This window comes from Papaver somniferum, unplaced genomic scaffold (assembly GCF_003573695.1).
Source record: "Papaver somniferum cultivar HN1 unplaced genomic scaffold, ASM357369v1 unplaced-scaffold_19, whole genome shotgun sequence".
Taxonomy (NCBI): Eukaryota; Viridiplantae; Streptophyta; class Magnoliopsida; order Ranunculales; family Papaveraceae; genus Papaver; species Papaver somniferum.
Window position 1 is genome coordinate 2,865,475 of NW_020628818.1, and position 72,089 is coordinate 2,937,563.

The 72,089-nt window shown below is 38.2% G+C and overlaps 1 protein-coding gene and 1 pseudogene across 1 annotated transcript; one reads left to right on the plus strand and one right to left on the minus strand.

The window, feature by feature from the left end:
- Positions 1-8,611: 8,611 nt before the first annotated feature.
- On the plus strand, positions 8,612-13,390 carry LOC113338880 (sorting and assembly machinery component 50 homolog A-like). The gene is made up of 4 exons (XM_026584278.1): positions 8,612-9,429; positions 10,381-10,866; positions 12,107-12,604; positions 12,871-13,390. The coding sequence occupies exons 1-4, from the start codon at positions 8,920-8,922 to the stop codon at positions 12,952-12,954; spliced, it is 1,578 nt and encodes a 525-aa protein (XP_026440063.1). The 5' UTR covers positions 8,612-8,919; the 3' UTR covers positions 12,955-13,390.
- Positions 13,391-13,462: 72 nt separating this feature from the next.
- LOC113338879 lies at positions 13,463-17,566 on the minus strand (annotated as a pseudogene).
- Positions 17,567-72,089: the final 54,523 nt, after the last annotated feature.

Below are 72,089 nucleotides of genomic sequence, written 5' to 3' on the forward strand. Positions count from 1 at the left end.
AATAAAAAGAAAAGTCCTAAAAGGAAGGGAAGTTCTATGCAAACACAAACAAGGCTGACTCCACCACAACAAACCTACTGATTTCTAGCAGAAAAAAGCATGACGACTCCACTTAGATTGTTTCTAGACTAGCTTATAATCCATCGAAAGGGAATTCATTACAATTTAAGCGAACCCTCTGGAATCAATCTGAGTTAAAGTAATTTAAATAGAGACAAGAGAAGCTCAATGGAGCTTTGACACCCAGGCCTCACTGGAAAAACATTCACTTTGGTTACAAGGCGGCACGCTCAACTTACATTAACCATCATGAACTTCAAAGTATGCTTAAAAGAGCAACCAATATTTCTCGAACGACTTTCCTATTAAGCTCTTTACCCTATCGTCCTCGTTCTAGTCAGTCTTTTAAGCTTGGGTTCGCGTAGGTTTTGTGTTCCTAAGGCGGGAAAGAAGAGAACGGTGATGAAATCCGAACCCTTATCTGTATGGCCAGTCCTTGACCTTTACTAGAAATAAATCCGTGTTCAGTTCCTCAACATATATGCATACGAAGGAAGACAGTAAACCCGCTGACAGGGATTCACGGTTGTTCGATAAACTTACCTCCCGTACCAGACGGGGGATGAACCGTTGTAGTCGACTCGGGCCACGACTCCTATGTCATGTACGAACCGAGGGGCCGAGGCAATATCGTAATTGTCGTCCTTCTCTGCAAACAGTTTATATTTAATACTACCCTTCCGTAGGGTTTAAAAATAAAATAAAATGTCCAAGTCCAAAGTCCAAAGTCCAAAAGTAAAGTCCAAAATATTTTTTTTTACAAAAATAGAGAATATCCTAATAAAATTTCTAAAAGATAAAAACAAAATCTAATAAAATTCCCTCTTTTTTTCTTCTTTTCTTCGTTCTTTTCGCTTTGTCTTTTGACTCCAAATCTTTAAGTGGTCACCAAAAGCTTTGTCAACTCCTTTTTCTTTCGCTCCGAAATCAAGAATCTGTAATAAAAAGACAAATACCCAAAAACGTAAAATAGAACAAATTAAAAAAAAAACAAATAAATATAAAAACTCTAGCCTAAAGACAAGTCCGCGTCGGCGACGCCAAAACTTGATGTGTTTTTAAAGTTGTTGTAATAAAAGGTTCGTTGAGACTTGTGAATATTTGATTTTTAAATTAAATTCCTAAGCTAAACAAAGATAAACTCAAATAAAGTAATATCAAGATTTAAAACTAGACCAAGACTCCGGATTCCACTATTCCTTTAACTGATTTGTTAACAAAAAATTTCAAGAATTATTATAAAGCTCTTTTTACATTAACTCACTTATAATCTGTAAGGTTTCCAAACATTAAATTGTAATCCCTAAGCATGAATTATCGAAGAATTATTTCTAAGCATAAAACATCAAATTGATTCACAACTAATTAAGAAAACCATTTTCATCTTATAAAAACATATACTTATAGTGATCTTAGTGAATTAAATTAAATTAATAATTGAAATTCTAAAAGAAAATTACCAATCATGCATAAGAGAATAGTTTCCTCCGTTGCCTTGGTCACCAAGAAATTTTATCCGCTCATCATGTTGGAAACACGCTAGAAATCCATTTTTATTGCTCAAAAAGGTGCTTACAAAGATGATTTATAATAAAATAGTGATTTGCAACGCTGATGAGATGTTGCAGAAATCGCTTTTACTATATGCGTCTCAATCAGTGAAGATAAATGTTGCAGCTCGGGTGTTACAAAAATTCAAAAAAAATAAGACATTAGAAAACGACTGATCTTTGCAGTCTATTGTTCTTCGTGTTCTTCTCTAATGGCAGCAGCAACAAATCTATGTATCTTTTTATTTCTTCACTCTGTTCCCTTCCAATCACTTCGTAACCCTCCTACAACTCCTCGGCACTCTATATATACTCGACAGGGCTTCAAAATCGCTGTGATAACTCTGGAATAATCCTCAATTACTCTGCCAGACACGAGAAGATATTCTTTCCTTTTTCTTCTCCTGCACGCGTCTTACAGTTGCAAATTCTCCTTATTTATCTCTGCCACGCTCCAATCTGTTTCTCGAGTCAACAAACATGTGCAGAACTCGTTCAAACTCTCCAAAGCTCATGCAATCCTGTGAAATACCTCTCTCGTGAACGTGGAGCTCTGATTTCTTCTGTCGGATTATCCAGCCAAAATTAGTCGAACAAAAGGGCCATACCAACCCTGTTTAGCTAAGAGGAACAAACCCAATCAAATTAAGCCTTTGAATCTCATTGAAACGCCTCCAAAATACAAACCCTAAAATCTGTTTTCTGAAGAACCACTTTTCCCGGCTGTTTTGAAATTTCAAAGGTAGGGATGACCTCCCCCTATCAGACATGGGGGTGCGAATAGCAGGTATCCAACTGAGGTGTCCCTTATCCAAAAGTGAGAGTCCGAATAACACGTGTCCTCCGAGTGCTTTAGATAACTTTTCGAGCCGATTTTCCCAAAAATGTTTATTCCCCAAAAATACCTACACACACACAAAGCACCATAATAAGTACAAAAAAGAGTACTAACAATACAGAAAATTGAGGAAAACTTAGACACAAAATGTGTCTATCACGATCACAAGATACTTTGGGAAGAGTGGTGCAACCGGTCACAACCTATTTTGAGAAGTATGGTATGACCGGTCACAACTTAAATTGTAAGTAATGTATAACCGATCCCAATGAGCAAAACCGAGTTTCCAATATACACGTATCTCTTTATGTTTTATGTGATTTTGTAATTAGGGCTTGCTGAGAGAAACTTCTAGATGTCGATATTATTTGAACATGTACATAACTCTTATCATTAATTGTTCAAAGATACTCCTTGATGCTCAAGGTAACCCAAACCGAAATATTGAAAAGCATTTAATTATGATTTTCAAATATATATGTTTTGATTTCCAGCAATTAAAACATATCCTCTAGAAAAGGTTATTAGTTAATGTGCCACGCTAATAACAGAATTTTGAAAAGACGAGGGTACCCAAATACACCACAATCTTTTAATTATCCGCCTATAAGTCCTTTACCGAACGTGATCGTCTATGGACCGAGTCTAGATAATACAAAAAAATTGGTTCACACTTCGTGTGATCGTCTATGGATACGAGATTGAGACAATACAACAAGATCACTTGTGTGATTGACTATGGATACAAGATCGAGACGATTTGACAACAAAGTGTGCACTTGATAATAGGTACCGTAATAACCGAAACTCTATAGGATCAATATCAAGTGTTACGGATTAACGTACAAGTGCAATTTAATTTATTTATGATAAAACAATTATAATGAAAAATAAAAAAGTAAATGCCACAACAAGATTTTGTTAGCGAGGAAACCGCAAATGCAGAAAAACCCCGAGACCTAATACAATTTTGAATACTCTCAGAATTAAGCCGCTACACAAAATCTAATACCAATTTCGTATAGTTGAGACCAAGTACACTACTCCTATCTACTTAGTTTCGTCAGTATCCCTGCGCCTTCGAATTCTAGAGTCACGCACGTGCATAGCAAGTCCTTTGGATCGTATTCTAAACAACAAAAGAAGAATCTTTTTGGTAACCACTCTAATCAATCTTGCTAGAAGATATTAATAAGTTGTTGAGAAAGACTCTTCTGTTTAATCTAATAAACTCCTTTGTCTGGTTAGATCAATCTACCTTTTGATTAACGAAATAATCATACTCTAGATTCTTAATCATCAATATAGATATCAAAGATAAATTATAAAGCAATATCGATCTCATGCAACTAATCAATCAAGTTTATCAAAGATAAACTGATTCTAGTTGGATCCCATTCGATCAAGGTTTGTGTACTAAATCCACAAGATATGAAAACTAATATGAATTCGTCTTCAAATCTTTTATTTCCTTCAATAACCTGCACAACACCACTTGAATCCTCTTGTGATCAATCATGCACATAACGGAGTATGTTAAGAATGAATTATCACAAGACGTCTTTAGATCCAAAGATCCCGTGAATACTTTGATCTAGTTTGAGTGAGCTTATATCAGAAAACAAGGTTCTCAAGAATAAACAAACTAGGTGCGATCAAAATTTCAATAACCGTTAGTTAATCATATCAATAATCGAAAACTAATAACACTGCAATTATCTAGTTTCCCACCAACGGTACTCGTAGAGATTCTTGATCCCACAAAAGTCTTTAAACGAGTGGTCATAAGAGATTTCACCTGATTAATGTACTTTCCACTTCGGATAGACGGATCTACCAGAAACAACAACAATGAAGTTTGCCTGGCTCTTAGGATAATTTACAAGAAATGCAAAATCAAGTATTTAGACCAAGGTTGTTTGGATAACAAGGAAATTCCAAAACGGAAAATATTCTCAAGATATGTGTTATAGCATAGCTCGGTTGAACTCACCAAGCGTTGGTATGTCAAGTTTGGTTGTCATATTTTAGTATCAAAACTCATTTGGAGTCGCTTGATTAAATAATAGAGTCAACTTCGTTTAGGTTAGACTAGAAAGTCTAAGAGTGTTGAGACATACAAGTATTACTCCGAAGACTTGAAGAATGTGAAGAAGTAACGAACTACAACGACGACATCATCGTTACCTCAATTTCCGCAACCACTTCTCCCCAGATAGATATATCATTAAACACAAGTTCAAATAAGAACTCTCCTTCTGTGTGTTGTCATCCTCTCGCAAGAACAAAAGAACAACAACAAAAGCAACCTTTACGAGAGAAAGGTTGAATCGGTTTTAACTAATACGTTCCAATAGCAAAAGTTGAAACCCTAAACACATATGTTATGTTAAACACAACTTATCTAAACATAAATCAATTATCAACATATTGTGACTTTTCACATATGAGTTTCAATCGGAACACCTTATGATCCTTTGATAAAGCCTACCAACATGGGCTTGAACTTAATCTCGCTAAATCAAAAAGCCACACAAATCATAAGGGCATTCATCATATAAGATAGAATATTTAGGTTAGTAAAAACCGAAATCAAACATCTCATAAATCCGAAAGTACATAGAAAAATATAAGCATTCATACAAAGGTTGTGCAATCGGAATTATCAAAAAATCAACAAAGATTATAAAATAATAATTTTATTCATTCATAATAGATAGTTTTATTCAAATAGACCTTACGCAAAATATCGAAATAAATCAACACATTCATGTCTATTTCCCTATTAGACCTTTGAATAGTCTTTCTCAAATATCGTCCTCAATATCCTCAAGTTTTTCGGGATCTTCATTTACAACATCACGATTGATTTCTTGGATTCTACACACAGTACCGTAATTATGTTCACAGGCTAAAGCATTAACATTCCGAATAATATTTCTTGCATACTCCCCATTAATGATTCCAAGTTTAATCAATTTTACTTGGTTACGAATAACAGTTCTTAGTAACGCTGCGTGTTTATGATGAGTTTCAAAGTACTGATAAGTACTTGGCGAAGATTGAGAATATCACTCTTAGCGTCCAAACTGTTTTGGACAAGAAGATTAGTAACTCATGCATGAGATGTTACATCTTCATTCTCTTTTCCTTTATCCTCACAACCAGATTTCTTGAAGGAATTAACAAGATTAATAGTTTTCTCAATCTCAATCGCTTTAAATTTTCAACCATCAATCCTGATTTGGTTCTTCTAAGGAATATGGAAATGGATGAAACCTTGGATGCAGAAGAGGAAGAATTGTATGTAGAGATTTTTCGTCAATTGGATGAAGATGCAATTGAGGATATAAGGAGGTGAAATTTTATGTTGTAACTACATTAAGGGATAATACCAAGGCCGCTAGAGATGCAAGAAGTTATGACTAGAAGATGGACGTGGCGATATCGATATTTTTACCACGACAAGATGATGCATGATTATTTTAATCATGGATGTGTGTATTTTTGATGCAAATTTTCATCGTCGATTCCGCATGGGCCGCAACGTGATTCAAAGGATTATTGCCGAGATTTTCCAAGTACAATCTTTATTTAATTTTCAGTTTGATGCAAGACATGTACGGGAATTTAATCCCGAACAAAAGGTCTGCCTCCCTATGTATATGTTATGGGGTACCAGCGGATTCCACAGATGAGTACATTTGTATGGACAAAACAAACGTATAGGTATCTCAAAATATTTTGCGAGACAATAGTCGACCATTTTGGTCCAACTTTCTTAAGAAAACCTACTCAGGTAGATGTTGATAGAATCACTGCCGAATCTCAAAGAGGGGTTTTCCAGGAATGCTAGGTAGTCTCAATTGCATGCACTGGACGTGGTACCTGTGTATGTTTGAATGGACAGGGAAATATAAGGTTCACTATCTAAAACCAATTGTGATTTTGAAAGCTTCGGCTACTTATGATTATTTTTTTGGCATGTTTTTTTCGGATGCCCGTGTTCACAAAATGATATCAGTGTTTTTCTTAAGTCATCATTGTTTGAAGAACTAAAGCATGGGACCGCGTCGTACTATAATTCACCATCAACGGTCATGACTACACTTAGGGATATTATATTGCAGACAGGATCTATCCAGAATGGACAACTTTGGTTCAAGCTTATAGTCAGACAAGGTTTGGACCAACGACTGCGAAGGATATGGAATATTTTAACACCCAACAAATGGCTCTGAGAAATGATGTTGAACACTTTTGGAATTTTGAAAAGAAAGTTCGCCATTATAGCTGAGCCGATACACTTTTTTTTATCTTTAATAAATAAACAAAATTATGCTAATTAACATGGTTATTGAGGAAACCAGACGTGACCCAACCTGGACTAGTTTTTCATACGAAGATTTGAGGCCGAGGCTTATTGTGCACCATGGTCATCCTGTAAGAGAATGTAGATTGACCACTGACAGAATTCAAAATTGGGGCCTCTATGGGAACCTAAGGGAAAATCTAACTAAGCACCTTTAAGATACAAAAAGAGCAAGAGCCGATATACGGGGTCGTCAAAATCGGGACAGATAAATGTTTTTTTCAATTAAATGTTGTTTAATTTAATCAAATATAATGCACTGAGACTATATAAATTAATTGTAAGTTAAAGGAAACTAAACTATTACATTTAAATTAAAGTTAGGTACTATATAAAAATTACAATTAACTACATCTAAGTAATCAAGGCAGTATTCATCTTCTTATTCTTCAGAGGCATCGGCATCAGCATCAGCATCGTCTTCCTCATTCTCATACTGGACATGTTGTGGGTACTATTATTTATCCAGTTGTTGTTCCTCCTTATCCACTTCTCTATTCCATATAGTAAGTTGTCGTGAATTCATCATTGAAATGTTCATGAAGAGTAGCTTGTTCCTGTTACAATCCCTGTAATGTTATTCTCACGGAAGACGACTTTTTCGAAGTTCCCTTATTGACAATCCCCGGTCTATGGTTCTATCTTGTTTTACCTTATGATCGAATTCCTTGAACTCAGAATAGTTGAACTCGTGGGAACCTCCTTCTGCTGTTCTTTGGGTTGTATCCCTCGCTGCTATTTCAGCTTTCTGACCTCTTTCTGTTCTTCTCTTGACATTGGTGTTAACGGCCAGGTTGGAGTTATATTTTTCCTGACTACTTGGAGACCCAGCATATTGAGATCCATTTCCTTCCGATGAGGAAGCAGGCGAACCATTCTGAAAATCCTGCGATATTAGACCATATGGTTATCTTGCTGGCATTTCATTACCTTTCAACAAGTATTGATTAAACTTGTTAAGCACCTTCAGAATGTTGTAACAAGATTCGTTGTTGGAAACCAGATTTTTGGGATCTTTGCCACTCTTCCCGACATCTTCGTTCCACATCCTTTTCAACTTCACCGCCTCTTTTGGAGCGGCACATTTGCATGATCAAAGATATGTATTCACCAACTTTTTTGTTAATTGCATGAAAACGACGAGACAAGCACTCAGGATCACGACCATTAATGTTATCGATTTCTTCATATTTTTTTTTGAAAAATCTTTCCATAAAACGAATTATTTTCTTGCTGGCAACCGTTGATTTGATCTATTATAAAAAAGGCATAATTCCTAGAAATTCGTTCGTCTTCATCCATCGTATACTTAGCACCACCAACTCTGCCGCATCTTTGTTGCGTTTGTTGTAGTGGTTGTTGCGAGGAGATGCCATATTTTTTTAGTAAAAGGGATTATTGGAATTTTTCTGATAGATTGGGATGGTACGAGTAGTTGTACGTGAAAAACAAGGAAAAATTGAGTATTGAAATGATATGAAATCGTGAAATTTAGAGGTAGAGGTGTAGAAGGTGCGAATTTTAAGTGTGAAATGAACTAAATTTAATTACAATGAAAAGAGTAATAACCGTTAGATGATTAAAATTGAGATGTATCTGTTAGCGGATTTAGTAAGACACTCGCAATGTTCCCCAGCTGCCACCGAATTAATTTCATCCGCGCGGTTTGATTTTATCTGGCGGTGGATTTTATCTGTACGCGAGGTTTTAGTTTAGACGCGCGGTTTTCCTTCCTCCCCAATCAACAAACCAATAAAATTGTCCATTTGCTCACTCATTTTTCATGATTATTGAGTTCATGTCGGTAACAAAATGAACAAACCTCTTATCTGTTCAATCCAAAGGAATTGCTCTAAATGACTAACATGAATGACTAACATGGTGCACCATAGTGCTTGATGGAAAGTTGAGATTGATGGAAAGTTGAGATAGGTACTTGCCGATAATGAGTGTGGAGCCCAAAAATTATCAAAGTCCTTCCAACTCAGCAGATCATAACTCCAGCACCAGATCGAAGTCCTACCTGCTTCCACAGATCTCCACATTTTCTTTCGTTCTTTCTTCATTTCTGTCCCTTTCTCTAAACTCTTCAAAAATCCATGGCGAAATCACTCGACGAAGAAACCCTAATCGAAGATTCAGAAGATGATGATGATGCAATTGATAATGACGAAGATGACGACGATGTAGAAGAAGAGTTCTCCGAAGAAGATGATGATGATGACGAAAATCAAGTAGAAGATTTACTAAGTATTGAATCAAGAATACGCTATGAAAGACATCTATTAGGGAATTTAGTTCGTAGATTATCAACAGAAACTATAACCCTAAAAGTTCAAGATGTAGTAATCAAAGGAAACAAGAAAACTAATTACTCGTTATTAGAATCAGAAATCAAAGCCCTAAAAGATGCAACAACAATTCAAGAACTTCTTGCAATTGCTACTATTGTAAATTCTCGGGTTCAGAGGTTTGATATATTTGATTCTGTTAGAATTACTTTTGATACTGGACCACCTGAATTACCTGGTACAACTAATGTTGTGGTTGAAGTTGTTGAGCCTAAGAATCCTTTTGTTGGTGAATTTGGAGTTTTCTCCAAACCTGAGGTAATTTATTTCCTTCTATTTCTTCAGTTTTTGAGTTTTCTGAATTATATGTATATTTAACTTAGCAAAAAAAAAAAAAGAATTATATGTATATTTTGATTTTAGTGTTTTTGTATGAACATTTGGGACTAAAATAGGAAAACCTTTAGTGCACACTATTAGTGAAATTAAAGAGACTTTTCTTTTTATGGACGATGCCTGAAATGGGATGGCATCACTTGCTATCCTATTTTGGAAGGGGGAAGTTGAATAAGGAAAGTGTATAGAAACTTGGTTGAGTGTTTGATTGTGAATTTACTGAAATAAGAATCTTTAATTTCTAAAATGGACACAATGCCATGAATATGTACTCATAGATTTTGTTGAGATAGGGATACACTGACACACATGAAAGAACTTCAAGTACATATATGGTAGGGACTAGGGAGTAGTGAGTGGGCTGAGCTTTGTTGATTAATTAACAGTCATGCATCAAATGTATTAAGATAGGATGTTATACTTATAAGTTGTATTTCGTTATTAATAGGTACATCTTCTTGTATATTAGCAGTCCAGTCATATTGTCTGAGATGACTACAGATGTATGTGCACTGATAAGTCATTGGAGTTGAACCATCGGCCTGAATTTAAAACTTACCCACATCTAACCTTTAACCACTGACAAATGCATATTTCATATATATACAGTCGTGAATGAATATTTGAAGGTTATACAGTAAAATATACTTAGAAGTAACCACATATTAGATATACACACAGTCGGATGGACACTTTCTTACCTATACTGAATACACACACATTAAGATAGTACTCTGTGAGGCTGCCTTCTTATATTGACTAATATAACAAGTTGTCTGTATACATTTATGTAAGTGTGTTTGCAAGGATCGTAAAAATGTCATTGTATTGCTTTTCATATGGTATTTAAAGCTTATACACATGATTCTGTAGGCCAAGACTTGGTCACTTGAAGGATCTGCCAAATTGAAAAACCTTTTTGGATATGGTGACATTTGGGATGGTTCTTGGGCTTTTTGGTGGGACCAAACAGCAGAGATAAGCAGCGGGTTTTCTCTACCCAGATTCAAAGGAATAAATACGCCATTAACAGCTCGAGTTTCACTTCTTTCCCAAGACTGGATGAAGCTATCTTCTTACAAAGATCAATTATTAGGCTTGTCTGTTGGCTTAATTTCAACCATGCATCATGACTTGGCTTACAATTTAACATGGCGGTCCTTGGCAGATCCATCACAAAGTTCCTTTAAGTCAATACGAAGTCAGCTTGGACATAGTTTACTTTCATCGCTGAAACATACATATAAGTTTGATCAAAGAGATTCTCCTGTGCGACCTACAAGTGGATATGCATTTCAATCTACATCACAAGTCTGTGGTCTGGCACCTGATAGTCGTAGCTCGCGATTTTTACGCCAGGTGCAGTAACTTGTCATCCCTTGCTTCATTTCTCTACTTTATAATTATATCTTGATTCTCATGACTAAAGATATAAGTAGGCTATACCTACACGGTGCTTCTCAATCATATTTCCTAGATTTGAATGAGCTAATTTATTGCTCCCAAGTTGTTATTTTGGAATTGTTTATATTTTAGCTTCTATTCTTGCCTTGCGCTCACTACAGTGCAGCTCATGGCTGTTTTGTATGTTATTGTATTGTGGTGCTTGTATTTGCTGTTATATTCACTGCATAAATCCCTTTATTTGTCTCAGTTAATGTACAGATGTTCTTTGTGTTCACACAGAAATCTTTCTTTCAATTAGCTGAGTTGTTTCAAAGAATTTTGTGTCTTGCTAGTTTAGGAACTCAGTTGGAATTTCAGCTTTATAATCATCATGCCGTAGACCTAAACATGATTAGAAAGAAAACCTTTTGCTAAAACCAGATTCAGTCATATTACTAGCATACTTTACAACTCCAATTTATAAGACAACTCCAGGTGTAGCACAATCAAATCATACCACATATGAGCTGAATAGCATCGAAACCACTATGATGATAGCATCATCAACAGTAAAGTCACCATTTTTTACAGCACTAACATACTTATTAATTAATATCACCAGAATTTTTCAAGAGCAAATAGCTACGTAGTCTCACAACTACTAGCTAGGATTTTGACTTAGACTTCTACTTCTATCTCCTCTTGCTTAGAATGATGGATAAAAAAAGAAGCGAGAAGACAATCTTAGTCCATAGCCCTGTGTCATCTATCCTTGCTATCATGAGTTGGATGAGACACACCACTAATTGAGTCATAGGACACCTCACGCCCACTTAACTTTATCTGACATTAACCACAAGCTAAGTTGTAGTGCATGATTTAACTTTAACCATGCCTGAATCGGTGTTATAACTACTATGGCTTAACTTAAGCTAATCAATTAACTTAGATTAAACATAATTTGTCTTATAAAATGTTAGAAAGCCAGCATTTTCATCTTTTGAAAGTCTACTATTTATTCTTTTTTGCTTCTTTTGTGGTTAATTTTTTTTGGCTGCATTTGTCGCAATTGTTGTTTATTATAATTGTGTGTATGTATTGCCACTTTATTAATAACTAGAGAAACAACCATGTATTTGTTTTTACAGTACAGCTTTTATTCTCAGTTCAGTGAGTGATTTTATTATCATGCTTTGCTTTTAATTCTGAACAGGAGTGCGATGTTCGTTTTGCTTTGCCATTGGGTTTCTATAATGCAGCTCTCAACTTTGGTGCCTCTGCTGGTTTTATTGTACCATGGGGTAGTGGATTCTGGAACACGACTCCCCTTATGTCTGAGAGGTACTTCTTTGGTGGTAATTCATCTTCAGTTTGCAAATTGGGAGGACCAGCAACATTGGTTGGGTTCAAGACAAGGGGACTAGGCCCTAGTGAACCACGAAGTGTTGCTGTTGGTAAATCCAATGATGAAAGTTTATATGCTCTTGGAGGCAACATTGCTGTTACTGCATTTGCAGACCTTTCTTTTGACCTTCCACTTAGGGTGCTCAGAGAAGCTGGAATCCATGGTCACTTGTTTGCTTGTGCTGGAAAGCTCTCCAAGGCAACCGTGGAAGAGTTCAAGGGTTTCTCATTCCAGAGGTTTGGGGAGTCGATGCGCAGCTCTGCTGGAGTTGGGATTGTTGTTCCCACCAAGCTGTTCCGTATGGAGGTTAGTCATCAATATTTGATATAAATCATTTTGCTTTATAAACTATTTTGTCTCTCTAGTAGGATTGGGTGCTCTTGATTGACTCGTCATTATACGAGACTCTGAGCAGCTAGACACAAATCTGCCTCATAGAATGGGCTTAAACAGATTTCTTGTTTTTGGGTCCTGTATATATCGATTTTAGACCCTAAAAAATGACTGTTGTTTTTATTTATTACGATTCATTTTTCCTTACTTGCAAAATTGATGTCTTCTCCTTCTTTTAGGTTAACTACTGTTACATACTAAAGCAACTAGAGCATGACCGAGGGAAGACCGGGGTGCAATTTAGCTTCTCTTCTCCGAAGTAAAATTTCAACCACTGACACCACGCCAGGTCCTGAAGCCTTTCTTAAAATTTTGTTAGGCCATGGATGTCCGGGATATATTTGAAAGGATAAAGGGCGGTCTGGTCTGTAATGCATATGAATATAACTGACCAAAATACCTTAATACAAATAAAAGGCTGGTTGCAGAGGGGATCCTATTAGTCATGGATGTTTGAAGGCATACCTGAAGGGTTATTTTTATCATTCAGGTACACTTAGTAACTTGATGAATCTTGTACTGGAGGCTTGGAATTTGTTTTTAGAACTACAAATTTTTTGGTGTTAAAAAAGTACTGTTTTGCATGTGAATGAAGGTATAAAGCAAATGCACCAAAAGAGATAGTGTTTATTTGTTTGTTTAGCATACCACTGCGCGGAATTCTTGTAACAATTTCAATAAAAAGTATTTTATGATAAAGGGGTTTGCAAAAGTATTTTGATTGCCTCTGGTACTTTCATAAGGACCATAAACAAAATTACTCATCAGTAATGAAAAATCTGAGGTAAAGATGAATGGTTAAGTTGGCTTAGGTTTACAAGATTACAATGGACACTTCTGTATCCTTTTATAAGGGAAAATTGTGAAGGGTATTAATTACATTACACATGAAAACGATGAGCCGGAAAATGGAAAACATATCTTAATCCTTTCCACGTAAATCAGGTATTTAGTTCCTTTTATCAACATTTACAAACACCGCCTAAATTTGAGAATACTACACGATCAGCATCAATTCAAGTTTCACCGCCTTCAGTTTCATTTAGAATTATATACATCTAATAATCCTCTGCTTCTCTGTCAGTCTCAATTCTTCATGTTCCTTGCGCTCTTTTATCTTTCTGCCCAGTTAATGAAAATGCCTGAAACCTCCAGACTTTAACTAATAGAGGTGACAAAACTCGGTGGATTCACCTGTACTGCAAGAACAGGTTCAATTGCACCCTTAACATTTTCAGGAGACTGAATAAAAATGTCCATGCGCTCTTCATTTTGATTGTTGAGTATTAAGTTGCTCGCGTGCTTTATTATACAGTTCGAGTGTGTCTGCATGGTTGGGTTCGAGGCAGAGAGCTGCTTCACAGTCTAGGATTGTTGAAGCAGAGTCCCTCATTGAATCATAGAATGCTGCTCGTAAGTATAGCAACTGCAAGTCTGGTTTGAACGCTATAGCCTTTGTAAGCTCAGTGATGGCCTCATCTTCTTTGTGATCATCCATCAAAACTGGTGAGATAAATACCAATTTTTAGTAAAATGTCAACTTTGAGCACAGAAAGAAACTGTATATTTCTAAGTATGATAAAATTTCCCATGACTGAATTAGCAATCACATCATAGGACAGCAAAATGAATCAGTAAAAGTGTAAAACCGACATTTCCATCAATGAAGCCCAAAAACCAATAAAGTATCAGCAATAACGGGGCTTACCTGCTGCTCTGTATCTGTAGGGATATGTCCTCAGAGGATCTAATTGTGTTGCCATACTAAGATCATTCTTTGCTAAATCACGTTCAGAATACTCCGAACGTTTTTCATATGCGGATGCATTATTCCGCGCTTTCTCTATAAGCTTTGTCATCTCCTCATAGGCATCTTTCCGTTGATTCTTAAGATGATAAACACGAGCAAGACCTTGATGGGCTCGTGTATGCCTAATGCTAAGGGCACTTAGATAACAATTTGCAGCAAGGTCCAGCTTATCACAGTCTACATAGACACTCCCTAGATTGTTCAATGCCTGGAAAATGCTCAGACCCCCATAATGTCAGATTAATATCAATAACATTAACATGACTATGGTTATTAGTGTGTGATTTTACTTACTTGTCCTTTTCGAAGACCATCAGAAGGGCATCGAAGAGCTTCCTCGAGAAGTTCGATGACGTAAGCCGAAGATTCGGGGTCCAGGCTTGTATCTGCCAGAGCATATGCTTTGAGGAAATAAGCTTCGAATGATCTCTGTATAGAGATGGATTTCTCAGCCTTGGCTAATGCTTCTTCTCGGTGGCCAGTGTCATACAAAATCCAACCTTCATAGACAAGCTTTTCATGTTCTGAAGTAGCATAGTTTCGGGCTAACCGCAAACTTTTCATGGCAGCCTTTTGACAATTTAACCTATGAATTCAGTTTATGAGAGGTACTTTAGAATACAATAGTACACCACAAATTGGAGCTGATGAACACATAGTTAAACCTTGGTATCTACTAATAGTTCATCTAAGAATGAAAACAATCAAGTCAGTAACAAAATCACACGCGATAGTAAAATAGGTACTCACCGAAGAAGAAGGAGAGACTGCCTAAATCTTAGAAGGCTCCTTTTGGGATCATTTGCCAGCATTTGATGCACAACAGCCAGTGACCCAATATCATCAACAGAGGACCAACGATCATAAAGCTGCATCCAACAATCTGCTTGACTCCATTGGTGTACACGTTTGCTGAGAATCTCAACCAAGTGATCTCCATGAACTTTCCCATGGTACATCATGTAATTTGGGTCTAGTGTCAACAGCGTTCTAATATCTCTCAAAGCACCCTCATAGTCTTCACTCACAATCGACAACCAAGCTCTCATTTCTAGGCAATCAGGCGTAACCTTGAACCTAATTATCTTGTTGATCTCCGAAATGGCTGCACCAATTTGGTTCTCCTCCAACAACATGACCGCCCTATACTTGTACGGATAAGGAAGGGTGGGATCCAATTGAGTTGCCGCATTCAAATCTGCCGTCTTCTCTTTCCCAATGCAGTACAAGGATCTCTCCTGGTACAACCATCCAACAGAATTATACTCAGATATCAGTGAATTCATTTGTTTATACGCCAAATACTTGTGACCTCTCTTGTACTTTGCCCTAGCTACACCAGCCAAAGAATAAATATGCCCGGCTTCAGCTGCTAATTCAAACCAATGCTGAGCATCCTTGAATTCATTCCGCTCCAACATCACGCAACCTAATAGATGAAAAGCGAGTTGCTTTTGCCAATCTTCATTTGCACACTCTCCTAATCTCTCCAATAGCATAACTGTGGTGTTTGACTTCATATCTTCCTCCATAGCTACCTGGGACAAGAAGTAATACAACGCAAATGACGCTTGCCCTACCCTTTCTAACCTCTCTCTTGAATTCGACCCACAAAACAATCTCATCACATTTGTATTGTACAAAGCCTTTGGTAATTCTCTCAAGAACACCTGTAAGCACGAAGCCACCAAAAGATACGCCATTTCCTCCAATCCATACTCAACAAGTACCAATGCATCCTCGATGTTGGTCACTAGTCTCATCAAATGCTTATCACAAGCAGATTTCATCTCTTCACAACAAAATTTGTTCGCGAATGATAAAAGCTCTAACACAATTGTCGGTGAAAATGAGTCTAATCTTTGCGTCCGACTAAATATCTCAACTGCTCTCATTCCTTGTGCAGATATTTCATTGTGCGAGAAGCTTATAGCCTCTTAGATTCTAAACCCACCATAAAGCATTGTCTTCAAGGCCTAGATAACGAAGCAATATATAACCTAACAAATATCCTCATCCCCCAATACAAAAAGAAACATCCCCATCTTTTTGAGGTAGAACATTGTTCTTGTTCTTCTTCATCAATGGGGACCGCAAAATCATCCGTAGAATCCCGACGGCGACATGGGCATGGATCATACACAGAATCTGGATCATATCCATGTTCAAGACTTGATTTAGGACATTCAAAGACTCGCCCTCGGCACTCCATTGTATCAACCCCAACAAGCTCATCTTCTCTTCTCTCATATCTCAACCAGAGCTATAACAACCTTCAAATGAACATCAACGCATGCTGTCTAGCTGTTCTAGGCTTCTTCTAATCAATTTAGGATCAAACACACCTCGAAAAACCGTACATTGTTCGAGATAAAGATCCGATTTAGCACCCAATGAAGAATTCTCAAGACGGCGATATAAATCAGCTAATGTTTGAACAAAATTAACAGATTTAAGAGATGATTCAATAGGTACCTCAATAAGATCTGGAACAGGTAATCCACATGGAAGAAGAATATCATTCATGGATGAAATACTCATTCTATTAGATACTGAACCTATTGAATTAACTCTACTATGATTACCATCTCCTCCAATCCCACCACCACCAACAATACCACCACCACCAGCACCACCACCAGCACCAATACCTCCACAACCAGCAAATGGGTTTAAGCCATGAATTTGTGTACCTTTACATCCATCTGGTAACTTCAAACTACGAATTGATGTAAATATATTGTGCTGCATTTTTCTCTAATAATTCAAACTTAAAATTTTATATTTACAATTTAAGAATTTTTAGAGAGAGGATGATGAAGAAGAATACCTAATGCTGCATTTGCCGCCTGCAAGAAAATCACCACCTAATGGAAGAGAAAAAAAATGGTGATGCAGACCACAAACTTATTAAAAAACAATATGTTTTTTATTAAATTGTATGAATCTAATTAGGAGGATTAATTTAGAAAAATAAATAATTAATTAAAGGATTTGGTGGCAATTGTTGGCCTCCAACTAACAATGTTAGTTGAAACGGCAAATCTCTCTTTTTCCTTCCTTTCCCTCCCTCTTTTTTGTTGTTGTTTTCTTTTTCTTTCGCAGATTCCGCCTTTTTAGTTTTAGTTAAGTTCGTTAAAGATTATTGCGTATAAATCGGGTTAACGTTCGTAAGTTTTACAGTTCTTAATTTTTTCATTCATTACCATTTTTGGTAATAATTTAAGTAAAATGGGTCACTTTAAATCTACAAAAATGTATCTGGGGGTTGAGTTTCGGTGGAGCATTCATGCGTGCGTGTGCATCCATGCATATAGTTGGTTAGTGATATCAGATGTTGTTTATTGAGCTGAGAGCAGTATCTTGTGATTCTTCTTTTGCATCTACCATGTGACCAAGTTTGGAAATGCTGTGTTTAACAAGCAATGTGAACAGCTACATCCATTACGGAGTTTATATAAAACTAAGCCGGAACCCTATGGAGCTTCAAATCAAGATCCACGACATCTTGAATTAGAGTCTTGAGTGGTATGGTGCTGGGGCGTGGAATGGTTCAGCGTAAAAAAATATGGGCCCAAGGTCAGACAATTTAGCGCTTTGACCAATCAATTTTAGTTGATACGTTAAACCATTCTACGCGATCCTAAAATTATATACACCAGAATTCTATTTCTTTCTTTCACATTCATTCCATCTCATTTCTTCACCCAAGAACATATTAAAGTCCTAGGTTTTCTTTTATCAAATCCTTGTTAAAATGAGATGACTTCAATGAGATTTAGACTCAGCGTGACCAAAACTGAGTACATGAAATGCAATTTCAGTGAGACTGGTTCTGAAGAAAATGATAACTATTTAACTGGGCAACTAATACCTAGGAAAGATTCCTTTCGATATTTGGGATTGACGTTTCAAGGCGATGGTAGAATTGAAGAGGATGTTTGACATGGATCCAGGCCGGGAGGGCGAAATGGAGACAAGCAACTGGCATTCTCAGCGACAAAAAACCCTGCAGAAGCTCAAAATGCAAGCTTTATATGGCAACTATTAGACCAACGATGCTGTATGACGCGGAATGTTGGGATACTAAAAGCCAACACATTCAAGAGATTCATGTAACATAGATGTGTATGCTCCAGTGAACCTTTGGCCACACGAGATGAGATTGAATTAGGAACAATAATATTCAGCGAAAGCACCGACTAAGGAGAAACTTATTCAACATCAGTTGAGACGGTATTGGCGTCTCCAACAAAGGCCTCTGAGGCACCAGTACGGACATGAATCATAAGGCGGGTAATAGAAACAAAGAGATGTAGAGGGCGCCTGAAAACGCAGGGGATACCATATACACCCAACTTTTTGTTCGGTAACTTGTATAGATGAAACTTAGTACAATAGCAAGTATACCAAATGAATGATCCTTGACAATATGTATATAGAGTTTATATCTCAACCTATACTCAATCAGTATGTGTATAGACACAGGGTCCGTGAACCTGATTGTTAAGAAGAGTACTTGGACGATCCCAAAAATCAATATCCAAGATCACTCTAGTCGTATCCAAATAATTTAATCGGAATTCTGCCAAGTGATTAAACTTATTCCATCTTTCAAGATACATTTCTATAAGAAACAAGTATCGTAATCGATTACAATTAAGTGGGCATAACCACTTAGCTTAAATACGTACAAACCTATGTTAATCCAATTACAAAGATAAACAATATAATGCAGAAAAGTAAAAACATAAGACGCCAGAAATTTTGCTAACGAGAAAAACGCAATAGCAGAAAAACTCTAGGACTTCATCCAGATTTAAACACCACACTGTTTCAAGCTGTTACAGTCACTAGCCTACTGTCAGACTTCGGACTGGAATATAGTTGAGACCGAACCCACCCTCCAAACTATTCATTTGCAGTCACGCTCCTTACGTTTCTTGAACCTTGCAAGGATCTATGAACTTGATTCCCTTAGATGACGTCCCTTACATCCTAAGAGTTGCTTCAGCCGAAGTGAAGACTTTTGTTACCAATCTGCCTCTAAAAAATAAGCCTATTTGATTTCCATTTAGATCAAAGATCAAGGCGTGGAAATCTGTTTGCAATAGACAAAGCTAGCAAACCTCACAAATCCGGAATTTACGACTCCCGAAGAGCATCCTAGATTCATAACCACTTCTCAAGAAAAATCTTTAAAAAGATCAAGTAAGAGCAGTTTTCAGATATCTATCTTGAGGAATCACAAAGTCAGAAACGAATAGAACTTTGCGATTTCTATTTTGCCTGAAAGAAATTACGCGAACCTCAGAAAAGCAAGATCAGGATACACGAATTGTCAAGGTAAAAATAGTCGGGCCGGGATTCATGAATCCCCAAAGAGAAGTCTTTTAGTCGTATACCATTTTATGTTTCTTAGAGGAAACCTGGGTCAATAGAGGATGACTCTAGAATCAACTAGGACACAAAGTGTCAGGTATTAATTTCCCAGTTGACAGAGATGCTCTAAATATATTTTTTCCAAGACCTAGGGTTTCTTAGAATTCCAGTTAAGATAACTTGAAATTCAAGCAAACTCTATTTTTGAAAAATATAATAGGAAAATATACAATTAGGTTTGGTTACGGAACCGTGTATAATGACCGTTCGGTTTGGCAAGTTAACCAAAGAACTAAAAGCAATTTGATATTTATTCAAACACTTAAGATTTTAATCATCATGCATACACATAAGTGTTTAAGTGATCAATGAAGTCTTAGAAGTGTTTAAGAGAGTTCTAGTGATGCTAAACGTATTATGAAAATAAGTATTTAAGCATATACTAAAATAGAAACTAGGACAGTTGGTACAATGGTTCTCCAACCGTAAGGCTTATTTACGAGTCAGGGTGATACGGCTCGTGAACCGGGTTCTCCAACCTTACAAGACTACGGAACTCAGTTGACAATGGTTCGTGAACTGAGTTCGCCAATTGCTAGCATATTATACCAACTTTGAAATTCAGTTCTCTAACAGTGTTCGTGAACTGTATCCAACTGAACTCTACGAACTGTATCTATGGTTTTCCAACCTACCCTGAGTAAAAATATCAGAAGTTCATATTTCTCTCTTATGATGCTTGAAACATTCTCAAGTGATAAAATCATTTGCATGGGCAATTTTCAATTGATCCATAAATTAATTCATAGAAATAATATTTTTAAGGACCGTTGAACATCTTTGCTTTGAATCATATTTCGAGATTTTTCACAAGACAAGCTTGACTCGAAATTTCTTATTTGTAAATCTACTAGTAGTCATACGACAAAGTCTCAATAGATAGAATGAAAAAATAGTGAGTAAAATAGAATGGTTCAGTCTTCACATACCTGATACAAAAGTTCTACAAATGTCTTCGTTGATCTTCAGTCTTCAAGGGTGATGTCTTATACTCAACTACAAATGCTAACCTAGTCCGAGACTTGACTTAGTAAACTAGAAATCAAGATACAGTTTTGATCACATAACATTGACAACAAGCTTGAGATAGCAAAACTTGTGGGTTCAACCGGGCAATGCTCTTACAACGCCCAAAATTGACTTGGGAGGAAACAGTAAAATGAGACTTGAATGGATGAAACTTATACAAAAATATGGTAATAGATAGACGCGTGTGGAAATCAACCATTCACGTACCACAAGATTGACGTACACAACTTCTTCTATATCTCGAGTTTCATTTCTACCATACCCTAACTTGTTTGAGAATAATGCTTGGTTTTTTTTTTTGGTATGGGTTTATACCAATCACATCTGTGAAGCTATCTATACTTTTCTTTGATTTCCGACCACAAACAAGATGAAGGCAAGATTTTGAAATAAAACCTCTTCTTTTAAAGTTTTTTCTTTTTCTAAAAAAAAAAATTGATTCCGATTCACTTTCATCATAAACCTCCACACAAACGAAATTTAATTGATTCTGATTCTGCACAGAACAATGTAATACCTTAAAACCAGTACTCACTCGTAACTTTTAATGGTAATGAAGTGTTTACAACATGATAACTGAGTGAGCGGATGTAATTTAACTTTTTTAATTAGTAAAAGAATCTTTTGTTATAATTAATTTTGATAAAAAAAAACATCTCAAATTTAAGCAAAAACAATGTACCAGAAGACCCAGTGTAAGAATATAAAGACAAAGATAGAAAAAATAATCATTTAAAATGCACGAGTATAATTATAGTGTAACATAAAAATGGTCAATCCAATATTTATCTCGATGTGTTACGTTGTTTGGTACAGGAGGGCTGACGCTCTTTGATTCAATGCAAAAGCAAATCTGCCCTGAATGGTTAAGCAGAAAAGTGGTTTTGCGCTGAAGAGAACGCTGAAAAGTGATTTCTTCCGCGTTATTCCATTTCGCGCTTTCTTTCTTCTTCAATCTAACCTTTAACCAAAAAACTGAAACATAGCTTGAAGTGATGGGATATGACACAAAATTTTCTCTTGAAAGCTTGATTTGAAAAGCCATCAGACTCATCCTAAATATGCAATTGTTTTTCTAATCAATGAATACAATTGTTTGAAATGCACATAACCCGACCGGGATTAAATACACATAAAGGGATCAAATATATTTAAAGAAAAACAAAAACACATAAAAGCGAATATGGATGAGCAGCGAAAGGGTGAATGCGAATTTGGCACTACTCTGCATCTAAATGACCGATTCAATATTTTCATTCGCATTCAGCTCATCACTCGACGAATTTGATATCCACAGGTGGGCGGAAAAGATACAAGTGGATTAGCGGATTTTGAAAAAAAATAAAAAATTAAGAAAGAATTGATGTAACAAATCTTAGATTCTGTGATGCTATGACATTAAGGTTTTGAAAATAATATGACCTTTTTGATATGTTTTCCAGTGTTCATTATCATTTTTTTTTTAATTTCTGAATTTCTGCACATGATTATATGCTTACATCTGTTATTTAGAATATGAGCCCTGAAATGATGGCAAACATGAGTGAATAATTTGTGGTCACAAAGAAAGCTCAACAAACCATTTTCTCGTTATCTCCTGACGCCTTTGAAAAAGTGGTATTCTTGTATTCTATTAATACTCTAAGTTTTTCCAATATGGTCTGTGTGCGTATTGTATTAAAATCAAATGTCTTTCTAATGGATTTACTCATGGGATCATTTGCTTGCCTATTAGATTTTTTACTCTAAAGTAACTTATTTTGTTGTTTTACTTTCCTACATAGATGATAATTATTAAGGTTTATTTTGTTTGCCAAAGAATTTTTTTTTTTGATTATCACCATTATTTGTTTATTGTAATTGAGTGACCTGTATCTTTAGATTATACTCTGTTGATGAGAAAGTTTTACTTGGAATCTATGTATATGTTATCTATATGGATCCATGAATATGCAGATGTAAGTACTTTTTATTATAGTGTATTTGTGGTTTCCAACAAATTTTGGAGGTAAGTACTTTTTATTATAGTGTATTTGTGGTTTCCAACAAATGTTGGAGGTGTCACCTTCGTCCGATCCACCAAAATAACGGATTTGAAAATTTCATTCGCATCCAATCCACTAAGAGGCGGATTGTGTACCTACCAAATTACGAATTAGGTCGGGCATAGTCCGCAGAATTAGAAGTCTTGATCAGCCCAAGAATTATAAGTTCGAGGTACATAATAAAAACATTTTAAGATTAGGCATCTTGATGTACCTAAGAAACAAACCACCAATTGTAACTTGCAAACCAAAAGAAGAACTCTAGCTATTTTCAAGAAGGATTATCATCAACCTCCTCCATGATTGAACCATTATGATTTTGAAGAATACCATTGTTAGAGCATTGCTCGTTTGAACTCACAAGTGTTCCTCTCTCAAGCTTGCTGTCAAATTTAGTTGTCAAAACTATATCTTGATTTTTAGTCTATAATTAGTTGAGTCTCGGACTAGGATAGAAATTTAGTTGAGAAACAGTGGATCACGGCAGTCATCATTGTGTTCTACCGTTTGGATGTGAAGATCAACCAAAGCTTTTGGAGAACTTCATCAACAAAAGGTAAGTGGAGACTGAATCATCTATTTCTCAAGTTATATTTACTTTTCTATCATTCAGACGACGTCACATAATTAATTAGACTATTATGCATAGACAAGAATTTCGAGTCAAGTTTATCTTGATAATTAGTGCTCGAAATATAATTACTAAGCTTAATGAACATTTGTTCGTACTTGATGAATTTCGGTTAAGGATAATTTATTGTTCGGAATCAACATTGTGATTCAACTTTTTTCATTCGAAAATATCCTGGAACAGTGATATGTGTCATTGATGTTATTCGGAATATTCCGAATCGATTTAGAGAGAAATATAGAACTACTATAGATTCTGATACAAGACAGTGTTATCAATTTTACAAACTGGGAAAACTGTTATAAGTCTGAATCCGTATTACATGTACCTGTACACGTAGAGGAGTAGCTATATATCGACTTGCAAATTTATGGTACGCATATTCTTATGGATAGCATGTGAAAAATCCGTACAACTCGTGAACCAAGTCGGTACGCATATTCGTATGCAAACCATTTAGGAACTGTGGTTACAGAATCGGTTAGTATCCATATGGGTACACGTACCAAAAAAGTTTTGTGTTCCCGAACTCAGTTTAGTATCCATACCGGTACGCAAACCAAAATATTTCGGTGGACCGATCATAGTCCTAAGGTTTACAAAACGGTACGCATACCTAAATAATTTTTTTAATTCCGGAACTTGGTTTGGTTAAATGTTTACAAACCGGCACACGTACTCTGACTGACTTGAGTTACGAACATCTTTCGTATTTGTACTTTGTTCATTTACTAACCATGTCGATTATCTTCAAGTGCGATTAAATTATTTATATGAGATAATTAGCATTTTATTAATTCTCTAAAATACTAGACTTATTTGATAACATGATTGAGACTCAAGATTAATGTCTCAAGTGTTCATGAAGACGAATATTAAGCTTTTAAGTTCAAATCGGTTAGTTTTGGCTAACCACCTTGAACATAGTCTTTGTACATTGTTCGGTTATGGTTTCACCTAACCAGAGTATATATATTGTTGATGTACAACAAATTCAAAGATTCACCTAACGGTGGATGTTGGTTGCTTGGTTCCAAAGTTGTCTTAGCTTAAACCTAAAGCAACCTATGCTTTGAATGTCTATAAAAGAGGTACTTCAAGTATATGGATCTTTGAATCCCGACACTACTTTTTGGTGTGTCCTAGTTGTAAAAAGAGTCGTCCTCTTCCTAACCCTTTTAGGGTTTATCTACTACAAAGACTTCATAGGGACTCGTGAAGACATGTCCAGTTATCTTTCCTTGATAACTCGAGTATCCTGATCTTGATTGATTGTTAATCTGCTCACTCGATGAAGATAGATAGAAATTATCAAAGTTCTCTTCGTCTCAAACTTTGTAAATTCCACAATTTTTATACTTGTGAGGTAAATAATAATCTAGGCTACACTTCGGGTTGCATAGGTCTGGATTTTGAGGTTAGCTAGACTTTGTCTATTGCTATCGATTTTCATCACCTTTTATCAAACTTTTTGATCGTAAAAGGAAATCATATATATGATTATTCTATGGGAGGCAGATTGGTTTAAAGTCTTCAATTGAGTTGAAGGAATTCTTAGTTGGTGTGACGTCATCTAAGGGAATCAATTGCGCGGAGTCGTGCTGGGATTCAAGAGGCGTAAGGAATGGTACTGTACCTTAATCGGTGGGGTACCTTTTAGGGACCAACTACATTCCAGTCCGAAGTTAAAGTAGTAGGCTAGTGTTTGTAGAGGCTTGTTGATAAGGTAAAAGTGGGAAAGAGAAGCAAGTCCAAGCCACAGCAAGGCCATCCTCCTAGAGGTGAAAAGAGAGAATGGATGAGTTCAGAATGCCTTTCTAAATATCCTTTCTCCCCTTTTATAATAATCCCTCCTCCTCCTCTTATGGATAAGCACCCATAAGATCAATATATTATGAAACTACCATTTCCTTTCCTTTAAGTTATTAGTAAACCCTAAGAGGCTTTCTTTCTTCCTTGGACCAAGCCCAACTAGACTAACATGCTATTTTATGGGCTAGAGCTATCCCAACCTTGTGGGTTAGGTCCAGTCCCAAAGTCTCTCTATCCTAGACGGAATCCCTAATAGGTTAAGAGGACTTTTTTTCTAAGGATAATTATTTTCATGTATCAACATTAGTCCCCTGACTGTTGACTGGTCGTAGGCCAGGTCAACAGTCACATGTTGATTCATCCATTAGCGGATGCAACTAATGGAATTTTCAGACGAACAAATCCGTGCATGTTGAATCCTCACGTGTTCCCTCCATCCTCATCTGATGGTTGGTTTATCTGTCCTCAGGCGGATGTGTCCCTGTTAACCGCCTTAGAGGAGGTACCGCGCCTAGCAGCTCACAGGAAAACTATGTTTCTCCGACAATTGCACTCTGCTCGTCCGCTGAATCTCCATCCGCTTGGGAATCTTGGGTGGACTACATATACTCCAAACCCGATCATGGGGAAAATGATTCGCTATTAGGGCATACGTGATGTCATAACATCTTCTCAGTATAAAACTATCCGCTGAGATCATGACAGTTTAGTTCGTTTATTTGCTCGTTGTATGATTGATCCTTACATGTTTTATTTGCTTGGGGGAGGAGACTTCAGTGCTGGAAGACGTGGTCGCGCTTAATGGTTTTCCAATTCATGGCAACACATGCTATTCTAAATCTTGTATCTTCAAAGCTATGAATAAGAGTGATAAGGATCTTCGAGATCATTTGGTTTTATCCAAGGAAGAGTCGATAAACTTCCAACTTTTAGACGAAGTTAAAGTGGAGGCTTCGGAGGAAAGGAAGGATAAAGAGGAGTTGGGAACCTCATCAGAAGGTTATTAGACTTTGCCTCCCTTTCCGAATCAAAGAAGACAAGGTGTCCTTCCGCGCTGAAACAGTTGGCATCCTCTATGCAAGTTGGTAAATTACGATGAATAGTTTATATCCACGATTTCGAGTCCCCAGGACTATCATTCAAATCAATGTTTATCGTGCTCTAATAATAATCCAATAAGATTATTGTATGTAAGTAATAGGTTTCTCATTTGCATCCTAGTAGGCGCAAGGTATTATTAGCATAATATGTGATAAAGGTGCGGGCGGTAGAGAGGTTATTGGCATTTTTATAATGCAGTCCCCGAGTGCCACAACGAACAGATTCTGAATCATATATGACGGGTAAATTATGGTTTACACACTTGCATATGTAGCTATTCCAAATGAGGCGCAAGTATATGAGAGTCACGATGTATGAAAAGGCGGCTTATAGAGAGTGTTTTTAGTTACAACATCCAAGTGGCTACATATCGATCGGCTAGCTTAAGCGCACATATTCTTACATAGAATAGGTGCGCGTAAATGTAAATGCTTCATTGTCTCAAGAAAATGGTAAGTTGTTCGTTTAGTAGGCATGTTTGTGATTATTTATTACTCACATGACCAATAGACTTATAGATCAGTGTACGTATCGATTCCTATTCTTTAGTATATGCTAAAGCGGATGAATCTTCTCTTTGGATAAGTGTTGAAGTTTCACTAATTTGTCGCTTTCACGCTCTCTTTCTCTTTTTTGAAAATTGTAGGGTGGATGAATGCTTGGTATGAGAGTTTTACTTAAGTGTTCAAGTGGAATGGCGGATGAGTGCATCCTGCGCGCCTCTTAAGCATATGATTCTACTTGGTTATTATGACCTGAGTTTTCTTGGTTTTACTTCAACCATATAGTGAACGTACTTCGCCGCATGTGATCATTTTGTTAGTGAAAATACACTTTGGTATTCCCGACTGATAAATGTCGATCGGCTTGAGATAGAAGCTCACAGGAGCGGTGTACCACGTACCTTCTTTTTGCTTCTTAACGATATCGTGAGCAACAACTACTTATATATTTTCACCATTCGAGCATATGTAGGCCGACATGGTCATTCAATCCGGCGTTTAATGATGTATGCTTACCATGCCGCCCGTTGGTTGAGAGGGTTGTCATCCGTGCACTATTATTGGAATCACTGATGATGCCGATAAGGATGGGTGATCATAAGCGTGAAATGACATTTGCAATTGTCCGCTCAGTGGGTGAAAGCGCATCAGTGGCCTTGCATAATGCCTAGCCATACTCGGGCATATTTGTGCATTTCATTGACCATAAAGCGGGATGAAGAGAGCGCATCAGGTTGCAAGTGGAGATGCACAATCGGAAGCGGAGGCTTCTTGAAGCGGTTATGTCCTGATGTATTCGCTTCGTAGGAATTTTGGGATTCATTCTTAACAAGCCAAGTGTTTTATTCGTAGGGTAAGAACCTTTGTACAAATGGTTTAGGCGCTCGACATGCTCCCTTATTAGGCGAGAGAGATAACATTTGCGTGCAGATACTGAAATCATTTATCAATGATCGAGATAAGATAGATTTGTGAACTAGCGTATGTGTATGTCCATTTAAGCTCTTCCTTAACTTCTTTTGGAGGCTTTCGTGGCTTATCTAAACGCATATAAATTTTGTCAAAGGCGCGTTGAGGGTCTTGTGCTCAATGCACTTGAAATGTATTAAATGAGAAGTAGCATTACATTTTTTTTTTAAGAATGAGGCGAGCGAGCGCTTGGTGAATATGATTTCCTAAGGCATTTAATTTTGTAACCGTCACGTCGGTATCCTGCTAAATAGTGTGTGTGTTATCTTTCTCTTGGCTTATGGATTTAGTGGATGTGTCGAGTATGTCTTGCCCGCTTTCCCCTTAGTGTTTTGCAATGAAATAAGGCGCATTGGTAGATTAGTGCTAGCTATGTTCCTGGAATTTCTCATGCCATCCTTATGTTATGCTTGTAGCCTAGTCATACTCCGGACGATCTCTCAAATCTATTTTTGCCTACATTCTGGCCATCCATCTCAATTTTTTTTTATGCTTTATTATCTGATGAGCCTACTCCGTCTCGCATGTGATCATTTTGATAGTGAAAATTCGCTTTGACATTCCCGATTGATAGACGTCGATCGGCTTATGATGGAAGTTTACAGGAGCGGATTACTACCTTTTCCTTTATTTCTTAAGCGACGCTATTATGATTGAGAGCAGCGACTACTTACATTTTTTACCATTCGAGCATATGTAGGCGGACGAGTGCTTGGTGTTCTACATGTATGCACGAGTCTGTATAGTCGCTTGGTTAGATGGTATGGGGGATTACTATACGCGTCTAAGTTGGTGAAGTTGGCGGACGAGTGTATGGTGTTTAACTTGCTCGCCTCACGTGCAAGGATTCAAGGAGTGATGATAGATTTCTGGAAGTAAGTCCCCTTATACCCTTTTATTTCTTTCTTTCTTTCATATTATTTTTCTCTTTAAATACGCTCGAGACATGGTAGATAACTATGAGCATGAATTAGCGCTTGCGTCTTTGGAGTCGAGTATGACATGCCCTACTTTAGTTTCTTTCAGTCAGCGCCACTATGATTTTCGACTATTGTGGAAGCCTATGCAATTATCCTTTCGAGGTTTACATTTGTCACATAGTTAACGTTTGTCACATAGCAGGGATTATATCATATCCCTTACTCATGACCGGATTGTGTCATTGCTCAGCGTCGGTACGACTTAACTCATGGCACATTCGAGCTATCTATCTATTTTTAATATTCCATTTCTCATGGTACATTCCGGTCCACTATTTTGTTTCTCACGCCGCATTCAGGGCCGCCTTTTTCATTCCTCATCACTCAGCCGTACTCGTGGCTATTTTCGGTTCACGGTGGCTATTTTCAATTCATGGTGCATTCAAGGCCATCATTCAAGAGCCATCTTATCTCATTGCTCGGTTATTCTCATTTTATCTCATCGCTCGCCTTCTTTGATTTTATGGGTTGTACCCGCAACCTAGTCATACTCAGGGCTTTATTCATGTTATGGGTTGTACGCATATCCTTTTCCGGAGCCTATCCCTTTCTTGGACTATTAGTGCGCTTCAGTAAGTCACGCACGGAGCCTAGACCTTTCCTGGACTATTGGTGTTCTTCAGTTAAAGCCACGCACAGAGCGTAGCCCTTTCCTGGACTATTGGTGCGCTTCAGTTAAAGCCACGCACGGAGCCTATCCCTTTCTTGGACTATTAGTGCGCTTCAGTTAAAGCCACGCACGGAGCTTAGCCCTTTCTTGGACTATTGGTGCGCTTCAGTTAAAGCCACGCACGGATCCTAGACCTTTCTTGGACTATTGGTGCGCTTCAGTTAAAGCCACGCACGGAGCCTATCCCTTTCTTGGACTATTAGTGCGCTTCAGTTAAAGCCACGCACGGATCCTAGCCCTTTCTTGGACTATTAGTGTACTTCATTGGCCATGCACGGAGCCTAGCCATACTCGGAGCTATTTTACATTTCATGGGTTGTACTCGTAGCCTTTTTCATTTCTCACGGTGCATTCGAGGCCACCTTTTCTCATTTATCATGGTGCATTCTCATGGATATTCTCAATTCGTAGTGTGACCATATTTAAAATTTCCAAAGTTCAATATAATATGAGAAGGATATTCTATATATGTAGTTCACACATGCGATTGCATAATATATGCATTTTTTTTTTTGGAACTCAAATATCAATACGCAAATACGCGTTATCTCAAATATCAATACACAAGTATCAATACGCTAAATATATGAGATGGGACAAGGTATCCCATAAATACTTTTCATGCTAAACAAACACGCATCCGGGAAGGTTGGCCAAAGTCACTGTCATACATATACATAACTTTAAAAGTGAATTTTCATGTGTACATGCTTAAGTGTTCGAGGCAGGGTATACATTCACAAGGGTGTTAAACAGTTATCCGCTTATCATAAGCTAAGCGGTATGACATTTTAGATGATATTAGCTACTACTAAACAACAAAATGATCTCATCTTAGAACCATCGACTATTTAATGGCAACCTATTTTACTAGTGACTGGTAAAATCTAACAATGATGAATCATCTTAAATTAGTGCAGGCAACAATCAACAAGTTTAGCAGATGTATAAGGAAATTATGCTATTGACTAAAATGCTAAAGGTACGTACACGCGATGGTGTAAAACAACATATGCATTGATGCAATTCAAACTTACAACTATACCAGAATTATGGGTTTAAGTGACAAGTTCTAACAGTTATTTGTCTAAGTAATCTCAAAATGCACAGGTTTGTATTCTAAAATAACTAAGGATCATAAGATAAATGCTAACTGAGAATAAGAAAAGACAGTAGGTACTTATCTTTTCGAAGCAGTTTGAAGCTTTTCATATTCTCGGAGCATGGGTATAGGTTGTGTGGCTATACATTAAGTCATGCGTCGAGCCCTTTGTGACGCCAGTGCATGAAGGATCTTGATGATGGCTTTGTTCTTTTACGAAATTTCTGGATATATTGTACCATGTACTCATTAATAAATTCTCTTCGTCATTGCTTGGGGCTCACCTGAGAGGATATTGGCACTATGCGATGCTGGTATAGCCAAGCGGTATTGAAGCAATCAAGTGGTGCAGTCATACAAAAACGCAAGCGGAAAAGATGGAGGCGCTGATGCAGCGAAGCAATGCTGCCTGCAGCTCTCAAAGTCGGATTGGTAGTTTCATAGAGAGGACAAGCGCTGGTGGTGCTCTCAGGAGTTGAGTTGGTCGCATCTATGGATGGAAGGTGTCGATGCTATTGTCAGTAGCGGAGCTGGTGGCGGCAAGATCATGCGTTAAAGGTCTGAGAAGAGAAGCGGCGCTGGTGAGATTATGCGCTGTGTTACTGTGGTGTTTGCTAACACTAATCTCGTTGGTGACGAAGGTATCCATAGAAATATAGCTAACACATCTTGAGTGCTGACCTCCTCTAGTGTGACTCTTTCCCTGATTGAAATCAGCAGTAGCAACAAGCAATAGAACAAGCTAGTGGTGTCGATGAGCGTAAACGACAGAGTACGTAGTATGCATTAAATAAAGCCTACAACAACTCGATTGCTCTCCATAACCGCCTAAGTACTTAAAGGAATTCATGGATTCAAGACCACAAAATATAATAAGGTATACATTTTGAAGAGATGCTCATTCACATGGATAAGGTATAGTTAACTAGAGCCATAGCAAAGTTGCTCAAGGAAATGGAATATAGAATGCGGATACATCTAAGCATCCTCGCTACTGACTAATATCATAACTAGTAGTTCCAAGAGATAAACCATGTGCAAGTTATCATTTGATAAATGCAGTTGAGTTAAACAAGATAACGCTTAGCCTTTTATGAGATGAGGCGGGCGTCTTGAGGGCTTTGTCCTGGCGTTTTCTGCTGGAGGTATGCTACGTAAAGGGTTTGAGGGAGGAAGATAGGTGGCGACGATGCATTCAAGTAGCGCTGATGGGATTAAGTCTTGAGCTGCTACTTCCCTGTGGCTTTCTTCTATCAGAGCCGGAGTGGTAGTTCCTTGGAGAGGAGAAGTACTGGTGGCATTGTCACAAGTCGAGCTGCTTCTAATTATGCATAACTAATCAACCACTGCCCCTAGATTTTCATGATATGTAGGAAGGCAGCGATAGATGTTCCTATACTGTCATTGCGAATTGACAACATTTAGTCTGTATTGCGTCAAAGAACTGGCTTTTCCATGATTCCCTTTGAGCTTTTACTGTTGCAGTTGGGGATAGAGCTCGCCTATTTGCATTAGTCCCTCGATCTTACAAATTCGAATTTGCCTGGACTGTCTCAATAGGTTCAGACTTTGTGGATTCTTCACCAGTTGAATTTTTTCACATCATAATGCTCCACGCAAAGGCACAATCCTATTCACCCAGATATGTCGTTTAAGCAGTAAGAGTTCCCTCTTAATAGGTGGAGTGCAGACTAGGTTCATTCAAGAGACCTTCGTTATAGATTCTGGAAATAGGGGTAAGATTTTCTTAGTTAGTCATCACAATTCAAAGATTGAATACCATATTATCTTATTTTAGCCAAGAACTGAAGTAAATTTTAATTGAGATTATCTGAATAATTAGTATAGGCACAAGTGCAAATCAAATGAAGGATCAAAAGTAAATCAAATGCAATATAATAAATCAAAGGGTGATAAAGATTAATAATAAATCAGAAGTTTGATTTTAAATCAACCCTAAGAATCGGGATCTATCAAATTTCAGTTGTAAACCCAATATATTTCTGATGATTTCTCTCTGAAAATTCTATGAAGTTTTGCACTGAAACGAAAATAGGAGAAAGATAAACGTGAATCTGAATTAAATCAATAAGGAGTCTGTTTAGAAATCAAAATCTTCAGTGTTTTAACTACAAAATTACCTAATATAATCAAATTAGAAGATTAAGAAAAAAGTTATCTTCTTAGACGTTCTCCATTTACTAATTTCATCTTTGACATGTTCTTGTCGCTTAGATGAAGGCGCGTTGATATAATTTTGGATAAATGGAAAATTGGGATGGATCGGAGTTGGTATAGTGAAGCGCTGACATTCGATTCCTCTCTGGATCGGATTGGTACTTAATTTACAATAGTATGCAAGCGATGAAGAGGGAGGCGATGTAGCTCGATGCAATCAGAGGGGATGAAGTAAGCGGAGAGAACGAAGCTGATCGGAAGGTTAGAAGATCACCCGGGTTGATCTTGGTGTAGATTCTCCGGATTCAAGGCGGTAATGGTTGTGACTGTTCCTGTAGCTTTCTATTGATGATGGGTGACGATGATTTGTTGCTAAGATTTGGTCGTGTTGGCGGAGCTGTGAAGATTATTGCAGATGGCTGCGGATGAGAGAAGAACCAAGAAACTCTGGATGGTGTAGTCTCGAGATGTACTGGTACTACAGATGATACACATAGGTGCAATTGTCGGCTGGGAGGGATGAAGCGACTTGTGGAGAATAAAAAATAAATATATCGTGAGAATTGAGCGGACGGGTCTTGCTGGGCGAGAAACTCAACTTTCCCACTGTGGTCTTGTAGTGAAGCAATGGTAGTCGATTCCATATCCGGATCTGAGTTGTCTTGATTTATCTATACAGTAAGTTCAAGCGATGAAGAGAGAGGTGACGTTGGTGTAGCTTAATGTAATCGTAGGAAGATGAAGCGGATGCTAGTGTGACTCCGCGTAGGTGAGCGCAAGGAACAGAAATTGAAAGCTCGATCATCGACTCCTCATTGTTCAGGATATTCTCTGCTGAATTGAGACCGGATTGGTCTTGGTGTAGATTCTCCGGATTTAAGGCAGTGATGGTTGCATCTTCTTTTGTAGCTTCTGTTGATGATGGGTGGTGATGACCTAAGATTTGGGTATTTTGGCGGAGCTATGAAAATTGTTGTGAATTACTTATCGCGGATGAGAAGTTGGAGAAGAATGGAGACTCCGGATAGCCTCTTAAGCTGAACTGATAATAACTAAGGATGATGGACATGCGTGTTGTTTTTATCCGTGGAGAGGGATGACGTGACTTGTTATTGTTGCAAATTGAACTGGTAAGCGCCTAAGGATGTACGCGGAGAGCAAAGAAAGCCATGGTGAGATTTTGTGAACATTGGGGCGTACGGGTCTTGCTGGGCGAGAGACTAAACTCCTCTCACTGTGGTCACAATGTTGATAAGATAAAAGTGGGAAAGAGAAGCAAGTCCAAGCCACATCAAGCCCATCCCCCTAGAGGTGAAGAAAGAGAATGGATGAGTTCAGAATGCTTTTCTAAATATCCTTTCTCCCCTTTTATAATAATCCCTCTTCCTCCTCTTATGGATAAGCACCCATAAGATTAATATATTACGAAACTACCATTTCCTTTCCTTAAAGTTATTAGTAAACCCTAAGAGGCTTTCTTTTTCCTTGGACCAAGCCCAACTAGACTAACATGCTCTTTTATGGGCTAGAGATATCCCAACCTTGTGGGTTAGGTCTAGTCCCCAAGTCTCTCTATCCTAGACGGAATCCCTAATAGGTTAAGGGGACTCTTTTTCTAAAGATAATTATTTTCATGTATCAACAAGGCTTAATACAGTTTGGTGTTCAATCTGGACTACGTCCCAGGGGTTTTCTGCATTTACGGTTTCCTCGTTACCAAAACTTCTGGTGTCTGTGTTATTTATTTTTTCACATTATACTTTATAATTGAAATATCACAGGTTGTGATTTGATCAATCATAGTAGATACATCTGACTTAGTTGTTTGGATACGACTTGATTGATTATTGGACATTAGTCTTTGGTACCGACCAAGTTTTCGATTTGTGATTAGGTTCACGGATTTGATTCTGTAAATGTACTAATCGCAAGAGAGAGATATAACTCTAGATATTATTCCTTGATTCAGTTTAACACTCGGAGTTGTATTGAGTTTGTCCATACAGATTTCCTAAGAAAAGGTTGGTGCTGCATTTTGGCACCCCCCGCGTTTTCAATTGGTATTAGAGAAAAAAAACACGTTAAGACCTAACAAGTCTCTGTTTGAAGCATGCTGACTATATAGACAAGAGCGCAATATCAATAAACGTACCGCCAGCATCTGATGCCACAAATTACTTATGGTGGAAAATTTCTATGCATTCCTTTTTAAAAGACCGTGACTTTGAGACATGGAAACTTGTAGTTATTGGATACGATGCGCCGACAGTTATCAGAGGCGGAAATACTGTTGCGAAGCCATTATGACAATATAGTGAAACCGAGATAAGTGCTGCAAAGCATAATTCTGACGGGTTAAACGCTATGATCGACGCGATAAGACCAGATATTCAGCACCATGTGACATCGTGCACTAAGTCTAAAGATGCTTGGGATATCTTAGAAACCGTATCTGAAGGAGATACCTCAAAAAAAGAAGCTAGGCTTCAAAACCTAAATTCTGACTGGGAAAATCTCCGTATAGCTGATGAAGATTCGTTTGATGAGTTTAATCAAAAGGTTTGTGAAATTGTTAATGCATTCTATGCATTATGGAAGACCATTCCCCAAAATAATATTATGATGAAAATTCTCTGATCTTCACCAGCAAGATACGAGGCTAAGAAACATGCCTTCATGGAAGGAATAACCTTGAAATTCTTTACATAAACAATCTCGTTGGAAAGTTAAATATCTTTGATCACGAGCATAGTATGGATAAATATAACACTTCTGCACTTAAAGCCACAACCAATACAAGTATGACTTCTTCAAAGGTAAACCTGTCTTGGGCTAACGAGTGTTGTGTTGATCTCAATGAGGAGAATATATCTATGATCAAACAACAAGTCTGAAAGGTCCTGGAAATATACAGACAATCTGGTAAGCGACGCTCGTAAACCAAGTTTCGAGATGATTCAATTACTCAAGAAGAAGGATTTCTCCAAAGAAATAATGCTCTAATCGTTTCACTTGATAACTATGATGAGCTTACTTGTGGAGAAATATATGTTGATTCTGATTCAACTTATGATTCTGAGTCAGAAAAGGAAATTTTAGAATTACTGAATAAAAGTGAAGAAATTCATCGAGAAAACCTATGTTTGACGAAAACTGTGGATAAACTCGAATCATCTCTTAAAGTGAAAAATCTTGAGTTTGAAAGACTTAATAAGAAGTTCATTGAAACCTTATATGTCAAAGAAAATGAGATTGATACCCTCAAGTGTGATCTACAAAGGTCTCTCAGGAAGTTTAGACATGATCTCATCTATGTTGTTTGGGCAAAAGTCCTTTGGTAACACTACTGGTATTGGGTTCTCTAACAAAATCGCTATCACTAAAAACTGTTTCATTCCTGTTGGCTCGTACAAAAAGGAAACAATTGGTTGTGATAAACAGGTATCCGAACATTCTGAAGTTGAACTCTCAATGCAGTGATCCTTTTGTGGATGCAATGGACATGTTCAGGAAAAATGTCGGAAATTCAAGAAGAATAACTCAAGGATAATTAAACTCCAGAATGACATGCATAGAATGAGTCAACTTTTGAAGAATAATCCGAGAACTTCAAAAACAAGGAGACAATGGAGTAAAAGAACCAGAAAAGGTAAGAATTATGAATACACAAAGGGCCTTGAAAAGTCACCCAGTGATGCAAGCGGTGAGTGTATCATTCATACCACCACTACTTAATTGTTGTAATGAATGCAACCTCAATATTTTAGCTTGAGAAAATGAGGCTGCATAAAATTTCATCACATTACCTCTTGTGATGACAAGGCTGCTCAAGTACGAATTGACCACTTTTGTAATCTATTATAGTTGTGTGACGCATTTAATAATATTTTCATAGAGTTGTTGGTGTAAATTATTTTGTCGAACCAGCTCCAAAATCTAGAATACATAAGCGTGTTCCGTAACCAATAAATGTCCTTAAGTATTGTTTAATCGTCGCTAGTGCTCTAAACCCTGTTTGTTTCAGCTAAAAAGATGTGTTAATCTTATGTGATAAACTATGATATAACCCTGTTTATTTCGATCAAACTAATCCTCAGAGCCAGCAAAAATACCTAGCTATGTTGTTACTGCTGGATTCGCATATTCAGAGAGGAAGGTAACCTAATTAGGCGAAATCTCTTACGGCCGCTCAGTTTAAAGACTTCTTTGGTATTGAGAAGCTCTATTAGTACCGTTGGTGAGAAAATAGATAATTGCGGTTTATTATTAGTTTCCGATTGATTTGATTGACTAACGTTTATTGAAATTTAATTGCACCTAGTTTGTTTATGCTTGAGAATCTTCTCTTCTGATATAAGATTCACTCAAACTAGATCGAAGTTTATACGTGGATCTGTAGACTGTTTGTAGATCTAAAGACGTCTTGTGATAATCCATTGTTAATAGACTCCGTTATGTGCGTGATTGATCACAAGAGATTCAAGTTGATTGTGTGCAGGTATTTATTGAAGATCTAATAAGATTTAAGGACGAAGAATATTTCTGATTTGGGTTCATAACCTTTGGTGTGCACAATACTTGTTTCGGTTAAAGAGGATCCAACTATAATCGGTTTATCCTTGTGGTAGATTGTATTGATTAGTTGAGTAGATCAGCATCAATACAATTCTTTGTGATTCAAAGTATTGATTGCAAAATCTTGACAATTACTTTGGTAGTTGTTATTATATAGATCTAAGAACCTGACAAAGGAGTTTATTGGGATAAACGGAAGAGCCTTTTGTCGAACTCATATCACTTGGTTGAAAAGAGTTGTTACGGAACATATTTGTTGTTCCTTTACTGTTTGCAATACGAACCAAAGGAATTGTTCCAAGTGCGTGATTTATTGCAAGTTGGAGGTGCAGGGATACAGACGGAACTAGGTGAACTATATGTTTAGTTTCTTGGTCTCAACTATACGAAGTTGGTTTGATTTTGTATAGCGGCTTAATCCTGAGAGTATTCAATTCTGGACAAGGTCCCGGGGTTTTTCTGCATTTGCGGTTTCCTCGTTAACAAAATCTCTCCGTGTCTTGTTCTTTTCTATTTCCGCAACTATAATTGTTTTTATTATAATTAGAAGTAAAATACACAAACGTTAATTCCTATTTACTTGATAGTAATCCTATTGTGTTTGGTTAAGTCCGAACCATTTATCAAGTAAACATACTTCGTTGTTGTATTATCTCGATCTTGTATCCATAGTCAATCACACAAGTTATCTTGTTGTTGTATTGTCTCAATATCGTATCCATAGACGATCACACGAAGTGTGAACCGATTAGTTGTATTGTCTCGACTCAGTCCATAGACAATCACTTTTGGAGAAATGACTTATAGGTGAAAAAGTTTTAGATTGAGGTATATTTGGGTACTCTCGTCTTTTAAAAAGATACAAGAAAACTCCTACAATATTCCACAGCTGCACTCCCCGCAAATATTTGGCAATTAAGCACAAGTTCAATTAAGAACTCTCTCCCATAAAATATCATTCCCGAAAGGAACAACAAGAGCGACCTGACTTTCACAAGAAAAGAATGATTTCTTTGGACATTAACAAATCACATGAAACATGAATTTGTATCCATAAAACTCAATTAAATTAACCACAAGAGAACCTATGATTAATTTAATCAGAAATGCTCAACATAAGAGAACTTACGGAGCCATACAGTACTTTCACATAGAAGTGGATCAAGGAAAGATCAATACTGCGGAATATTCAAAGATTCATTCTATTTTTCATCAATATTTTCATAATGATATCATAGACTTAATCTTTGCAATCAAAAGTTCATCCTATCTTTTATCAATATTTGCATAATGATATAATAGGCCCAACTTTTGACAAATATCGGACAATCATAGTTCACGGACGCAAACACACAAATCCAATAACAATTTTTGCAAAACCAATAAAGATTAATACTGCAAAATCATCTTCCAAATAAACTTTAGAATTTAAATAATTAAATCTAAAAACATTGCAAGATGAAAATCATTGGCAATAGCAATGTGCAATCAATATAGGCTATTCCAAACCTTAGTTATCTTTCTTAAAACACAAGAATAGATTCTCATAAGAAGTTTTCTAGACATTAATATCTCTGAAAAATTCTTTATCGTCCCCGAAATCCTTGTCGTCAGCAGCCATTGGAACATAAGGTTCATGATGAAAGGAGTCAATTCCAACAAACCTTCTTGACTGATGGAGAATCAGGACCTTCTGAATTTCAAGAGTCCTTAAAACAATAGCCTTTATTTGCTGAATCTCCTTCCTAGTTTGCTTCAATTCTTCAAGAACACCAGAAAACTTCTGAAGATTAGAGGGGATAACCCTTGGTTTCTTCATATTATTCGTTTTTCTCTTTAAAGTTGTAGAAGAAGGAGATTATCTTTTTCCTTCATGATTGATGGCTTAACAATCATATTAACATCATTTCTATCAAACGACATAATGCTTGGAATATCCATACAAGTATGGAATTGTGAAAGAAATACACAAATAAAGCTCAGCAAGCAATCTTGTGATAAAAAAAAGTTTTTCAGGGAAGGAAAAGGAATGTTGGGTTACGAAACCTATATACAGAGAAGGATTCACGTACGACCAATTCATAACCCTAAAGAAGGTTGAATTGTCGATTTTAACCCAATTTTAATGAAAAAAGAAATTCTTTTCTATACCAATTTACGATATGAAAAGATCAACAGAATTCCAAAAACAAAAGCAACAAATAAAAAAGAAAAAAAAACTTTCTTTTCCTAAAGCCTGGACAGTGCAAAACTCTTGTCTCTTTGAAGTCAGGCACATGAGAAAAGATGCACTTTCAACACAATTAAACTGTGTTGGGGTGAAAAATAAATCTGTCCACCATACACTTCTTATATGGAATTATTAACACCCTTTTTCACAGAATGTTTAGACCTTGTTCTTTTCCGGAGAGGTCTAATTAGTTCTTTAGAAATTAACTTTTTTGGAGAGGAATTGAGTTTTTTACTTACCTCAGGTGAACTAGTCTTCTAAACAAGTTTGAGCTTGTTTGCTAATCGATTTGCTCTCCATTGAATTTTATTGACATATCTTATTATATGTTTGTACTTGTAACACAAAGGGAGTTCATGACCCGTAAAAGTACAATTCAAACATGTCAATGTGGAGGACGGTTCAGACACCACAGCTGAGCATGCTGCTAAACAAAATGAGGTACCTGAAACATATGAAATAGAATCTTCAGTAGACGGGGAAAAATCCATTTTATCCTACATAGTGTTGAAGAAGTTTCCCCAGAAAGAATATCAAGATTGATGTACGTATTGCTACAATTATCAAAATCAATATTTTAACTAAGGAGTTCAACACTTGGCTTTTCATTTTCATCTGAATCATAGTGATCCGACATCTCATCAAGAGTTGCAGCAAGACCTTTGTTCCCAGTGTATTTTCTACGATTTGTCTTTTCATCTTCATTTGAATCCCAGTGTATTAGCAAAATAACCAAAACCTTTACACTTGAAGCACTGTGGCATATCCTCATCATCAGTGTCGACGATGTCTCTGTTTTTAGGAGGGGTACGGTCGTGACGTTTGACTGATGAACTGGGTTTATCTCTGATGAACCGTTTAATTCTCTTTAACAGAAGATCTCTAAACTGTCTAGTGACCAATGAAACTGAGTTGTCAAGATCTTCATCTGATGAATCAGCCTCAATAGGATCAACTTCAGAGTTTCCAACACTTTTAGTTTTATCAAGTAATCTAGTGTTATTTTGTGCTTTGAAGGCAATATCCTTCCAAGATTTGGATGTACGCTCATGATCAAAGATATTTAACTTCCCAACAAGAGTATTTCTGGATAAGGTATCAAGGTTATTTCCTTCGACGATGGCATGTTTCTTAGAATCGTATCTAGATGGAAGCGATCTGAGAATTTTCATCACAATATCCTTTTCAGGAATAGTCTTACCCAACGCAAAAGATGCATTAACAATTTCAAACATTTGTGATTAAACTCATCAAATTAATCTTCATCAGCCATACGAAGTTTTTCCCAATCAGAACATAGGTTTTGAAGCCTAGCCTCTTTCTCAAAGGAATTTCCTTTGAATATAGTTTCTAAGATATCCCAGGCTTCTTTAGACTTAGTACACGTAGTCACATGGTGTTGAAGAGCTAGGGTAATGGCATGTATGATAGCATTCAAACCGTCAGAATTTTTCTTCGCAACAAGAATCTCATCAGGTTCACATGTACCAATATCCTTTGGAACAGTTACATCGCATTTTGTATCAACCGGAGGATCATAGCCATTAACAACACGAACCCATGTTTGAAAATCACGAACTTGAAGAAAATCACGCATAAAAATTTTCCACCATGAGTAATTCGATCCATCGAATACTAGTGGTACGTTTACAGAGATAACACTCATGTCCATAGAGTCAGATTGCTACAAACACGGACTTATGAGGTCTTAAACGTGTTTTTCTGCTCTGATACCAATGGAAAAACCGTGGGTCTAACAACTACACTCGTTTAGGAAATCTGCATGGACAAACTCCAATATATTTCCAAGACAATCAACTAGACAGTCAGACTCAATCAAGGAAAATACATCCAAGAGTTATATCTCAATTTCTCAAATCAATCTGCAATTGAACAGATAGAAATCTGTGAGCCGGATTAATATGAGAAATAACTTGGATGGTACCAAAGACCAATATACAAGTGTCAATCAATTTATATCAACAACCAAAGGTTGGATTATTTATCTGATTGAACTGCGCGCAACCTATGATATTTCAATTATATAAAAATATAATGCGGAAAAAATAACACAGAAACCAGAAATTTTGTTAACGAGGAAACCGCAAATGCAGAAAAACCCCGGGACCTAGTCCAGATTTGAACACCATACTGTGTTAAGCCGCTACAGACTCTAGATTACTACAAGTTAACTTCAGACTTGAATGTAGTTGAGTCCTAACCAATCTCACACTAATTAAGGTACAGTCGCGTTCCTTACGCCTCTTGAACTACGCCGGATTCTGTGCACTTGATTCCCTTAGCTGATCTCACCCACAACTAAGAGTTTCTACGACCCAAAGTCGAAGACTTGATAAACAAATTTGTCTCACACATAAAAGTCTATTGAATAGATAAATCTGTCTCCCACAGAAATACCTACGAGTTTTGTTCCGTCTTTTGATAAATCAAGGCGAACAAGAACCAATTGATACACCGGACTTATATTCCCGAAAAATAACCTAGTAATATCAATCATCTCACAATAATCTTAATTGTATGGAAGAGAAACAAGATATTGTGGAATCATAAATGATGAGACGAAGATGTTTGTGAATACTTTTTATCTTACATATCGGAGATTAAATCTCGAACAAATCTTAGAGAAGATAGTACTCAACACGATAGAACAAAGTAAGATCAGAACACGCAACTACAGAGAAAATAGTTGGGCCTGGCTTCAGAATCTCAATGAAGTCTTTAAGTCGTTAACCTATAATGGTTTTAGGAAAAACCTAGGTTAAAGGAGAATCGACTCTAGTCGCAACTAGTATCATACAAGAGGTGTGGGGATTAGGTTTCCCAGTCGCTAGAGTTCACCCTTATATAGTCTTCAAATAAGGGTTTGCAGTCAATGCTACCTTGGTAACAAAGCATTCAATATTCACTGTTAGATGAAAACCTGATTAGAATCAAGCTAATATCTTTCAACCGTTAGATCGAACTTTGAAAAGCGGGGGTCTAACAACCACACCCAATATTTCTCTTAGCAATCTGTATGGACTAAATCAATATAATTTTAATAGAATCAACTAGACAGTCAGACTCAATTTTAATAAAAAGTATATCAAGGAGTTATATCTCAATTTCTCGATTCAATACTTACTCAAGAAAATAGAAATCTGCGAATCTAATTGAATACAAGAGAAATCAATTGAACGGTACCAAAGACCAATGTTCATGTATCAATCAATTTCAATCAACAACCAAAGGTTGGATTTACCAATTGATCGATTCAACGCACAACTTGTGATATTTCAATTATATAACAAAATATAATGTAGAAAAGAAATAACACAGACACCGGAAGTTTTGTTAACGAGGAAACCGCAAATGTAGAAAAACCCCGAGACCTAGTCCAGATTGAACACACATTGTATTAAGCTGCTAAAGACACTAGCCTACTACAAACTAACTTCGGTCTGGACTGTAGTTGAACCCTAATCAATCTCACACTGATTCAAGGTACAGTTGCACTCCTTACGTCTCTGATCCCAACATGATACTACGCACTTGATTCCCTTAGCTTATCTCACCCACAACTAAGAGTTGCTACGACCCAAAGTCGAAGACTTTAATAAACAAATTTGTATCACACAGAAAAGTCTACAGGAATAGATAAATGTGTCTCCCACAGAAATACCTATGAGTTTTGTTTCTTCTTTTGATAAATCAAGGTGAATAGGAACCAATTGATAACCCAGACTTATATTCCCGAAGAACAACCTAGAATTATCAATCACCTCACAATAATCTAAATCGTATGATGACGAAACTAGATATTGTGAAATCACAAACGATGAGACGAAGATGTTTATGACTACTTTTTTATCTTGCCTATCGAAGAAATTAATCTCAAGACAATCTTACGATTGTACTCAAACACGATAGAAACAACAAGATCAGATCACGCAACTACAGAGAAAATAGTTGGGTCTGGCTTCACAATCCCAATGAAGTTTTCAAGTCGTTAACCTACATGGTCTCGATAGAAACCTAAGGTTAAAGGAGATTCGACTCTAACTTATACAACTAGTATCACACAGGAGGTGAGGGGATTAGGTTTCCCAGTTGCTAGAGTTCTCCTTTATATAGTCTTCAAATCAGGGTTTGTAATCAATGCTACCTTGGTAACAAAGCATTCAATATTCACTGCTAGATGAAAACCTGATTAGATTCAAGATAATATCTTTCAACCGTTAGATATAATCTTAGCTTGTTGTACACACATGAAATGTAACTTCATTTAGGTTTGAGTAACCGTACCTAAACGTGTACATGTCGTTGGTTCAACGGTAGTTAACCATAGGTTAGCCATATGAGCACTTTCATATCAACCTTATTCTTCATTACCACAACTAGTTCAAATGACTCAAATGAAATAGTTAGGGAGTTGTTCAATTGCTTAGATCTCATAGAAGTATACAAGACACAATCGAAACAAAAACAGTTTTGATTCACTCGAATCGATTCATGAAAATTATAGCCACGGTTTGCAAAGATTGCATTATTAAAAATTAGAAATGTCTTAGATCACGAATTAAATTGTTTTTAGAAAATAACCTACTTAAATACGCATACTGGTACGCGAACTTAAGTACCCGGAATAAGTTTGTTTTCAGTTCACAAACTCCAACAGAAATTCACGGGATGTGAACTTCCGACAGTACGCATACTGGTACGCGGACTTTAGTTCTGGTTATCCTTAGCAGCAAAATACGCATACTTTGGTTCAAGGATACTGGACTTACGCACATATGATTTGTCTCACAATGTTTATATCCAACCATGGTTATTTATTCTAAACTCTCATTTCAATCATTGAAACATTCTTATAGAACGTTATATAGTTGTTGTTCACAAACTATTTTTCGTCAAAGCGATTTTCAAGTGATTGAAACTAATATGACTTTCGTCACTAGTAAAGATGAACTTGGCCAAAGCGAAAGCTTACCAACACATATTTCGATAAATAGATAAGCGAGATAAACTCAGCTCAAAATAGTACATGTGTATAATCATAGTCTATATAGCAATACGACTTTTGTCTCAAGATAGGAGATAAAGTAGACTTTTGAGTGATAGATAAGTTCAAGTATCCACATACCTTTTTGTCGATGAAGTTCCACCAGTTCCTTGAGTAGTTCTTCGTCTTTGCATGATGAACACCGTGGAGTATAGATCTCAACTACACTTTCTATCCTAGTCCGAGAATTAGTATTAGTAGACTAGAAATCAAGACTTATAGTTTTGTCAACTAAACTTGACAAACAAGCTTGGGATAACAACGCTTGCGAGTTCGACCGAGCAGTTCTCTAACAAACTTAGCTTGTTATACACAAATGAAAAGTGACTTCATTTAGGTATGAGTAACCGTACCCAAACGTGTGCGCATAGTTGGCTCAACAATAGTTAACCGAAGTTAGCCATATGAACACTTTCATATCAAGCTTGTTCATCTTAATCACAACTAGTTCAAATGACTCAAATGAAACTAGTTATGGAGTTGTTCAATTTTTTATATTCTAATAGAAGTATACAAGACACAATTGTAGCAAAATCGATTTTGATTCACTTGAATCAATTCATGAACATTATAGCCACGGTTTGCAAAAGATTGCGTTCCTTAATATATAAATGTATTTGTTCATGAACAAACCAATTTTAGAACTTAACCCACTCAAGTATGAAAATGGGTACGCATACTTAGAGGTCCGGACTTGGTCTGGGTTCGCCAATATGCAAACGGGTACGTATACAGTCGTACGTGACTAAACTCAGTTGAATTCCCGGACTTGAAATTTTCAGCCGGTACGCATACGAGTATGCATACTAAGTTCCCGGACTTCAACTATCAAATCAGTACGCATATGGGTATGCATATTGTGGTTCCCGGAATTTGAATAATTTGCAACAGTTAGCATACAAGTACGCATATTGTTCTATATCCAAGCAATGGTTAATCGTTCTAAACTCCATATAATCATTGAAACATTCTTGGAAGACGGAAATAGCTGTCTCACACAAACTATTAGCTTCAATGAAATTTTTAAGTGATCAATAGATCAATACGAAACATTCCGAGTCTACATCAAATGACTGTCTCACACAAATCATGTAAGATGTTACCATGCAATTTTCACATGATCATCTTTTGACTTTCTTCAATAATAAATATGAACGTGGTTAAAGCGAAAGCTTACCAACACATATTTCGAGAAATATGTAAGCGAGTTAAACTCAGCTCGAAATATCAAATGCGTTTAAATTAAAGTTTATATAGCTATACGAATTTCGTCTCAATAGGAGATAGAATAGAAATAGACTCCTGAGTGATAGATGAGTTCAAGCCTCCACATACCTTTTGTTGATGAAGTTCCACAAGCTTCTCTTAGTAGTTTTTCATCTTCAGTCGATGAACGCCGTGAAGTATAAGCTCAACTACACATTCTATCCTAATCTGAGACATAAATATAAGTAGACTATAAATCAAGACTTATAATTTTGGCAACTAAACCTTACAACAAGCTTGAGATACCAACACTTGCGAGTTCGACCGAGCAGTGCTCTAAGAAACACAAATCGAAATATATATGGCAAAGATCAACGGGCCAAAAAATCTAATTGACATATACATTCGTAGTAAATTGACTACTCTCTTGCACCCCGACAATGATTTATTAAAGGGGTAACACATATTGTCTTCGTCCTTTTTTTTAATAAAATTTGCTTAGAATGTCAACACCCTTGAGTTTTCTCAATACAATTGATTAACAATGACATATAACTGTAATTTTAGGATTTATTTTCATTCAAATTTGTTATCACAGAGTTGGGGTGCAAGATAAGGAGAAGAAAATGAACCTTTTTATTGATTCTTCAACCATCACCAAGGAAACCCGTCGCCTTGAAGATCTAAAACTCTTTACCCGTACCGTCCAGTCCCTTGATGAAAGTGTTATTGTAAAAATTGATCACATCCTACAATTATTCCAAGAACAAACAAACATCAGGCCACAAGAAGAAACACTAAAGATATGATATGATCTGGAACACCTTGTGGCAATAACATAGTTGGGTTACGAACTTTCGTTTAACTTAAATTGTTGGATTCATGAGTTAGTCTTTGACATTAGCAGAGCTAAAATTTGGCCTCTCTGTGGAATGTTTACATCAACAGTGTATTTGAGCTCCTCTTAGGGGTATTTTCGCACAAATCTTAAAACATAATCGACTAAATATAGTGTAACAAACTAAATGGAAACAATTTGTATGAATACTTCTTTGTCAACGATAACCATATCCATACTGGTAACTTCGTCGATGGACATAAAGTCCAATTCTTCCTATTTCCTAGTCAGCCAAACTGTGCACTTGACTTTCCTTATTCTAGTGATCGCAAACACTTGAAATTGTCATATGCGGCCGAGAAGCCTACCTTTGGTGGGTTGAATTTGACCCGCGATGCTATTTTGATGTGGATTTACAAATATACGCCAACAAAAACACATTCAGTACTTACACAATCACAATACAAAAGTAACATTAGGTAAAGAAAATCCAGTTTAAAACAAACATCCAAAGTAAGAAGTTAGATTTCTGATGAAATCAATTAGGAATCCTGGCCACACAAATTTCATTAGAAACAAACATAATTGCTAACCAAAGCAACCTGAAATAATCAACATGAGGTGAGCAAAAATATAACTTTACCATGTTCAGAACATCATTTCTGTAACTTCTGTTGCATAGCTAATGTCCAGTATTTGTTTAAACAAATCAACAAACCAAAAACACAGCAAAATTGGGAAAATTTCCATCAAACCCAATTAATCAGATACTGTCAGATTAAGCCAACAAAAATTTAAGGATTACTGGTAATTAGCTATATTAAGCAAACACTACCAGATTAAGCTAATTAAAAAAAAAATAACAGGGTTGAATGATAAATTAAAATTCCCACATCAACAAAACTCAAATCATGCAAAGCAAAAATTCTCAAATTCTTTTGGGGGAAAGACTGAATATGCAGAGAAGGAGAACTTACGTGTTGCGGGGTTGAATTGACACTCCATCCGAAGTCCGAACAGGATCAGACAATTTGTAGGGAAAAATCAATTGAAAGCTGCCGTTTTTTTAAGGGTTTAATTTCCAATCGGTAAGATGAATATGAGAAGGCCATGTAGTATGAATTTTTTTTCCCCTTAAATGGCCTTTTATTAGAAGAGAAATCTTGAAATTGAAGAGATGGATTTCACCGTTATAGATTGGAAGAGTAAAGGGTGGGAAAAAAGGAATAAGAACGGGAATGAATAGTGATGTATTTATGACGCTAACGTGGAACAAGAAGGCGGATGACCGTTTGATCAAATCTAGAAAACTACATTGGGAGGGGAAGAAAGATCACGACCGCTAGTTAGGAAAAACGAATGTATCCTAGCCTCTTGGTGAAACAAAAAACCCTTCTATCTTGTAAGCATAAATATTGAATTACGAAGTATAATGCTTATGTTTTGAACTTTGTGATTGCGACATCAACATAATCTTTGTAAATCGTTATTAGATTGTGTAGTGAATATAGGTTTGATTTCATGCCTAGAAAACTATGTTTTATTTCATGAGTTTAAGGAAATAGATATACAAACTACTTTCGTAGTTGAAAGGAAATCAATAGAATTAAAGGTTGGTTTTTGTTGAAGATCTTAAGGTTGTACCGATCCTAACCTATATATGGAATCAATGTAGAACCGATCCTAGCTTATGTTGGGAGTCAAGGTAGAACCGATCCCTATCTATATTAAGACTCAAGGTAGAACGGATCCTAACCTGTTTTAGGAGTCATGGTAAAACCGGTCCCAATAGGAAAAAATTATTTCTCCTAGTCACTTACATTTTAGGGCTTGTTTGATTTGGAAATTGGGTTTGCAGGGCAATACTTTGAGTTCAAGAGACTAATATATAGGACCCTAGCCTAAACCAAGACAATTTCAATTCCAGGTTCAGTTCGGTCACAAGAAGAAGAGAAGGTTCGGTCTCTAGGGAGGGAAGCTAAGATTGTGTGGAGATCAATGAAGATTGATATGTAGGTGATGTGATGTGTTGAACTGCTTTGAAGATGATTCTCTATAAAGACGAGAGAAATCTTCTGAAAGTGTTTGATAATTGATAGTGATGAGTCTGACTCGTGCGTCGTGATTAAGTTTGGTTAATCGTTCTTATCAAATCATAGGTTGAGGAACCTATTTATTGCAGCACATCAATATCCTGTAAGTGATGACAGTTGAAGGAAGTGGAAGATTGGGAAAGTGGGAGATTATGCAAAAACCATTTCCACTTTGCATGGAAGACTTGGGTTATCGACCATCCACCATTCAATTTTCTCCTTTAACTACCAACACGACTTACCAAAACTCTCATCGTGGATGTGCCTCATATCGCACGTGTTGTAGGCCTCCAGACCAAAACCTTAGTGATATCCTCCCATGTGACATAAATTGATGTCTCATGTAAATGGATGCTTTACAGGTATATTTTGTGTGGTCAACCTTTGACCTAAGACTGTGAGTCTTAACTATGAACTGAACAGACGAAGTTCAAGGTTATGACGGATGAACCATGGAGTGTTGGAACAACGACATGCTCTATAGACCATGGACATTGAATTAGGTCACCGATGACTGTTACATGTCATTATGCTATTTGAAGCAATAATGATAGTCGAATGACTTGGATATGGCTTGATGAGATTACTGAATCGGTCATGAACCATTATGTTGGTGCACTGAGCACTTATGAAAATGATCATTGTTGAATGATCATAAAAGTCCTTTCTCAATACATGTGTCATGAGTCAGTCGAATGACGAGGAGAGATTATAATATTAAAATAAATGTTACTCGACGGACCAATAAAAATACCGATAGCTGGATCAGTATGAGACTCTCAAATGTTGATAATTGAATCAACATGAGAAATATCACCACTCATATATTGATTGCCGAATCAATATGAGGGGTAATGTTCTGTTGAGCAATTAAATATTGATAGCTGAATCAATATTGCCAGAGATGACATTTCTGAACTTTGTTGGCTGTGAACCATATTGCCAGCTGGAGCGACTAGGGTTGTTGACAGATAGAGCATTTGATGGTCAGAGCAAGTACTGCTAATCATAGCGAATACTACTAGATCAATGAATATTGGCAGTAAGACTAAATAAATATATTAATTAAAATAATGGTAGTTGGACCAAATATTATTTAATTAATTAAAATATTGATTGCTGGATCAATATTAAAATATTGGTGTACGAACCTGTTCAGAATTATGCTAGACATGGCATTAGGTTCAGAACCCTAATTTTGATCAATGGATGTTCAACTGTGAATCAACCAATGGATGAGAGAGGGACCGGATACATGAGGTGATGGACCGACCATGTAGTTCCTAGATGCTCGACTGAGCATTTACCAAAGTCCTTTACATACCAGTTGGTAAGAAGATGATTAATTGTTGTTTAATCATTATTAAATAGTGCCTGACTGAGCAATAGGTAGTAAAACCTAATTATGGAGAGAGAGAGAGATACCAAGCAAGGGGGAGTGGAACCGACCCTTGGTGGTCGTGGGACCATCTGATTGTGAATGAGTCATATACTCAGTTGCAGGAAAAAGTTTGAACCTATGGACTTCAGATGATTAATCAGGTCAAAAATCATCAAAAGAGGTGGGATCGGCTTCTGCAATCCAAGGGGCCAATCATGACCATTCGTTGTGGCATGCCCATGTCGCTATGCTCTCTGTGGACCAATCCTGAGAATTTGATATTTTCTGATGGTCTACCGAGCATTATTTAATCCTTATATGAAGAATTTGAGTTTGACTGAAACTCTTGATCTTGGGGGAAGAACCATTATTAAATTATTTTAATAATTCTCACGGTAAAAAGACGCGATGGTTGCGGGACGACTGACTTTGCTAACTATACGGTTAATGGAGAAGATATGGAAGTTTTAGAAGTTTTGATCGAAAGAGGAAGTCCTTGAAAAAGCAAACCCCTAAATAATAATAATAATAAATAATAAAAAAAAAACCTAAAGGGTGGTGGGGCCCAATTGGTGGCTAGGTTGCCATCATCCCAGTGTAATCAAACTTATGTTTTTTTTTTAAATAAATAATAATTTTATAGGATTACATAAGAAAAATAAAATAAAATAATAATAAAATATAGGAAAAGAGGGGGAGGGACGATTAGAACCGGCGGCACGGACCACCGGCTAGCCGTGTGGGCCCACCCCTCACGATTTCTTTCTTTATTATTTTATCACTCTTCCTTTTCCTTCTTTGATCAAACTTCCAAATCCTTGTTCTTCCATGTTTTTGGATGCTCCTTTGAATATTATTATTGAAGGCACCCGTGCTTCTAGGAATTCAACTGATGAACATCACTAGAAATATTTAATTGGTTGTTTTGCACTAGTATGCCGCATGTCTAGGAACCTTTGATAGCTTCAGATATGATGTGATCAACATCATATTTATTCTGAATATTAATCTGGGCCAGACACCATAGATGAATTTGGAATTCAACAGAGATGCTGAGTCTTTCAACTTAATCATAAAATATATGAAATATTAAAAGTTTTTCCTCAAAAACCCTAATATCGTCGTCATATATTATTGTTGTCATGATATTATAGAACTGTAATTAACTTCTCTTGGGGAAGGTGAAGACATGAATTTCTTATGATCCCGATACTGATCAGAGATGCATAATTTACAATGTGATTTTACGAATATGACCTTCGTAAAAAATCCACCATCAGCAACCAGCAATCAAAACATATCACTGGAAAGATATATTAGTAAAATGCTAGCTAATATTGAGTTCTTCATGAGGATTTCGGTTATACAGTTGGATATTGGTTGGAATTAGACACAACCGAATTTAGGTGCTTTATTGCATATCTTAATAATATTTTTGGTTATGGAAATTCCTTGGTGACCAAACTATCTTAGTCTATAAATAGTGAAGTTTTTTCTACTTACAAACTTATCCTAAGGTAGGCACTTCGTTTCGTAGTCACTGTTATAGCCGACTAATAGTATTCTCGTAGTGTTATCTTGGAGTGGAGAGTAACCTAATTAGGCAAAATATATTACGTTCTCTAGTTTAAGGACTTCCTTTGGATCAATAAGCGTCTAGTAATACCATTTGTGGGAAACTAGAATTGTATTGTTGTTTTAGTTTTCAATCTTGATTTGATTGACTAACGGTTTGTTAACTTTTGGTTGTACCTAGTTTGATTATTCTTGAGAGCATTCTCTTCTTATATAAGGTCACTCAAACTAGATCAAGAGATTAGCGATAGTTCAGATCTGTCTTTAGATCTGATGTTCACTTGTAATCATCCATTGTTAACACACTCCTTTCTGTGCATGATCGATCATAAGTCGAAATTAAGTTTGTTATTGTGCAGGTACAGAAGACTATTAAAGATTTGAAGACAATAAGATTTTTCTTATTGTTTTCGTATCTTTGTGATTTTCTTCTAGAACAAACTTGATCGGTTGGGATCCGACTAGATCTAGTTTATCTTTTGAAAGACTTATTACTAGTCGTATTTAGATCGACAAGCTATCATTTGGTGGTACGTACTTTTCAGTATCTGTTTGAATCGATCTGGTTGACTTGTTAATCCATATCTTGGAAGATATAAACCCGACAAAGGAGTTTAATTGATTTTAAATAGAAAATCCTTTGTCACACTCAACAACATATCGCTGATTAATTTCCTGAAATATGAGAGTGGTTACTAAATAGATTAGTCATTTACTGTTTGGAAGATGATCTAAAGGGTTGAGTGCTTAAAATCTTCAGAGAGGCTGAAGCAACTGAAGATAGTGGAATCTATCTTAAGATTCACGTGCGTTGGAAAGATTGGTTATAGGCGCAAGGATACTAAAGAAACTAGGTAACTAAGGGTAGTTTACTTGGTCTCAACTACATTCGTATAGTGGCTTAATTCTGAGAGTATTCAAAATTGTACTAGTTCCCAGAGTGTTTTTACATTTGCGTTTCCTTGTTAACGAAATCTTGTTGTGTGCTTTTATTTTACTTTTCGCATTATAAGTTGTTTAAGTTATAATTAACGTAATTGCACTTGTACGTTAATCCCAAACACTTGGGGTTGATCCCTATAGTTTAAAGTTCGGTTTCGAACTAGAAAATATATAGCAATTGTATACCTTGTGGTTGCCATCTTCTTGACAATTTCTGTCTATATTAGATAAAGCAAGGTATGGGACTTATAGGTTCATATCGAAAATATTGAGGTGTACTTGGTACCCTCGTCATTTCGAAGGGGATGCGAAAAATGTCATGTAATCGGTAAATGGGAAAAGGGAACATGTCAAACGAACAACTAATAGTTTGATACAAGATACTCTAATAATCCTTTTACATTTTTTTGAGTTTTGGTCTTATAGTTATGTCTAGAGAGGCTCCAACCATACATTTGACAATATAGCTAGGTTTAACAATCGAATAAATTGCTCAGTATATTAGAGCTCTGAATGACCAAACCGGATCCTTAAGAATGTCCATTCTGATAAACACAAGTTGTAAGTTTATTTTATCAATGCATCCCTTCCTTATTAAAAAAATAAATAATCAAGGTTACCTGTTTACAATCTCTCATTATTTCAGCTTCCAGTGTTAGTGAAGATGCAATTAGAAAAGATTATGAGAGAATTCTTGTAGGTTAGTTCTAATCAGAAACCTAATAGAAATTGGGTGGGATGCAACAAGATTTTTTTCCAAAAGAGTGAGGGGGAAGGAATTAAGAAAATAAGATTGATGAGTAAATCTTTTCATGCCAAGTAGATATGAAGATATGATAATATATAAAATACCTTATGAAGAATAATCATTCATCACAAAATTTAGAGGTAATTCTAAGTATTTCTCTCCTTATCCTTTTACTAAAAGGATAGAAAGAGTTTGTGGCCTCAAATGTAACATAATTCAGATATCAACACGCGATGTGGCAACAAGGGCCTATGTTAGAAAGATGTTCGATTAAATATACAGTCTCCAATTTCCTACTATTTTAAGTTTACTAGAGTGAAAGATGCCAACTGGAAGTTTGATTTTATTAAAACCATATCTAAAGAAGAATTAGAAGACATTGCTTAACTACTTAACATATTTCCAACCATTAATACAAAGAGTGGTAATGATTAGAGAACCTGGTAAGCTAATACCTAACTGTTATAAAACTCTTGACGAGGATGATAAGATCTTTTTTCGTCATAAGAGTCTTTGGAATCCTAAAATTTCTCAAAAAGTCATTTTCTTTGTTTGGACTCTATGCTATAATGCAACTCCTATTCTTGATACTTGCGAGAACTCCATAATGATTAATGGTGTTTACCATATAAGAATCAACAAAAAAATATTTACATTGTACATTCACAAAAGCAGTGGGGAACTATTTTTCAGAAGGTTATACATTGAACTGGGGTTTTTAGGATTGTGTCAGGAAAACAATTTGGGAATGGAATAGGAAAAGCTTCAATCCTAATGTCAAGAGGAATGTTTGAGATAACATTTTTTTTTTCATTTTTTGAGTGATTTGGGATGAAAGGTATGGAAGACTAGGAAATAAAAACTAAACGATACAATCGTTGATTGTGTTGAAATTCTTATTTTCAATTGCTCAGTGGGTACTATTTTTTTTTTGATGACATTGCATTACAAATAGTTTTGTATATCTGGAATGTTGTTATGAATATGTAATGCTTCTCTCATAACTCTATTATATAGCTGAGTTGATGTTTTATATTTTTATTCAGTTTTATCATTTTTTTTATAGTGAAACTACCACTCTCTTTTCAATAACTTTTAAAGCAAAAAAGAAAAACAAGTTTTTGTGATGCGAATTTTTGAGGCTTCCGATACTAAAGGAGCTGAAATCAGGAGAAAACTAATATATTTTTATTTCTTTTGGCAAACATCTGCATCTCAAAAAATTCACGGCTTAACATCCTGCAAATATCTGCATCCCAAGTTTGGGTTAGTTATCTATAAAGCGGAGTTCAAAATTTGTCGACACTTTATAATATTCTAATCAAAAAACAAAATTTGCTTATTGAGTAAATGTACCAAACAACAAATTAATATAGTGATCCATGACAACGCAGAAACATGGTCCAAGGGCGGCTCTCTACACCTACTGGCTAGAGACTAGAGTTGCTAAAAGTTATATTTTTAAAATTCCAAAATGAGTATGTGTTTTTTCACTAGTATACATGTTGGACAAATAATCCTTACTATTAAGTGATTAAGTTATTTGGAAGGGAATAAATCAAAAGTTTTGTTAAGTAGGAAACCTCAAATGCAGAAAAATTTTGGGACCTAGTCCAGATTTGAACATCACATTGTATTAAGCCGCTACAGACACTAGCCTCCTCCAAGTTAATTTCAGACTGAAATGTAGTTGAGCCCTAACCAATCTCACATTGATCAAGGTACAGTCGCGTTCCTTACGTCTCTGAATCCCAGCAGGACTCTGCGCACTTGATTCCCTTAGCTGATCTCACCCACAACTAAGAGTTGCTAGGACCCAAATTCGAAGACTTGATAAACCAATATGTCTCACACAGAAAAGTCTATTGAATAGATCAATTTGTCTCCCACAGATATACCTATGAGTTTTGTTCCGTCTTTTGATAAATCAAGGTGAACATGAACCAATTGATATACCAGACTTATATTATCGAAGAACAACCTAGAATATCAATCACCTCACAATAATCTTAATCATATGGTAGTGAAACAACATATTGTGGAATCACAAACGATGAGACGAAGATGTTTGTGACTACCTTTTATCTTGCCTCTCGGAGATTAAATATCGAGTCAATCTCAGAGAAGATAGTACTCAATACAATAGAAAACAAAAAGATCAGAACACGCAACTGCAGAGAAAATAGTTGGGGACTGGCTTCACAATCCCAATGAAGTCTTCAAGTCGTTAACCTATAGGGTTTTGGAAAAACCTAAGGTTAAAGGAGAATCGACTCTAGTCGCAACTATTATCACACAGGAGGTCTAGGGATTAGGTTTCCCAGTTGCTAGAGTTATCCCTTATATAGTCATCAAATCAGGGTTTGCAATCAATGCTACCTTGGCAATAAATCATTCAATATTCACCGTTAGATGAAAATCTGATTAGACTCAAGCTAATATCTTTGAACCTTTAGATCGAACTTAGCTTGTTACACATAAATGAAAAGTGAATTTGAAAAGCGGGGGTCTAACAACACCACCCAATATTTCGCTTAGCGATCTGTATGGAAAAACTCGAATATACTTTTAAGAGAATAAACAAGACTCGATCAATTAAAAGTATATCAAAGAGTTTATATCTCTCTCTTGATTTGATTTACTCAAGCAGGAACTGCGAATTCTAATCAAATGCAAGGAATAACTTGGATGGTACCAAAGACCAATATCCAAGGATCAATCAATATCAATCGACAACCAAAGGTCGGAATTCCAATTGATTGATTCAAATGCACAACCTGTATTATTTCAATTATAAAGATAAAACAATATAATGCGGAAATTGAAATAACACAGACACCAGAAATTTTGTTAACGAGGAAACCGCAAATGCAGAAAAACCCCGGGACCTAGTCCAGATTGAACACACACACTGTATTAAGCCGTTACAGATGCTAGTCTACTCCAAGCTAACTTCGGAATGGACTGTAGTTTAACCCCAATCAATCTCCCACTGATCCAAGGTACAGTTATGCTCCTACGCCTCTGATCCCAGCAGGATACTGCACACTTGATTCCCTTAGCTGATCTCACCCACAACTAAGAGTTGCTACGATCCAAAATCGCAGGCTTTGACAATGAACAAATCTGTCTCACAAAGACAAGTCTATCAAAGGATCAATCTGTCTCCCACAGATTAACCCTAAAAGTTTTGTCCGTCTTTTGATAATAATCAAGGTGAACAGGAACCAATTGATAATCCGGTCTTGTATTCCCGAAGAACAGCCTAGAGTTACCAATCACCTCACAACAATCTTAATCGTATGGTAACGAAACAAGATGTTACGGAATCACAAACGATGAGACGAAGATTTTTGTGATTAATTTTTATATCTTGCCTATCGGAGATATCAATCTCATGCCAATCAATCTGATTGTACTCGTACGATAGAAGATGCAAGATCATATCACACAACTACGATAAAAGTAGTATCGGTCTGGCTTCACAATCCCAATGAAGTCTTTAAGTCGTTAACCTGGTTTCAGAAGAAGAAAACCAAAGGTTAAAGGAGAATCGACTCTAGTATGCAAACTAGTATCACACGTAAGGTGTGGGGATTAGTTTTGCACAATACTAGATGTCTTCTTTATATAGTCTTTCAAATCAGGGTTTGCAATCAATGTTAGCTTAGTAACAAAGCATTCAATATTCACCGTTAGATGAAAACCTGATTTAGATTCAAGCTAATATTTCTCAACCGTTAGATCGAAAACTTAGCTTGTTACACACACTTGACAACGCACGCTTCTAGGTTTGTTAACAGTACCCAAACGTATGCACTTGTTGGTTCAATAATAGTCAACCAAAAGGTTATCCATATGAGCATTTCATATCAACCATGTTCTTCTTCACCATAACTAGTTCAAATTACTTCAAATTTCAAGGAAATCTTATGTACTGCACAAGACACAATTGAAGCAAAGATGATTTGATTCACTTGAATAGGTTCATGAACTTTTATAGCCACGGTTTGCAAACTGCATTCCTTAGTCTTTTTACGTTTAAGTTCAGAAATCATATTCAGATATATAACCTTCTTAAGTTCGCAGACTAGATTCGCGGACTTAAGCAACCAGGCAGAGTTTACAAACTCCAGCAGAAAATCTCGGCAAAATACCTTCCGCCGGTTCGCGGAATGGTACTCAGGCAACTAGTTTGTCAACTCCAGCAGAATTTCCCGGCATGAGAAGTTCGGCAGTTCACGGACTGAGTTCATGGACTTGGCAACAAGCCATTCTTCCGGTTTCTCTTGATCAACAAAGTTCGCAAACTTTGGTTCAAAGAATATGACTTATACATAAATGTGTTTCCACAACAATGCTTATGTCTATCATTGGTTATGTAATCTAAACTCTTATTTCAATCATTGAAATATTCTTAGAGGACGTTATATAGTTGTTACATCATTTCTCGTCAAAGAAATTTTCAAAGTGATTGAAACATATCATGACTTTCGTCACTAGGTAAAGATAAACTTGATCGAAGCGAAAAGCTTACCAACACATATTTCGATATATAGATAGGCGAGGTTGTTGATGATGGTTTTTAGCTTAGGGTTAAAATCGTAGAACCGCACATCTGACATGACGTCACTATGACCATTATCACATTTATTGAATCGATCAGCATGCCTACGTAAGAATTACCAGGGTACCTTTTTTATGTGTCATGTTCCACGACAGAACACTTAACATTGATCGGCATCATCTATGCCAGACCCTAATTCTCATGTTACCGTGCCAAGGCATGCCAACCGCACCACTGTGCCAATTGCAAACCATGCCATCCACATCTCTGGGCCAAGGCATTCCAACCATGCCAGCCGTACCACTGTGCCAATGGAAAACCATGCCAGCCGCACCACTGCGCCAAGGCATGACAACCATGCCAGCCGCACCACTGCGCCAATGGCAAACCATGCAAGCCACATCTCCGCGCCAAGGCATGCCAACCATGCCAGCCGCACCACTGTGCCAATGGAAAACCATGCCGGCCACATCTCCGCGCCAAGGCATGCCAACCATGCCAGCCGCACCACTGTTCCAATGGCAAACCATGCCAGCCACATCTCCACGCCAAGGCATGCCAACCATACCATACGCACCACTGTGCCAATAGAAAATCATGCCAGCCACATCTCCTCGCCAAGGCATGCCAACCATGCCAGCCGCACCACTGTGCCAATGGAAAACCATGTCAGCCACAACTCCGCGCCAAGGAATGCCAACCATGCTAGCTGCACCATGCTCGAAAGGCATGCCAAACCCTTGGCCCCACCATGAGCCAACCGCACCTTGTCTTGGTCCCAACCATGCTAACCGTGCCATGCGCTAATGACATTCCAAACCCTTGGCCCTACCATGACAAGCCAACCGCACCTTTCCTTCGCCCCAACCATGCTAGCCGCACCATGCGCCAATGGAATTCCAAACCCTTGCCCCCACCATGCCAAGCCAACCGTACCTTGCCTTTGCCCCAACCATGCTAGCCGCACCATGCGCTGATGGCATGCCAAACCCTTGGCCCCACCATGCCAAGCCAACCGCGCCTTGCCTTGGCCTCAACCGTGCTAGCCTCACCATGCGCCAATGGCATTCCAAATCCTTGGCCCCACCATGCCAAGCCAACCGCACCTCGCCTTGGCCCCACTATGCCAAGCCGTCCGTACCAAACCCTTGGCCCCACTATGCCAAGCCATTGGCCTTGGCCTCACTATGCCGGCCTTCCCCATGCGGCTACCAAAATGAAGGTGTGCGATGATCAACCGCCATCCTAGATACAAATCCTAGCCGTCCAACGTCTCCAAACAACGCATGGTAACCTTTGGCCCAAAACCCTAGTTTTGGCCACGCCAAACCGCGCCAAGGCATGCCATGCCACATGTGCCAATGGCATGCCAACCACCTTGCTTCTCCACACCATGTCGGCCTTCCCTATGCGGCTACCAAAACGAAGGCGTGCGACGATCAACGACCACCCTTCCATCCTGGATGCAAATCCTAGCCGTCCAAGGTCGCCAAACAACGCATGGTAACCTTTGGCCCAAAACCCTAGTTTTGACCACGCCAAACCGCGCCAAGGCATGCCATGCCACATGTGCCAATGGAATGCTAACCACCTTGCCGCGCCACACCATGTCAGCCTTCCCCATGCGGCTACCAAAACAAAGGCGTGCGACGATCAACGGCCACTCTTCCATCCTGGATGCAAATCCTAGCCGTCCAAGGTCTCCAAACAACGCATGGTAACCTTTGGCCCAAAACCCTAGTTTTGTCCACGCCAAACCGCGCCAAGGCATGCCATGCCACATGTGCCAATTGCTTGCCAACCACCTTGACGCCATACCATGCCGGCCTTCCCTGCAACAATCAACGACCAGTTTTTCATCTAAGATGCAGATCTTAGCCGTCCAAGGTTACTAGCTAACGCATGGCAACCTTTGGCCCTAGTTTGGTCGCGCCAAAACCTTAACTTTTGGCCGCGCCTAAACTGGGCCACACTAAAGCCATATTGATCATACTTTCATGTCACTGGCTACCAAACAAAAGGTTACAATAATCAACGGCTACCTTCCTCTTAAGATGCAAAATCTCGACCATTTAAGGCCACCACCGAGCCGGCAAGTCTCCCAAGATCAACTTTCCATACAACAACAACATGCTACATGTTTTCCACGAAAACACTCGAGACATCAACACATGTCACAAACTGGGGGATGCTCATTGGGTATTGGTTTGGCGGTTTGCAACGTGCGGCGTACACTACGCTCGTTATAAGGAAGTGTCATAAGGATGAGGCGGTTAGTAAATACAGGGAGTAATGGTCAAACGCTTTCTTTTATGGAACATCAATTCCAAGCGTTACCGGTTACCACCTCCTCCCATTTACTCACCCGTTTTCCATTCTTAATAAGACCAGAGTACGTTTCACTTCGACTTGTATAAATAGGCATTACCTATTTTCACCGAACAACAAGTTCTGGTCAGGAGAATACAACACTCATAAAACGTTTGCTAGCTTTCCCATCTGTTAGCTTCCCACTTTATGATACAAGTCACAAAACAACTACTCTTCCAGAATTAACTATTCTGGTCGTAACACTCTCTTCGTTTCCCTCCCCAAAACCAACCCTTCTCCTCCACTTTGTGACCGAAGCAAGTCTGGAATGACCATTTCTTGGTTTAGGCCGGACTTGTACAGATTGATCTCTCGAATCTAAAGTACTCCCTCGCAGTACATTGTTTAGGGTTTAGATTTGTTTCTCACCCACATCACACGAAATTACCGAAACCAGCAGAAATTGTTTTCACCCTCAAACAATTGGCGACCACAGTGGGAGATCAATCTCTCGGTTGCAATATCGATTTCCAAATTTCCGATATCACCTTTCACTTCCAGCTCCAACATGGTGGAACTCAGATCCGGATCAGCTGCCGAGAAAACCTACGCAGAATCTGTCCCTGGTGTTAGCGCTTCTTCCAACAGCATCACTACGCTACCTACTGACCCCAGTAACACCGAAAGCACTCCTTCAGGTGTAACACCGCCGATCACCAGGGCCAGACCCCCTGCCGCCTATAATGTCCATGCGCAACTTGCTAATCCTGGCAATACTGAAAGCGCTTCTTCAGGCGTTACGCCATCAGTCACCAGGGCTAGAGCTGCCGCTACCGCTCCTAACGCTTCTTCAAACATGGCGCCTCCAACCGCCACTAAGACTCCAACTACCCCACCAACAGGACGAGAAACCGGAGGAACCAGAGGAAGTCGACCCTATATCACCATCGCTGATTTGATGGAACGGCATGAGGTTCTCGCTAGATCCCAAACGGATATGGTTTCGACACAGAAAGAAGTACTCGTCTTTCTCAAAGCCTTGACAGAGCGGTTCCCGCGTGAGTCACGCCCTCCAGAGCCGATTAGAAACGCCTCCAACACCCCCGACGCTAGCACCTCGGTGGAACGCGTTTCCGCGGACGAGGAGATTCGTGTCAGAATCCCATTGGAAAGAAGTCAGCCATCCAATTTTGTCACACGAGAGGATCTGGAACAACTTCTCCGGAATCGAATCAAGAATGATGAAATAGACATACATCAACATCAACCTCCTTACCCACCTGAAATACAAAGAATTCCTCTTCCAAGAGGATACTCCTCTCCTCAATTCACCCTGTACGATGGCACCGGAAATGCACGTGAGAATGTCTCTCACTTCTTGGAGTCCCTAGGAGAACACGAATACAATCACGTTTTTCGTCTGAGAGAGTTTTCGAAATCGCTTACCAGAAGAGCGTACACATGGTACAACAACATCACGCCAAACAGCATCCCCAACCGGGGTGGCATGGTTACCACATTTTACAAGAAGTACTTCTTTGTGTCTGAACAAGTTAAATTTTGGGACCTAGGAAGGACGTACCAACGGGACAACGAACATCCAAATGATTTTGTTAAGATATTCAGGGTTCAATAACTAGACTGTCATGACCCAAACGTGACCGAGCAATAACTGGTGAATTCATGCATCAACGGTATGGCTCCCATTTACCGCGCCTTGATAGAGAACCTGTGTTTCCAGACATTCTCTGAGCTCCATGAGGCTGCCAGGCGATCAGCAACGACATCACCAGCATTATTAGAAAGAGCTATACCAACCAGAGCCGAGGACGTACACGAAACTCGCGGGAATAGACGTCTCGTCAACAAACATTACAACGTTGGTCCCTCCTCGGTGAGCGTAGTAAACGAAAGAGGAAAAAGGAAGGCCCCAGCTGCAGACCAGCAGCCTAAACGCGAAGCACCAGCACGACGAACAACTCCGCCACGGAAGGCCTCCGCTAAAGCTCCCATGCGTCATCACGAAGCTGAAGGAAATACGCTGGATTTCCCGTTTCCCATTGAGGAGGTGATCGATATCTTAGAAGCATAGATTCAAGATGATGTTATCAGACTACCATCTCCCAGACGCCCACCGACTGAGGCCGAGATGGAAAACCCCAAATACTTCCACTACCACATATTTGTTCACCACCCAAGCAGTGATTGCAACAGACTGAAGCACATCTTCAAAGAAAAGATAGAAGCAGGTGAACTTGAACTAGGAAACGAGGGAGTACATCGAGACCCACTTCCGGTGAGGAATTGTGGAGTCTCTGGGGACTCCGTGCACGAGACTGTGCGATCCATGATGCAGCACGTATGCGAAATTCTTTAGCTTTCCAAGGTACAGCTCCAAGATATCTTCACGTCTCTCAATCGTGTCGTGTTGGGCAAACGGCTTTTTCCCTCCACGGAAGCCACGCTAAGAGATCCCAAGCCCTCTCAGCGAGCGGAATCGAAAAGGACAACTGGGGATTGCTGACCACGTCCTATTTAAGAGGTATTGAATTCGACAACACGCTAATCGACACGGCCTCTGACTTCAACATTGTTACTTTCAAGACTCTGAAAGATGCGGGATTTACGAAACAAGAGGCTACCCATTCCCCATCCGTGATTAAGAACCCGGGAGGGGAAGCCTTGAACGCGCATGGCTACATTAACCTCGAGATAAAGATGGGAGACCCTATAACGCATAGAAAATTCCACATTGTCAAATAACCGGGTTACGACATGATATTGGGGCACTTGTGGGTACTCGACAACAAGGCAAAATTGGGAACATCCCCTCTACCGATGTCAATTCCCGAAAGAATCTCCAACAAGCCGTCCCACTTTCTACCGCATCGGCGAGTTACCGATAGAACCCGGACACCTGGAGATGACCTGTTGGCGCTAACTCATAGATTCCAAACGCAAGTAAGTTTGGCCAAACGATCTTCTCTACAACCAGTCATTTGTTCCCCTATTCCGTCATGGGGACTCAGCGCGATTACAGGCGCGGATGCTGTCAAGAGATGTGACTGAGGCGCTGGGCCATTCAAACGCTTTGCAAAGAATTTGGAAGCTGCCATCGAAACTGACGAGACCAAGAGTCAAACGTTTACACAACACCCGAAATCGTTTCAAATCAGAGATATGGTGGTCAAAGTGAACTCGTTTCAAGTTGGGAAGATGACGGTAAAGATAGTTGTTCGGACCGATTCACCCAAGGAAAAAGAAGAGGAGCTATATCTGGTGGCAGACGTCCTTTTGGAAGGTTACTGCAAGCTCATCAACACAGACAAGCTGGGAGGTGTGATAGTTCACTCGCGATGGCTCAAGCTTTTCAATCCCTAAAACTCTGTACTACCCTCTTCAAGCACTCTCCCTTTAGTATTTTCTTCAGCAATTTCTCCTCCCGCTTGATATTTGTATTTCCCCAAGATGAATGCACCGTTTGTATTCTTCTTTAGGTTTTTTTTTTATTCAAAAGGCATACATTTCTTTCCGAATGAGTTTTCCAAATCTCAGAAAAATAAACCAAACAAATCCCAAATTATTGAGAAGCCATTAACCATCCAATCACAACCAGAAACACCAACCCATTCTGAGGGAAGGCTTGGGTCTTTCAAAAAAAATAAAAAAATATGAGAAGTTTTAATCGAAGACAGAAACCGCAAGCGGGATGCTAATTGAAGAAACGCTGACTTCGCCGCGAATGCAAGGAAGGTAAAAAAAAGTAATAAGTCTGCAAAACATCGGGACAACTAAGCGACGAATAGAAACAATGAAGAAGAAGAAGAATAAGCTAGTCATAGAAAGCTAATTTATGAATTGCCAATGCCTCGGTCAGAGCTTTTTTCAAACACATTCCCCAACAATCTTTCGGGCTGCAAAGGTTCCATCCGGAAGCCACATCAGCAATAGCAGCCTCAACATCCCACCCGGAAGTCATCTCAGCAGCAACATCATCCGTCTTTTTACCGACATCCGCCTCGGAAACCAACCCAGCATATTCCATCACGACTTCTCCAATGCCACCGACAACAGTTTCGCCGTCTTCTCCAAAAGTTGTTTCAGTTTCATCAACCGCAACATCATCATCTTCCTCGGAAATCTTCTCAGCGACCTTTCGAGGAGAATTTCCCGATTCATCAGAATCAAGGGTTATGACACCGTCCTGGACAGGGGAGCTACGTTGATTTTCCCCTAAAAGTTTCACAATCTCAGTCTTCCGTCATTTCAATTGAGAAGCAAACTGTCCCGCCCTAACAGTGGGTCGTGAAGAGATTTTGTTGCACCAAATCCTCCCAAGGCACTGGGATGCTTCGCCGCCTTCCCGTTCTTTCTCCAAAGGTATGTCCCGAATGATTTCTCCAGCTTCAAAAAACAGAGATTCAATTTTATTCAACGCCTCCCCATGAGAAGAAGACTGGTTTTCGTCGATTCCAAAGCTTCTCCCCGAAAAATTGGAGACTTGTCTGTCATTGGAAGATCACATTATGCGCTACAAAACTAGAGAAAGAATATAGGATAGACACGATTTCCGCACGACCTGTGCAAATGAAGGATTCAAGATCATCCCTTATAACCAGCAGAGTGATGAGGTCCCGAAAAGGAAAGCCTCCTACCAGCCGCGGATTGAGGCGTGATATCAGATTCTAATGAAACCGTTTTCTACTAGCGAACATAAGGGAATGCCTGGCCACGTGAGGTAAATTAGGGTTTGGTGAGAAACGTGGAAGTACATGTTTAAGACACGCTTGCCCGCATTGTTACTTCTCTGCCGCCAGCACCAAGACTTAACAAAAAAAAAAAAAACGACAAGGTGACATGAAGAGAGGGGATAACGTCCCCTTTCTACGGGCATAACACTTGCGGGGTTTTGAATAAGGAAAGAACTTCCTATGTGAGTCACCTAAGGAAAAGAGACAACCATTCCCGCAAAGACAAGCCACTACTGGGCCAAGCCGTCCGTGCATGCTTTGCTTCACCAAACTGTGTCATTCCTTGCACCTCATCCGCGCCATGCTTGCCTCGCCAAACCGCGTCATGCCTTGCACCATCGCGTCGCGCCATTACTTTCCGCGCCAACACCAACAAACTCGCCAAGCCAGCGTCACGATGTTCCCTAACCCATCCAAGGTGATGCATGGCTAGACTAAGCCGGCGATTTTCATCTCACCACTCCACGGTCTACACCGCCAGTACAATTATGCAAGACCGCCAACACGGGAAGCACAAACTCTCTTTACTTCTCGAAAAAGGTTAGTCAGACCTTCCTGACCATCTTTTCACGACTTGTTGTTTCGATTTTTTCCTAGCCTGTCACCATCTTATGCTTACCTCGCAACGATGCTCCCGTTCCGAGCTAAGCAGGGGACTTAATGTTGATGGTGGTTTTTAACTTAGGGTTAAAATCGTAAAACCGCACATCTTACATGACGTCACTATGATCATTAGCATATTTATTGAATCGATCAGCATGCCTACGTAAGAATTACCAGGGTACCTTTTTTTTATGTATCATGTTCCACGGCAGAACCCTTAACATTGACCGACATCATTTATGTTAAACCCTAATTCTCATGCTACCATGCCAAGGCATGCCAACTATGTCAGCCTCACCACTGTGCCAATGGAAAACCATGCCAGCCATATCTCCGCGCCAAGGCATGCAAACCATGCCAGCCGCACCACTGTGCCAATGGCAAACCATGCCAGCCACATCTCCGCACCAAGGCATGCCAACCATGCTAGCCGCACCACTGTGCCAATGGCAAACCATGCCAGCCACATCTCCGCGCCAAGGCATGCCAACCATGCCAACCCCACCAATGTGCCAATGACAAACCATGCCAGCCACATCTTCGTTCCAAGGCATGCCAACCATGCCATCCGCACCACTGTGCCAATAGCAAACCATGCCAGCCACATCTCCGCGCCAAGGCATGCCAACCATGCCAGCCGCACCACTGTGCCAATGGAAAACCATGCCATCCACATATCCATGCCAAGGCATGCCAACCATGCCAGCCGCACCACTGTGCCAATGGAAAACCATGCCAGCCACATCTCCGCGCCAAGGCATGCCAACCATGCTAGCCGCACCATGCACCAATGACATACCAAACCCTTGGCCCCACCATGCCAAGCCAATCGCACCTCGCCTTGGCCCCACCATGCCAAGTCGTCCGTACCAAACCCTTGACCCCACTATGCCAAGCCATCCGCGCCATTGGCCTTGGCCCCACCATGCCGGCCTTCCCCATGCGGCTACCAAAACGAAGGCGCGCGACGATCAACGGTCACCCTTCCATCCTGGATGCAAATCCTAGCCGTCCAAGGTCGCCAAACAACAAATGGTAACCTTTGGCCCAAAACCCTAGTTTTGGCCACACCAAACTGCGCCAAGGCATGCCATGCCACATGTGTCAATGGCATGCCAACCACCTTGCCGCGCCACACCATGCCGGCCTTCCCTATGCGGCTACCAAAACGAAGGCGTGCGACGATCAACGGCCACCCTTCCATGCTAGATGCAAATCCTAGCCGTCCAAGGTCGCCAAACAACGCATGGTAACCTTTGGCCCAAAACCCTAGTTTTGGCCACGCCAAACTGCGCCAAGGCATGCCATGCCACATGTGCCAATGTCATGCCAACCACCTTGCTGCGCCACAGCATGCCGGCCTTCCCCATGCGGCTACCAAAATGAAGGAATGCGACGATCAACGGCCACCCTTTCATCCTAGATGCAAATCCTGGCCGTCCAAGGTCGCCAAACAACACATGGTAACCTTTGGCCCAAAACCCTAGTTTTGGCCACGCCAAACCGCGCGAAGGCATGCCATGCCACATGTGCCAATGGCATGCCAACCACCTTGGCGCGCCATACCATGTCGGCCTTCCCTATGCGGCTACCAAAACGAAAGCCTGCAACAATCAACGGCCACTTTTTCATCTAAGATGCAGATCTTAGCCGTCCAAGGTTGCTAGCTAATGCAAGGAAACCTTTGGCCCTAGTTTGGTGGCGCCTAAACAAAGCCAAAACCCTAACTTTTGGCTGCGCCTAAACTGGGCCATATTAAAGCCATACTGATCATACTTTCATGCCACTGTCCACCAAACGAAAGGTTTCAATAATCAACGGCTACCTTCCTCTTAAGATGCAAAATCTCGACCATTGAAGGCCACCACCGAGCCAGCAAGTCTCCCAAGCTCAACTTGCCAGACAACAACAACATGCTACATGTTTTCCACGAAAACACTTGAGACATCAACACATGTCACAAACTGGGGGATGCTCATTGGGTATTGGTTTGGCGGTTTGCAGCGTTCGGCGTACACTACACTGGTTATAAGAAAGTGTCATAAGGATGAGGCGGTTGGTAAATACAGGGAGTAATGGTCAAACGCTTTCTTTTATGGAACATCAATTCCAAGTGTTACCAGTTACCACCTCCTCCCATTTACTCACCCGTTTTCCATTTCTTAATGAGACCAGAGTACGTTTCACTTCGACTTGTATAAATAGGCATTACCTATTTCCACTGAACAACAAGTTCTGGTCAGGAGCATACGACACTCAGAAAATGTTTGCTATCTTTCCCATCTGTTAGCTTCCCACTTTATGATACAAGTCACAAAAAAACTACTCTTCCAGAATCAACTATTCTGGTCTCAACACTCTCTTCGCTTCCCTCCCCAAAACCAACCCTTCTCCTCCACTTTTTGACCGAAGCAAGTCTGGAACGGCCATTTCTTGGTTTATCCCGGACTTGTACATACTGATCTCTCGAATCTAAAGTACTCCACTGCAGTACATTGTTTAGGGTTTAGATTTGTTTCTCACCCACATCAGACGAAATTACCGAAACCAGCAGAAACTGTTTTCACCCTCAAACAGAGGTATACTCGGCTCGAAATACCAAATGTGTATAATCCAAGTCTATATATATAGCATACGACTTCTTGTCTCAAAGATTAGGAGATAGAGTAGATAGACTTTTGAGTGATAGATAAGTTCAAGTCTTCACATACCTTTTTGTCGAGAAGTACCACCGGTTCCTTGAGTAGTTCTTCTTCTTGTATGATGAATCGCCATGAAGTCCTTGAGTTCAACTACAGTTTCTATCCTAGTCCGAGACTTAGTAATAATAAACTAGAAATCAAGACTTATAGTTTTGATCACTAACATTGACAAACATGCTTGAGATAGAAACGCATGCGAGGTCGACCGAGAAATGCTCTAACAGACTTCATTCAGATATGAATAGCCGTACCTAGTATACCTTTGTTGGCTCAACAATAATTAACCGAAGTTAGCCATATGAACACTTTCATATCAGCCATATTCATCTTAACCATAACTAGTTCAAATGACTCATATGAAACTAGTTCTAGCGTTTTTCAATTGTTTATATTCTCATAGAAGTATATAAGACACAATTGAAGCAAAATTGATTTTGATTCACTCGAATCAATTCATGAACATTATAGCCATGGTTTGCAAAAGATTGCATTCCTTATTATATATAAATGTATTATATCATGAACAATTGGAAAAGATTATGATAGAATTCTTGTGGGGTAGTTCTAATCAGAAACCTAATAGAAATTGGGTGGGATGAAACAAGATTTTTTTCCAAAAGAGTGGGGAGGGGAAGTGTTAAAGTATTGCTCGGTCGAACTCACAAGTGTTGCTATCTCAAGGTTGTTGTCAAAACTATATCTTGATTTCTAGTCTACAATTAGTTAAGTCTCGGATTAGGATAGAAATGTAGTTGAGAAACAGAGGATTATGGCAATCATCATTGCATTCCACCGTTTGAAGGCGAAGATCAACCGAAGATTTTGGAGAACTTCATCAACAATATGTAAGTGAAGATTGAACAACCTATATATTTTTCAAGTTATATTCACTTTTCTATCACTGAGGCGATGTCGCATAATTAATTAGACTATTATGCATATAAGTTTATCTTGATAATTAGTTCTCGAAATATAATGACTAAGATTAATGAACATTTGTTCATACTTAATGAATTTCGGTTAAGGACAATTTATTGTTCGGAATCAGAATCATGATTCAAGTTTTATCATTCGAAAATATCCTGGAACAGTGATATCTGTCAATGATGTTAGTCGGGAATGTTTCGAATCAATTTAGAGAGAAATGTAGAACTATTATAGATTCCGATACAAGACAGTGTTATCAGTCTTACGAACTAGGAGAACTGTTATACGTTTGAAGTTGTATTACATGTACTCGTCACGTAGTGGAGTAGCTATATATCGACTTACAGATTTGTGGTACGCATATTCTTATGTACACCATGTGAAAAATCCATATGCAAACCATTTAGGAACTATGGTTACAGAACCATGTTAACATCCAAACCGGTATACGTACCAAAATAGTTCTTTGTTCCCAAACTCAGTTGTGTATACAAACCGGAACGCAAACCAAAATAATTTTGTGGACTCCGGAACCGGTGATAGTCTTAAGGTATCCATACCGATACACATACATAAATATTTCTGTTAACTCCGGAACTTTGTTTGGATCGCTAGCTTACAAACCGGTACACGTACTGTGACTGAACCGACTCAGGAACGGCTATGGTATTTTTATTTCGTACTCCTACTAATCATGTCGATTATTTTCAAGTACGATTTAATTATTTCTAAGAGATAATTAGCATTTGATTAATTTTCTAAAACACTACACTTATTTGATCACATGATTTGACTCAAAGTTAATGTCTTAAGTGTTCATGAAAATGAATGTTAAACTTTTAAGTTCAAATCGGCTAGTTTCGGCTAACCACCTTGAACATAGTCTTTGTAAACGGTTCTGTTATGGTTTCACCTAACCAGAGTGTATATCTTGTTTATGCAAATCAGATTCAAATACTCATCTAACGGTGGATATTGTTTGCGTAGTTCCAAAGCTATCTTAGCTTAAACCTAAAGCAACTTATCCTTTGAATGTTTATAAAAAAGGAAATTCAAGCAACTGGGATCTTTGAATCCCGACACTACTTTTTGAGGTGTCCTAGTTGTAACTAGAGTCGTCCTCTTCCTAACCCTTTTAGGGTTTAGCGACTACAAAGATTTCATAGGGATTCGTGAAGCCAGGTCCAGTTATCTTTCCTTGATACCTCGAGTATCCTGATCTTGATAGATTGTTTAGTTACTCACTCGGTCAAGATAGATAGAAATCATCAAAGTTTTCTTCATTTCAAAATTTGTTGATTCCACAAGTTTTATACTTGTGAGGTGAATAATAATCTAGGCTGCACTTCGGGTTTTATAAGTCTGGATTTTGAGGTTAGATAGACTTTGTCTATTTCTATCGATTTCCATCACCTTTGATCAAATTTTTTGATTGTAAAAGGAAATCATATATATGCTTAATCTGTGGGAGGAAGATTCAATTTAAAGTCTTCAATTGAGTTGAAGCAACTCTTAGTTAGTGTGACTTCAGCTAAGGAAATCAATTGCACGGAGTCCTATTGAGATTCAAAAGGTGTAAGGAGCATGCATGTACGTTAATCAGTGGGATACCTTTTAGGGCTCAACTACATTCCAGTCCGAAGTTAATTGGTAGTAGGCTAGTGTTCTGTAGTGACTTAATACAGTTTGGTGTTCAATCTGGACTAGGTCCCAAGGATTTTCTGCATTTTCGGTTTCCTAGTTAACAAAACTTCCGGTGTCTGTGTTATTTTTTTTCTGCGTTATATTGTTTATCTTTATAATTGAAATATCATAAGTTGTGCGTTGATCAATCATAGTAGATACATCCGACCTAGTTTGTTGGATACGACTTGATTGATTCTTAGACATCGGTTTTTGGTACCGTCCAAGTAATCTCTTTGTGATTAGGTTCACAGATTTGATTTTGTAAACGTTCTAATCGTAAGAGAGGGAGATATATAACTCTAGATAATATTCCTTGATTGAGTTGAACTCTAGGAGTCGTATTGAGTTTTTGCATACAGATTGCCTATGAAAAAGTTGGTGGTGTATATTGGTACCCCTACGTTTTCAGGAAGGAATTAAGAATATAAGATTGATGAGTAAATTTTTTCATGCCAAATAGATATGACAATATATAAAATACCTTATGAAGAATAGTCATTCATCACAAAATTTAGAGGTAATTAGTCTTTCTCTCTTTACCCTTCTACTAGAAAGATGGAAAGAGTTTGTGGCCTCCAGTGTAACATAATTCAGGTATCAACGCGCAATGTGGCAACAAGGGCCCATGTTAGAAAGATGTTCGGTTAAATGTACATTCCCCAATTTCCTGCTATTTTAAGTTTACTAGAGTGAAAGATGCTAATTGAAAGTTTGATTTTATTAGAACCATATCTAAAGAAGAATTAGAAGACATTGCTTAACTACTTAACATATTTCCAAACATCAATACGGAGAGTGGTAATGATCAGAGAATCTGACAAGCAAATATCTAACTGCTATAAAACTCTTGACGAGGATGATAAAATATGTTTTCTTCCTCATAAAAGTCTTTGGAATCCTAAAATTTCTCAAAAAATCATTTTCTTT

Coding starts and splice junctions, on each gene's coding strand:
- LOC113338880 (XM_026584278.1), top strand. CDS start 8,920: ATGGCGAAATCACTCGACGAAGAAACCCTAATCGAAGATTCAGAAGAT. Junction 10,867..12,106: donor GCTCGCGATTTTTACGCCAG/GTGCAGTAACTT, acceptor AATTCTGAACAG/GAGTGCGATGTTCGTTTTGC. Junction 12,605..12,870: donor CCAAGCTGTTCCGTATGGAG/GTTAGTCATCAA, acceptor TCCTTCTTTTAG/GTTAACTACTGTTACATACT.